Raw genomic sequence first — 72,089 nt, 5'->3', positions numbered from 1 at the left:
AATATTTTGTAAAGAAAAAAATAATACTACTAATTGTAAAAAAAGAATACCTGTGCCATACACAGTGTGTAGAAGTTTTTATACCCTTCAATATCCTTATAGAACATATTTAGTATTGTACACTACCAAGACTACTAATAAAAATAATGGCATTTTTATAATTACTACTGCCCCTACTACTACTACAAACATTCTATAATACTACTACAGGAAATAAAAGCAACAAAAATAACAATTACTAGTACTATAAAAACTACTGCTACACTGGGCAATTGTTTTTAGAGGACTTGAGTTTTGAGGAGGGAAGAGATTATTAGTTTTGGGGGGGAGTGTGCCATCTGCTGTGGGGGGATGGGCACCCCTGGCCGCCGGTACCCTATTTTAAAGAACTCATATAAATATATGTAAGATCTACGAAATATGGTGTCGGCAAAATATATCCCTCTTTGGATCAACTACACTACGATGCAGAAGCAGCTATTTTACAGACTTTAACTCAACACACACAGAATCAAAGAACTGGGAGTTGTTATGGGATAAATGCAATATGACTTTTTTGTTATAACATATAAATACAGTATATATGAAATACATTTAAAAAGAGAAAAATAAATTTATAAACGTACAATGTAATAGTTTCAGATTTTTTATTTGTTGCATTTCATATCCTGAGATAGAAAATGTCCAAATAACGCAGACTACATGTAAACAAGCAGCTAGCTATTCTCAAATGTATTCGTGTGAAAAGATTGAGAAACATTGGTCCTACGCTGCGAAGTTTCGATTATAATCCGTACAAGAGAAAGATCTATCAAAAACTTAATTTACAGTACTTTCCCCAAACACACTTTTATCGGTTTCTTGGCGATATTATACACTTTGTTATCTGGTGTTGTCAAGTGTAATTATCCTGAAAGATGATTACCTTTTATATTTCCTTTCGTAAAGTCTTGAAAAGTTGCGAATTACTCTTCCACAGAAGAGGGAACAGAGAATAACATAAAAAGTTTGCTTTGATTAATATCAAAATTGTATGGCAAATATCTGTCTATTGCGGAGTTGGGATCTATAGAGTAGGGATGGCCACACTTTTTCGAAAAATACTTTTTCGAAAACGAAAAACGAAAAATTTTTCGGAAAACGAAAAACGATTTTTTTAAAAACGAATTTTTTTTCGAAAAAACGAAAATTTTTCGAAAAGAAGAAAAACGATTTTTTTTTCGAAAAAGCGAAAAACGAAAAAACAAAAAATGAAATTTCCAAAAATCGAAAAACAGATTTTTCGAAAAGGTCATCCCTACTATAGAGGGCATATGCAGGAGTAACTCAACAGTTTTACCTAAACTTGGGTTTAAATGTCATTGGGGTTTGTCACCTAACAGCTTAGCAACCGCAGAAACCACGGATTCGACATTAACTCTTTCATTGCGCAAGTCGACTTTTCTCGACGGAAAGAAAATTTTCACTAACCAGCGGATGTCGACTATAGTCAGTTAAAATTTTTTGTCAGTATCTTGAGCTTGTCGAGAGTAGTGGCCAGAGGTGTTCCGTGCGATTTTTTTTTTTTTTTTTTGCTTTCTATTGTTTATCGGAAACAATAGAACGCAAAAAATCGCGCGGAACACATTTGGCGACTACTCTCGACAACTTGTGGAATAAAAAATTTGTGAATAGCGTTTTCAAGTTTTCTCCCTTTTAGCGACCTCAATAAATGTTATATGCAGTTACAATTAAGTTCTAATCCATTCATAAATTTTAAATGACGATTTTGTTCTGCTTAATTTTCAGAACACTAAGATTATAAAACTTGTTACAAAAACGAATTGTCGTTAAACGTTAATCTAACAGCTGTATAAACAATTCATTGAATGTAGAAAACGCACTGGTCCCATCGATTTCCACTTTTTTCTCCTATCGAATGACCGGTTTTCTTTGATTCTTGAATGTTTTCAGGATTTTCTCTTCTGAATGCAGTAATTAAATGCTTTTTAAAGTTGTAATGGGAAAAACCAGAAAAACTGTTCTTTTTTCCCCGAGCAATTGCATCTCTACCTGAGAATGAATTACATTTTAGTTCCTTGCTTGGTAATAATGAAAAACAAATCAAGCTGGGCATCATCATCACAATATGATAATAATATTCAATTATTGTATAATATTAGAAGAAGTGATTAACTAGACAAAACATCCAAAGTCCTTTTTTTTTTTTTCTAGTGCTGTCTTCATCAATGTGGGAAGAGAGAGTCCCTTTGACATTTTCGCGCGGGTTATATATACAGAGTAGAGATAAATAAAATTTATTTATTTATTTATTTCATGTCAACAACACATGTCACAAAAAACAAGTTTTGAGAAAAATGAGAAAAACTGTTACACTCTGTGTAGTTTCTGCAAAAACTTCCATTTATTTATAATATATCAAGTGTAGGCAATAGCTTGACAGGTGTAGATATCTCACAAAATGTGTATCCACGCGTAGCAAACATAATATTGTCAATTTTGTGTTTGACAAAACTTGACATGTGTCTTTTACACACGCATACACACACACACACAAAAAAAAAAAAAGATTCCAATAATATTTATTTATTTATCTATTTTAAAATACCACTGTACGCTTTCTTATGTAATTTTTCTTGTGTTTTCTTTTTTTTTTTAATTATGAACATTTTTAAATGATTTTCTTTGTGTGTGTTTTTTAAAACATAATTTCTCTTGAACCAATATCTGCGCCTTTTTTTTTTTTTTAAGAAATACCTGGCGACTGGCCTGCCTGCCCGAGGTCTCAAGATTCCTACAGCGAAGTTCATCTTAATTAATTTCATCTCAGTTAATTTCCTACCTAAGTTAATCTGTTGGGGCATGGTGGTTCAGTGGAGCCGGAATGAAGTAGTCGAGTGGTATGAGGTACTATTTAGACTATGAGGCGAACCTATTGGGGTTCGAGTCCCTCTGAAGAGCATAGGAGTTGTAAACTGCCTTTAATGTTTCTATGTTTGTTTTCCTGTTGAATCCAGTACAAATTCAACGGTATTAGAAAGTGCGCTTATCTGTAGTGCAAGAGGTCCCTGGTTCGATCTCAGGCCGTGCGGTGGAAACATCGTGAACTATATATTTTTTTAACGTGCTAGTTTCCACTTTCATTTTCTTTCCACCTAATTCTACCAATTGTTTAAATCATTTACTTTATTAATGATTCATTCCAGGGCATTTTTTAAGCTACCTTCCTGTATCCAAATGGATACGCAGGCCCAGCACTTGGATACCCAGGCCCGCAGTTTGGATACCCAGTGTACTCCATAAATCTTTAAATTACTGGAAGAGTACTTGAACAATAAATTCCTTTAATTACTGTAAATTAAAATTACTTCAATCTACTTTCGTTTTGTGACTATAAAATTCATTTTGTGATTGTGTATTATTTTGTACTCTGTGGATAGGTATAAAATTGAAGACCTTCATTCTTGAAATTTCAGATAATCCTCATTCCTTAGTTTCGCGTACTCATTTGTCTACCTCGAGATGCTAGCACTTTCATTCTACTCTAATACCGAGAAAGTTAATAGACCGACTAAAGAGGTAGAAAGGTTGAAGCCAAACTCTCACACACAACAGTTGGCTTATATACCTTTTGAGTAGTCTTTGAGAGAAAATAACAGAAGGAAACAACTTGCTATTTGGATATTTATTTTTTATGAAATGGAATTTTTACTTACCTTTAGCTCACAACACTGTTTTGGTTTATTACAACTAAGACTCTTATTTCTGATAAAGTATTGTGAACAGAACTTTCCCAATATTGGGGAACACTTTGCATTGTGACGATAGCCAGTTGTGTTTCTAACCTGGCAACCTTAGATCGAAAACGGCGAGATGTAGAGCAATAAAGAGCTGCTGATTCAAAATGTCGACGCCGATGGCTTCTTAGTGACTTGAAGGAATAGTGCAGTCTTTCAACTGAACGTACAAGATTACGGCATTCCAGCTCCATTCAGACAACATTGTCCGCATCTTCAGCACAGTCGATGATAAATGCTGCTCGTCCATTAGTAGAAACATATTTGGAAAAGAAGTACAAACGTTTGCCTCAAATGTATGCAACGGCTGGCCAGGAATTGAGGAAGTACCATTACTAGTTTATCGTGCTGATGCAGGAATAAAATATTCTGTGAGACTGAGGAGACTATTACCAGTCTCCTCTGGGATGCTACAGAAATTTCTTTTTGCCTTACTTGCAATATCGCCTCACAGAATGTCAGTTGTACGAGCTGTTTCACACTATAACCTGCTTCGAAGTATTCATCGTTTGTCGATGAGTGAAAACATGACTACTGATCGACTTATGATATCGCTAAATGGAACGGGTATTGCAAACTATCACTCAATACAGGCTGTAGTGGAGTTCTGGAAGCAAAAGGACAGACGGGAGAGCAGGTCTGATATCGGTATCTATAAAAGGAGGGAGTTTGTGAGGAAGTTTTTCAGAGTTGAATAATCTGTTATATTCGAAATCAACATATTTATATCACATGGGCCTCTGTTGCGATACGTTGTCAGTCAGTGCCCTTCATTCGGTGGTAATACATCATAAGACAGTAATACAGGCGTTAAGATTGCTAGTGATATGAACGGCTCTGTCAAACCTGCGATAATTAGATGAGAAGCTTACTCAATTATATCCTAAACATGTAAGAAACCAAACAATACAGAACACATTCAGATATAGAGTATAAAAATAATAGCAGGAGTGTAACTAATAACAACTGAGATAACACGCTTTAAAGCACTTGAGAAACCAGTGTGAAACAGGCCCGTAGCCAGCCTCCAAATTTAGGGGGGGTTAAATGTAAAGTAGGGTGGGCTCAAAAACAGAGAGAGAAAGCCATTATATATATATATATATATATATATATATATATATATATATATATATATATATATATATATATATATATATAATGTCTGTATCCGTGTGTGATGATGAGTAATTTCTTATGCTCTTAAAACTGAAACTACAGCGTGAAGGAATTATTATTAAAATTTTTCCCTATAGCGTTAGTACAACTGTACCTGAAAGCTAGAATACTGTGTGTTTCCTTTTTATTTATTTATTATGGCAACAATTTTTTTTTCCGTTTTCTCATCTTCTAAGAAATAAAAAAATATTTTTTTAAAAAATAGTTGGCCGAACGAACCAATCATTAAAATTTCCAAAGAATTAGCACAGGAAATACGTTCTTTTTTTAATTTTTGATCGACTGAAAAAATATTTGTGAAACTTGAAGAAATGACATGTAGAGGGTAATGATATTTAATACTACTTTCAAAGAGATTCTACTGAGAAGGGTCTCAAAATCTTAAATCAATATTTTGAAATACATGTGGCTTAAACAAATATATGCATATTGGAAAAATGAAATTAACATCTTACCCGTATTATTATTTACATCCCCTTAGATATGAAACTTTATATTTTTTCAAATATCACGCGCTTTATTTTACACTTGTACTTCTAAACATTTTTTGATCAGTTTTTTATGGTGGTTGTCGAAAGAAATAATGATAGGTTTATGGATTTTTGCTATCTACAAATTTATAAATTTCATAAGATTAAGAAACACAAACACAACACGCATATACACACTCCTCATGCTAGCACACTATAGTAGAAACAAATTGGACATTTGAACAATCACTAACAACACAATCACAGTATAAGTCTCCTTCTTTTGGATGCTGCCAATCTTAGAACAATTGTGTCCAAATCGAGGTTTCTGGTGATGTCCTTGTTGTAACTCAACAAAACAAGATCGGCACGGTGCAGTTAATGTACAACTCCTTTTCAAAAAAATGCCCTAACAAAGAAGGAATTCCTCTCATCTGAAGTAGTCCTATATAACGGTTGACCGGCTTCAGGGCAGAAATTTAGTAAAGAAAATATTCAAATTTACAAACGTAGGTATAATTTCTAATTGCTTTCTTTTTTGTAACTGAAAAAATACTTTTGGCATAAAAGCCGTGAGTTCCATTTTATAACAACACATTTCAATTTTTAGACGTCGCGGATCCCATAAGCAGGCCCCCGGGGTCCGCGGACTCCAGTTTGAGAACCACTGCTCTAGACTCTTTGGAACATACTATCAACAATCATTTAGGAGGATTGCTACTAAAGTCATGTTTAAGTAAAAATAATCTGTTATGTTTTGGTACTCGAGCATTCAAATAAGAAATAACTCCAAGAAAGTTCCCTGTTCTAGCGCAGTTACCTTCTTTCTGGAAACGAAATTGATAAGAGAAGTAACAGTTCATTAAATTTTCTTTGTATAGTACAATTCATATTAAGGTATACATGAAATTCCTCTTTACACTGTACAAATAAGAATTCGAGATCAGTTACTTTCGTAGGTACTAAAAAAGTTTAAGTTAAGAACTAATGATTTAAACAGCTATTTACTTATTTCTATTGAAGACATCTCTTCTTCAAAATGAAACTACATTAACAAATTGTTACTTTTGTGGGCTACCTCGTAGCCTCATGGGTACAGCGCTCGCCTTCGGCGCGTCTGGTTTCGGGTTCAAACCGTACTGGGAGTCTTCGGAGTCAAACCGATAGTGATTTGGATGTTACTTTAAGCTATAAGTCCCGTGTCTATATAGCCTCCCTGCTGAAGACAGACGCTAAACGCAGCCTGTTTTAACTCAAAGGTCAAATTTCAAATTTATAAAGAATTATACATATTATCATCCAATAAGGTTCAATTTTTAATTGAAAATTCTGTTTTCGTATAAGTGCAACTACTTCCTCCGTTTAGTCCGCTGCATTTTTTGTTTACATACCAGAAAATTGCAAGGTATTCTTTTACAAAATAGTAACTTTGGATGATTAGGCTTACGTCTGATGATCTGCATGAACATTTGATTCTGGCACCAAAGATTGGCAGCAATTATTAAATTATTTTAATATAAGTATCTAATTATTTACCCCCGATAAAGATTAAGTGAATCAAACTTATCTTTAGTTTAAAGATATATTAACGATATTGCTTACTTATTCCAAGTTATTTAACAAATAATCAAGTTGCTGCTACACTACAATTCTCATTCTTCAATTCAACTTCGGTGCATCTTCAGAAACCAGCATCGATCAACTTTCAATTACAACCATGTTCAACTCAACAGAACAAGAGTAAATACAATTCAGAAAGGATACTTTTCTTACTCCGTTATCACGTGACATAAAACGTTGTCAAAATCGCCTGTGCGATTTAGAGCGAAATAGTTGCGACCCCCTGTTGAGGGATGCTGTCTTTTCAATCTCTCGCATATTGACCGAAAGCCAATGACTCACAGCAAAAGGATGTTTTCAGTTGCAAATTCCAAAAAAGGACAGGTAAAAGTAAACTCTTAAAGGTAAGATTAAGGTAAAAGTATATTGTTTCTGAACACAAATGCATGTTTGCCGATAGAATAACCATAAATTATTTTTCTCCTGCAGCGAGGGTCGTTTGCACATGAAGCATTAAAACAGTCTCACGCTCAAAGAAATATTAGCAATTCAAAGAAGCGTAGAGCATAAATAGGCCGATGCTTTAAATGAGGATAATAAAAGTAAATTTTAATTTAGCACTCTAAAGTACATTTCGAAATACAATTTCTTCCAACATTTCAGTCAGTGTTCGAATTAAACTTTCGAATGAGAAGGTGATGTTTATGTATTGTTGCTGTAAATGTAGAAGGCGAAAAATTTATCACAGACAGGGATGTTGTTACTTCTGTGATACGAGTCGGACATAAATTTTTACCGAAGGGGAATTTCCCCGGCATCCCCCGTTAATTCGAACTATGATTTTAGTTAGGGGGCTGCAAAAAATTTAGGGGGGGGCTGAGCCCGCCCTAGCCCCCCCTGACTACGGGCCTGGTGTGAAACAGGTTCAGCTTTAAAGTGTGAAAATAATAGCAAGAGTATAACCATAAATAATCTAAAATGCTTTAATATAGGTAAGAAACCAAGTAATATGGGACAGGTTAAAATTTGAAATGCAAAAAATAATACTAGAATTAACCAGTTGCAAGTGGAATAACACGCTTTAGAACAGGAGAGAAAACAAACAATATGAAGCAGATTGAGATTTAAAGTGTAAAAATTATAGCAGAAATGGAACCACTAACAAAAAAGGCTTACATGCTATTATTTAAACCATTAATAAGATTTAAACCATAAAGATAAATTTTTGATTACATTGTTTCTTTAAAAATAGTTTAAAGTATTGGGAGTAATAGTTAGTTTTGAATACATAGATATACACATAAATGATTTCGTTAGGGAAATGTTTAGTCAAGTTCAAGTATTGTTATTTCCTTGTTGAGTAGTTTGTGTCTTGTTTTGTGTGTTTTATATCCTCTCCATCTGTACCAGTCGCATTTCTATGTTCTTGTCCTACCTATGTCCAACTTAAAAATATGGATATAAAAATAAATAAATAGATGAAGGAAAGTATCCAATTATGATAGCACAGTACGGTTTTACCTTTAAATACCGGCCTGAAGGCGAATCTGAGCCAAAATGTAAAAAAAGATATCCGGTCTTGTATTGATGACAATGTGTTGAATCGGAAATGAAAAGGTTAGCAGAAATCTGACAAATACGTCATTTTGTATGTCATTATTTCAAAAGTGTACATTATACAAAAATGCACTTTAAAAGATCTCTGTGCATTCAAATTTTGGTATGTGTGTCAAGGGCCACCAGTAGCGATTTCTTAAAAATGCTCTGATTCATTCCATTACGCTACAGAACATAACTGTAAAATGTTAAATTGAAGATTTTATTCAATAATTTAAGATTTTTCTATGTAGGATGGCCATTAAATTACAGAACTCTTAGAATGTTTACTAATATTTTATTTGGAGGTATTCAATTGACTTTGGGAATGCTTCATCTCTGAGTGGGAATTGTGGACAATATGAAATATTTACTGTCATTTTCTTAATTCTCTTCAGCGATACAAAAAATAATTTTTCATATACAGTATATAAAGGTTGAAGTTGTGTATTTTAAATAATACTATGTATACTGAATATTTAATAATACTCGTATGTTTAAATTTCTTTGTTTTACTCAGTACTTCTACACAAGGAAGTTGCTTGCTTTCCTTCGCGTTAGGAGTACCATGCAGAACAAGATATTGCATTTGCAAAGTAAGCGGGATTTTCTTGCTATTCAGGAAAAAAGAGAAATTTTTGCTGGTTTGTACGTTTTGCCCTGGGTCACGGGAGGGCCAAGCCACTACACACCTGACTACCTAAACCACCTGCTTTAGCATCCGGTTTCCACCCACAGACAGTTGTTGGAGTCAGCACTTTGGATTACGAAAAAGAAGCACGCATCACACTGGAGATGCCTGGAATGTGAACGCGTTTTCCTTCCGTTGCTGACTCATCCAATTGAAGGGCAAAGGCGGTCCCACTGTTTTGTTTTTTGCACTTTTTCCACATGCTGATTTACGATTACGTCTTCTTAATGCTCCCAACGGCCAGGCCTTCCTACTTTCCATACGAAAGAAAATCACGAGTGTGTGACAAAGCCACTCCCACGCACAAGATATGCCGTCTCTCCTCGTTTTCTAAACCTGTGCCGACAATTTTGTGAAAATGTTCATGTGAGCTTTAGTAAAAGAACAAATCCTATGTTGTAAAAGCCCAGTTGGAGATAATAAAATGACCGTCATAAATAACATCAGATGCTTAAAAAAAAAAAAAAGTTTTCAATCATTGTATTAAAATACAGGATTATTCAAAAACAATGAACCGATTTCATAATATTTTATTAAGGTAAAGTACGCCTCAACTTAAGCTATTGATAATCAAGTTTTACCTATTTCTCGTCTGAACACTATTTGCAGCACAGATATCAAGGCGATATGAGAATTCCTCCCAAACACAGTGTAGCATATTACAACCCATTGAGCTTATCGCTGTTATTATGCGTATATATTATGCCATATCACCATTGAATATTACCCTCCCTGATTGTATAATGGCTAGCGCACGCCTTTATCGTATATGCCCCCGAGTTTGATCTCTGGTGGGAGATTATTCAAATTTTAATGCAATAGGTTTGGTTTGCATTGGACTCCACCTTAAATGATAAGTACGCGTTTTATATATCCTCGATGCTGAATACAAAATGTAGAATAGGACAACTCAACTAACCAACCACCATCGAATGGTATTCGGAGAGGGTGGACTGTTGTTAAATCACCATCGAAGAGTATGTCGCATCAGACAATCGAATCGATTATCGCGGATTCGAAAACACGGAACTTTTTTTGCTGCTGCGTAAAGAAGGAACTGAGTGTTGAAAGAAATCCAGAGCGCGACTGAGTACAACTATTCAAAATTTAGATACCACTCTTTCGAATGATCAGGGACTCGTTCAGTGAAAATACTTGAGAAATACGAAATGAGACTTCTAAATCGGCTGATCTCTTTGTTTCTTTTCTTTCTTTCTTTTCTTTTGAATGATCTCTATAACGCTATATATTCATTTCTGCAGAAAATGTTTTATAGGCTTAATTCATAACTTGCCTATTTGTTTCCCTCTGTGCAGGCCAATAGGGCACTTCATAGTCTCCAAATGCTTCATTTTTTTTTTTTTTTACGTGATGCCCACTATTCGTATAATAATTACTGTACTAAAGGATTGTTGCTTAATGAAAATAATCCTTAAACACTATTGTGGGGTCAAACTTGATCCCTAGTGATAGCTGAAATACAATTGGTTAGAAATGTAATACATAGCAAAAATTATGGTGTTAAGCTAACTCAATTTTAATACAGGCTCAGCATGACCTGGATAGGCCTGGGTTACTTGTGTTGCGGTTAACACGGGAGGTGGTGAGCGATGTGAAAATAAAACTAAGGAACTGTTAAAGGACTAGGGGCCATATGCATAGTCGACCACGTAGGGGTCCCCTAGATGAACCGTACCTGTGGGCTTCCTCAACCTTCCCCTTGACTGTGCAATGCATAAAGCTTCCAAAGTGATCCCTCAGGTACGGTTAACACTGAGAGCTGATTGGTCTAGTACACCTCGAGCGAGGCTAAAATTTTGTCAAAAAAAATTGAAGGTAGAACTCCGAAACTCAATTCTACTATGATAAAGAATTAACATAGCAGCAACTGCATGGATATAACGTATGCTATATATATATAAAAAAAAAAAAAAAAAAAAAAAAAAAAAAAAAAAAAAAGTTCTGAACTTTGTTCTTGTCAAGGCGGAAAAATCAGTGTAGATTAGGAATACAGTTCTTTTTCTTTCTTTTTTTTTAATTTTCAGATAAAGTCTGTTAACTTGAAAATAGTTATAAAGTGATATAGAAAAGCGGAAAAATATCGGTGTAGATTAGCAATACATATCTTTTTTTTAATTTTCAGGTAAAGTCTGTTAACTCGCAAAAAGAAATATGTATATGTAGCTAGAAAACGTGTGAGGCTGTAGCTTTACAATAGAGATCCCCCTAGAAATAAATTACATATACACTGTAATTTTTTTGGACAAAATCAGCCCATAGTATTTTTGTGAATGTGTTTTCTAAACAATTTGCCAGTAAAAGTTAACCTTAGGAGGGCATAAAAGTTATGTCTATAAATACAGTATTTTTTGGGGGGATATTCCATGCAAATAGCGTAAAACTTCTTATCTACTTATTCCTAGAGTGTTATCATCTAATTGCGTACAATTGTATAAGACATACATACATATAGTGAAAGCCAGACGTCTCAAAACCACGCAACAAACTTTGCAAGCTGCTTATTACAAGCAATTTTTGCATCTACTACTGTTTAATGCCAAGGTGAAGCTGGAGGGCTACAGTCGAGGTCCGTCCGTAGGGAACGGGCGAGTTTGCGATGGTGTGTAAACGAATTAGGGGTTCACTCGAGCAGACACTTTTACGAAATAGAAAATTTATAGGTAAAATACGATGTGAAGCCCTACATTTTTCGTGAAGGAATGAAAGAGTAAATATAAGTAATTACCATCAATGGCAGCATATTGAAATGATTTAAGTGATAATGAAAGTATTGTATGTGTAAGTGTGCTCTTCCACTATCCTCGTATATACGTATACCCCCATCGCTGACGCGCCTGCTCCCTTTGGACGCACCCGCTCACTATCACTCGGAGTCGCCTGATGCGCTCCTACCATAACTCAGTTAGGTAGCATTCGTGCTTTTAGCCACATAGCACAAATTGATTCGTATCTTATGTACTGTAGTTTTTATGTTATACGCCCACACTGTATTTATACTGAGCCCTCCTGAAGTTAATCTGCAAGTAGTAATGGAGCTCTTCATGTAGACATACTTTGCTAAAAGAAATACAAAGCTCTAACCTAACCTGAAACTGTAAGAAATGTGTCAAAATTTGATAGAACTGTTTACGCGAATAATGATCAAATTAGTATAAAAAATATGCATCTATCTGTAGTAGGTGGTCACTAGAACCTAGTTTTCCATTATAATTGCATAATTATGAGCCATACTTCTTAACACTTTTTCCATAATCACGTGAACCGATGCATACTTTGAGCAATTACAGCGCGTCGATAAACAGGAGTTCGATGATTTCCACTTGTCTTTCCTTATACGCATATCACCAACATTAATGTGCCTGCTTCCGCGGACAAAATCATGCGTGATCCCTCAAATTGTGCCCAGCTTGGAATCGGAATAAATGCAAACTTATTCTGTGTTGGGCATGGTTTTTCGCACTTATTTATTTATAATATATAAGCTTGCAAGCATATTATAAATGTGTACGCAGCTGGTGGTCAGGTAAGAAACCAAGAATGCAGAAGACGTTAGATCATTAGTGAAAAAAAAGGGGATATTAGCGCTCCTCAAGTTTACCTATGCTAACTGAGAAATGTAGGAAAACACCAACAGGGAGAAGGATGTAAAACACATTAGAATAACATTTTCACGATGAAATATGTGAAACTATTGAGTCAATTTTTCCCATCAGTGATGATTCCTTTTTTTTTTTTTTTTTTTTTTTTTTTTTGTGGCGATTTCAATATACTGCGGCTGAAATGTATTAGTAACGAAAATACTGAGAATTCACATTGAGCACGATAGACTATGTGGTCCTGAGGGAATGTCATGGTTCTCGGGGAGAAATTTCTCCCCCCCCCCCCGGCCGATCCTTGAAATCACCACTGGACCCTAGAATCAATTCTGAAGCTATTCTACAATCTAATCTAAAATCTACTTCAGTACCAATACTGTAACAACAAGTATCTCTTGCTTATTTTATTTCAGGTAGAATGGTTAGTCCATTCTTTGACCTTGTATTCAATATTTGTACGAGCGAAAGCAAAATATCCTGCAATCTTCTTTCAGGAATTGGTATATATTTTTAAATTGGTTGCCATCAATATGTCATTTATTATCGCTTAATCAGCTCAACGAATTCGGTAAACTCATTAACATACTCAAATATTTTGTCAGCACGGAGCATATGCATTTTATACAACAACAGAAACTGCTACGGGCTAGCAAAGGGTGCGTCGAAGCACCCCTAGCCATCCCCTTGGCTTACGGGATGGTTGCGGGCTTGTTTGACCCTGCGGGAGAACTCTGCAACGCAAATTATCACGTGTCCCGTACGTAGCCCCTAAGTAACCCGCAGAATAACTATGCATACGGCCCTAGGTGAATGAATGAAGTTGGGTGGAAATAGGAACAGTGCCACGGTGATGCTACTATATGTTCACATCATGTGTTGTTAGTAGCACCTTAGCTAGCATGGTAAACATAGACCATTGAGATACTAACATTAATAACTGTATTATTCATCAGTGGTCAGCTAAACACTTCATCTGCTAATAACAATGAGTTAGCGACAAGCAGCCGCTACAAAACCCTGTGTGCTAATATTTTAACCGTGCATTGCTTTTCAAACATATCACAAATATATAGTAACTGACATCAAGAATTTGTATTAGTTTTTAAAATTATTATTATTATTATTATTATTATTATTATTATTATTATTATTATTATTATTATTATTATTATTATTATTATTATTATTATTATTATTATTTTTGCTATGAGTAAAGCTTTTCGTGATGTATCTGACATTTATATCAAGTAACGAACAAAGTATTTTGTTTCATGTCATTTTTAACGAAAATAGTTTTGTGAGCGCATGAATTTTCTGAAATTTACGTGAGTAAAAGTACTGCTATCTGTTGTTCATAAATTCACTATGTTTCTCTTCATCGTCTACTGTATTTTTCCTTCGTATTGTATTGTTTATCTTCGTTCATTAACAATTTATGAATAATTTATGCCAGATTTTATTTTTCCTTATGAGTCGTGTCCGTTTAATAAGATCTTTTTTTTTTTTGGTAAAAGGAGTTGTTTGACAACTTTGTGTAAAACAGCACCAATAACGTGTTACTAAAATGACTCCTCATCATGTCAGGTAGGTGATTTATCCACTACCATTTTAACAATTTACTCCAAAATGCTATGGTGTTACAGTAACATCACACATGCATCAAAATTTAACACAATACGGATAACACAGAACCACTGTGTTAAATTAACACAGCCACTTTTTACTGAGTACGTATATCAAGATCTTGCAGTATCTCTTATATTATATGATAAGTTTCACAGGTTCACTCCATTAAATGTTGACGATCTGCCATGAGAAAAACATGTAGCTTCTTATTTCTCATAATTCTCAAGCGTTTATATTCTGATAGTCCTTGTCAGTGCAAGGCTTTGACACACACAAAGAAGAAAGAAATAGCTCCATCTTGACTATATGGTTACCGTACGTACCTTGGGCGAGGGAGACCTGGTCCCGGTGGAGTTCATGTAGTTCAGATCCCACGTTAAAGTTTACGTCCATCTCATATAGCCTCGGTGGTGAAAGAGACGTTAAACTTGAAATCAACCAAGAGTCCGCGTTGGCTTAGTGTTCACCTGTCGTGCATGGGGTCCTTGATTCGTTCCAAGCTCGCGCCAAGTAAGCTTTGTGGTGGAAAAACACCGTGTGCGTGGGTTTTCTCAGGGTTCTCCCGTTTCCTCCCTCTTTCCTCGTTCTACCACTTAAATCATTTTCATAATCACCGTCTCATTTATCTAGCCGACATAAACGTGGGACGTAAAACTTAAAGATTTAATTTTCATTTTAAATCAACCAGGTGCGAAAGAAAATTATTCGTTTAGTGAGAAGAGAAAGAGACAGACAAAGAGAGGGGAGAGAATAATGATTTTTCCCAGGGTGCGAATTACCGGGGGGGATGAGGGGGATTTCTCCTCAATGAGATTTTGTTCCCCCCAAAGAAATCAACTGAATTATCCCCACCGGTGATGCTCGCTTTCCCCCACAAACCATGCTTAGTATAATGCCAAATTTCACTGATTTTTGTTATTTCTTGTAACTTTAATCTCCTAACCGTATTTGAATTGAATTGAATTGAATTTCTCTTTATTTCAGCGAGCGAGGTTCAGCCGGAGGCTGCTCTGCCACCTAACCCTTGTCATCATTACAAAGAAAAGAAAGAAAAAATAAAGACACAAATAAGATACAAGATACAAATTACAACATAACATGATACATTTAATAATACTAAGGATAAACAAAACACTCAGAAAATGTTAAAAAAAAAAAAAAAAACTACTCATACTGCTAATCCAATTTCATACCAATTTCATACTGTAGTAAACTTTTCATGTGTGCCAATGCTTTGTCTCTGATCTCTAAATAATAATGTTTGGAGTGATGATTTAAATGAATTATATGGTTTTTCAGTGATTGACTTTGGTAGGGAGTTCCAGATTCTTACTGCCGAAATTGAAAATGCCTTCTCTGTTATTTTTAAAGAATGCCGGGGCATATTCAGTTTATTACTTCCTCGGGTATTGTAACGGTGAATTTCTGATCTACATGTTAATTTATGATGCAAGTAAGGTGGTGTGAATTTATTTTGTATAGTAAACAACAGTATCGGAGATATCGTCTGCGGGACATGGTTAGGATATTGTTTTCATTAAGTACCGGCAGAATATGCTGAGACTTTCTGTAATTGAGAGAGAAGCGTATAGAGTAATTCTGTATTTTCTGAATTGCCTTAGTAGTTTGAGTGGAGAGAGAGCTACCATATATTGAATCGCAGTAGTCGAACAGAGGCAAAATGAGAGTGTTAACAAGATATAGTCTTGTTTCTTGCGACAAATAGCCTTTTAATTTATAAAGCTGTCGTATTTTGAAATGAGCAATGTAAACTATTCAGTTTTGGTCATTCTAATTTCCCCACTATTTTCATCGTTGTTTAGTTAAACTATATTATTATCACTACCAGTGGCGTATTTAGGGGGGTGGCTTCCGGGCTGAAGCCCCCCCCGAATCTGACTTACTATAGTAAAGTATATGAAATATCTTGCAGAATTTTCACATTTTCAGGCATAGCCCCCCCCGAAACAAAATCGTAAATACGCCACTGATCACTACAGTTGTTACTTGCAACGGTATCCTCATACCTTTCAGTTCGTCGTCGTTCGTGAATTTGAATGTACTAATTGCGCATAACAAAGCAGCATATGGATTTTTAAATGCTCTTAGCGGTTGGCCAAGAAGCAAACACATAGCTTCTTCCATCATATTCGGGCATGTCATATCCATCCTCTATATTTGTATCGATTATCATCTTGTTTTAATTTTTGTTATATTTCATTTTAGTTTGCAAGTTTGCATAATATTTGTAATATCCAATAAATAGAACAAGTGGACTTAATAGAACATAAGTGGACTATTAGTGCCTGAACATCACTGCCTTTTACAGTTTACGGAAATGAACTTTTGAAACTGTACTCAAAATCTGAATTATATATTCTCTCGTGGCTACATGTTAAAGTACATGTTGATTATACGTTAGTAGTGAGCAGACACGTTAGTGAAGGTAAGTAACTGCATAAGATTTGTTTCAGCATTGCTAATACGAATGATTTTCCGTGTCATTCATAGCCGGTGTCTGTATAAGCACTTCAACTGGAACGGGCTTTTTAAAGTTAACCATTGACTTTCCATCTTTCTTTACACTGTACAGTTTGCAGTCCACGCCAATAATGTTGTCTGGAAAATTTCAATGTAATATTTATACTTAATTTGGTAACGTAGCACATAGTGAATCAACTCATAGGTAATACGGTAAAGTAATTATAAACAGTAAAGTAATTGTAAGTGTTGATTTCCTGAGCGCCGTCATGGAATGGATATTAAAAAAAAAAAAAAAAAATGGAGAGCGCAGCATTAGCGAGAAGTAGAAGCGAAAGCTAGACATTTGGATTGAGAGTTTGTAAATAGGCTATTTGGCTTTCGGTTTGACCTTGATGCCAGAAATCGGGACCAGCAACAATCCCTTTCTCGTATGATAGGCTAATACGTAGATTAAAAAAAAAAAAAAAAAGTCCGGTTTAGCTGATAATTTTAGTGGTTTTCGTAACACTGAAGTAGGCCTAGGTTTTCTTTCGTAAGGTTGTGTATAATAACGCAAAGTAGAAGATTTCAATATGAGAGGAAAAATTAACATATGCTTGTGATTATAGCTATCTCTCGGGCCAAATAATTAAGTAAATAAACCTGAGAGAGCTACGGACACAAGAATGAGTACAACATTTAAACACGTTCAGAAAGGTTAGGTGTAGTGTGTGCATGCTAAATATACATAGTTATTGTCGGTATATTTATTGAAATAATAAATCCCTTATTTATTACAGATGTCATATCATACTATTTGTCATATTTATGTGTGTGTGTGTGGGGGGGGGGTATGGCATTATTGTCTCATTTTGAATTATTGCACCTTCAGACTCTACGTCAAATTTGCCTAATTTTATCCCCTCCCCCCAGTATAAATTGTCTAATTCGCACACTGATTTTTCCTATATTAACAGCCTTAAAGTATGAAATATAAACGGGATAGTTTGAGATTTTTTTTTTCAAAAAAATTGACATTTTTCATTTTCACTCCCTAGGAAACTACTCTTACTTTTAGGGTAGGAAGAAAATTCGACACCATTGCCCTACAGAATCTTTTTAAGACCTTGGAATCTATAGAGAACTTCACTTAATGTCGTATTAAGAGGTTAGTTAACGCGTGATGCTAACTTCCGTATTTAGAAACATGTTAGTGAAGTTAGCAAACGATTTATATCGAAAAAAGATCAGCCACGACTTACAGTAACCTCTTACCTTCATTTCTCCTTATGTGTTTGAGAAACCCTGCGAATAAGCTGTGGCATGTCTTTTTCGATATAAATCCTTGTTAATTTCATTAAGATGTTTACGGAAGTTAGCATCACGTGTTAGAAAAAAACTTTTACTATGTCGCTAAAAACGACTATGAATAGAGTTCTTAAGTTTAAAATTTAGTTCGGATACGATTAACAGTATGGTCTCTGGGTATTAAGTTTAAAATTTAATTCGAATGCCATTAAAAATACTCGTATAGCCTCTGGGTGAGTGTACGTACATCGGAACGAACGGACGGACAAACATTCACAAATTACATTCTTTCTTTTCGTTTTTTTTTCTCTCTTTTGTGCAGTGTATGTGTGTGTGTGTGTGGAAGGGGGTGAAGTGGGGACGAACTTTAGGTCTCCTATCAAATTATGTAACGTGATTAACATGTGGCTTATTTTGTTATTATTATTATTATTATTATTATTATTATTATTATTATTATTATTATTATTATTATTATTATTATTAGTTCTCCAGATGATCCCAAAGCCGTTTTTGTTGTCATTGCTTTTCAGCGTGTAAAACTAAAGCTCTAAACTGGCGAAACAGCCCATGGTGGGCTAGGGCTTATTAGCTGGTTTATGGCGTTCATGTCTTTGGAGTGATGTGCGGTCAGCACATCGGCTGCTGGATTTCTAGACCAGAGTTTACTACTTCTTTCTTTCAAGAAGCTCCCCGACTGACCTCACGACGCTAGGTGGACGCTCTAATGTTACTACCTGGAAAGTACGACGTCACCAATCTTTCCTCTGACCAGGTAGGGCATTACTTGACCTTGCTTATCTCACGAGGAGCGGTAGCGTATTCTAAAAGTTTTTTTTTTCAGCATATAGACTCCATAAAACGTGTAGCTCCATTGAAATCTTGAATTTGATTTTTTTTTACGATCATTCTTTTTCTCTCGTATCGTTACTTGATTTTTTTTAAAAAGAAAGAAACTAATAAAAAATTCAGGCCATGCTAAACCTGTTTGAACTAAAAAGTCTCAGCTTCGAATGAACAAAATATTGGAAATTCCGACTTCTTTGATTAAAAAAAAGAAAGAAAGAAAATGAAAAGAAAAGAAAAGAAATAAATGAAAGATCTAGCAAATCGTATATATATTTGATGAAATTCTTTTATTCCGAAGTCATCATTCGTTTATGTCTGGAAGTTGTTACTTATATAAAACAATTGCAATTTCGTGTTGCATATCATAAATGACAATACAAAAAAGTTGTAGTAATTTTACCTTGCTTTACGATTCGACAAGTTGTAAGCTCTTAGAGGTCACACGTGTTGTCACGTACGGTATGACTCATTCATTCATTCATTCATTCATTGACGATGTGGGCTGGCAAAATAAAAATTAAAAAAAAAGAAAAAAAAGTAAATGGTCTCTTCTAAAAGGTGATAGTGAATGAGAAACAAGCAACCTACTTGTTTGCCCCAAGTAAATTCCTGGAAATCGGTCTTGTGATTTCATGACTCAGCGCACGCTAATCGCTAGTAAAAATCGGCTGCACACAAATATACGTCCTACGCGATAAACAATATTTGCATGTCCTTTGTGTGGATTTTGACATAGCGTATTAAATGATTTATGCATAGCAGTCTTACTACAGGAACCCAAGATACAACATATTATAATTACATTTTTTTTAAATTAACATTCATTTTCAGTTACGGATCGGAACTATTACTCGGACTTTTCAATAAGGATATACAGGGTGTTTCAAAACAACACCGACAACGTTTGGAGATGATTCGTAACACCAAGATAAGACGAAAAGTATAAACCAATCTGGGTGCACAATGTTTCCTTTCGGAGTTGAAGTAGTTGGTGAGTACTTCAAATTATATGACCGTAGACAAACTGCCTCTATAAGAATTGTTGCGCGAGTACTTTAGGATTCTGAAACGTGGATATTTGGATAGAGCACATACTAGTTCCTATATAAAATACTGATCCAACTACGGTAAGTCCCATAGTTCTAAAGCTATGGAGCTTTAAATTTCACTTTTCCGCAGCCTATAACTCCGAAAGGAAACATTTGTGCACCCAGATTGGTCTATACTTTTCGTCTTATTTTGGTATTAGGAATCATCTCCGAAACGTAGTGGGTGTTGCTTTGAAACATCTTGTAGTATGTGTTCTGGATCATGTGTACAGAAAGTGATTTTTAGCCAGCATTCGGCCATTCGATATTAGGCTACGTAAATTCGTAGTGAAGATAGATTTAAATAGCCTAATCCAGAGTCTATCTCAAGCTGTATTCTGCGGACCACAAGTGGTCCTCGAGGCCTTCTTCATACTTGTGATTCTGCTGGAACAGATTATTTGTTTATTTATGTACTTTCTTCTTTGTCTCTCTCGTTTCCCATATGGGGTCGGCGTTCCTGTTTAATTCTTTTCCTCCATTTTATCCTATTCTGGGTGTTTTTTATTTTTCATCCTCTCTTCCTGAAATCATTTTGTACTTCCATCCTTTCCTTCAAATTTCATTCTTTCTTCCATCTAATTTTGGGTCTTCCTTCTTCTTGTTACTTCCAACTTTACAATTCTCTTTCTCACATAATAATCGTTTCTTTGTTCTACATATCCCAACCATCTCGGCCTCCATTTTTGAAATTTTTTACTCAATGATAACACCTTAACAGTCCATTTTGTAGAAGGTGTTTCAAAACAGCACCGACAACGTTTGGGAGGTGATTCCTGATATCAAGATAAGACAAAAAGTACAGACCTGGGTGCACAAATGCTTCCTTTCGGAGTTATAGGCTGACGAAAATAATAATAATAATTAAAAAAAAACTTTAAAGTTTCATGTCTTATGGGACTTACCGTAGTCGGGTCAAGACTCCATTAGGGGACTAGTATGTGCTCTATCCAAACATCCATGTTTCAGAATCCTGTGGTACTTCCACAACAATTTTTGTAGAGATAGTTGGTGAATACTTCAAATTATATGCCTCTAGCGAAACTCCCTCTATAAAAATCGTTGCTAGAGTACCTTAGGATCCTGAAACATATATTTTTGGATAGCGCACATATTAGTTCCTAAGTGAAGTCTTGGCCCAACGACGGTAGGTCCCAGAGTATTGGAGCAATGGACCTTTAAAGTCTATTCTTTCATGTTTTCGGCAGCCTATAACTCCGAAAGGAAGCCAGGTTGGTCTATACTTTTTGTCTTATCTTGGTGCCAGGAATCACCTCTCAAACGTTGTCAGTGTTGTTTTGAAACACTCTGTATAATCGTTCCGTATTCTATCCTTTCTCGTTGCAATATGCATCCATCTTAACATTCTCACCCCCGTCACTTCTATCTTCACTTCTGTATGTAAAAAATATACACCATTATGTTGACAGACGATGTATATCATTACTCCTACCAATGATACACGTACACCAAACCAGGGACGTACGCACAGAGTGGGACCCGAGTATTATTATTATTATTATTATTATTATTATTATTATTATTATTATTATTATTATTATTATTATTATTATTATTATTATTATTATTATTATTATTATTATTATTATATTTAGAAGAAAAACTACTTAGTGTTCGAAGGTTAATTCAAGTTCACAAAGTAATCCGCAACAAAATTAGACTATCCATAGGATAGATTGGAGTTTTACAGACTTAAGCCTATCTTCTAAAACTTAAAAAAGTTTGGTGAAAAGAAGAAAAAGAAATTCCATTCCAAATTAAATTTCCATTGTTTATGTAATCTTCAAACAATCCTTTATTGAATTTATTTAGCCATACTTTTAAGTAATAATATTATTAAATTATCTCAAAAATTACTAAACACTGTTTTCTCATTCCAGATGCGTAGTAGAAGAGTATTTACTATCCTTACAATGCCATTCAGCTAATTGCACGAAACACGTATTATCGATGATTTCTCGCTCCTGGGAGCGCTTATGATAGTGCACAATTTAAGCACATGATGGCAGTAAATGTTGTTCTCATGATTCTAATGTTCAACATGTTACTGCTATCTAGTGTACAAATTCTCAACTAAATCAAGAAGTAAGAGAAGACTGGAGCAGCTGTTTTGGTATTCTGGTTACAAGCAGTGATACCAAATGCAAAATAATATCTCATTTTTCTATAAAAAGAAATGCTGAAAATTGTAAGCTTCCTCACGATATAAGATACTATATACAGTGTAGACCAGGATATTACGATAAAGAGCGTTGAATTGGAGGGGTATGATGATAACAGAACAAGTGGAATGATAAAGTGGAAGATACAATATAACTGTAAATAAGAAAGAATTTACTATTATGTGTTAGCAACATTGTGTAGAAGCATGGAGGACCTACTTGGAAGTGGCGGAGAGTCAGATGTTGAACTTCGCATAAATGAAGGTTTTGCAAAGAATTATGACAATTGGAGGCGAAAAGAAGAACTTGCAAAATGTAAGAAATATTGACATAGTACATTGGTTGCTGACAAAATTCATTATGCGCGTATTAAAGTATTTGCGCATTGAACTTCTTATATTGCATTAAGAAAACGTGGACAGCAACAAGACAGCATGCATTATGATATTATTTTGTTTCAATGTGCCCTTGTACTTGTATTTTGATTTGTAGGAGTATCAAATGTGCTTCTTAATCTGGACTTTAATAGAAATGGCCTTCGTGCAGCAGAGTAGCTTAGAGTAGGGTAGATTAGTTCACGTTAGTTTAATTTAGATTCAATATTCCTGGACCTACAGTGCGACACTTCACACACACAAATAATGGTGCTGGTCAAGTTTAGGCACACCACATGTTGCAAAATTTACAGGTAAAATTCAATACTCTGCATGGAAAGACATGTTTATAAGGAAATAAATTCTGCAGGTGGCAGAAATAAACTAAGTAATATAGCTGTATTTTAGAGTTACTACTGTAAAATTGTTACAGGTGCTTTATGACGGTTAAAATAAGTGAATGCAGATGCAAGATAACTATTAGACACTTATGTTTTGTGTAGCGTTACTAGTGTAAAACAATACAAGTGCTTTGGAACTCGTAACTTTGCGTAAACCCATGTATTTTCACATACTCTCGATTAAACGTATACTCAGTCGCTAACGCACCTTCTCTATTCGGACACTTCCGAATACTAATGCGCGGGCCCAACAACTTCTCCGTACCTTGACTCGGTTAGATAGCATTCAGGCTTTTTGATACCACCCAGCACAAGGTGGATTGTGGTTTTGTACTGTAGCTTTTATGCCACATCCGGACGCTGTATTTATACACAAATCCTAAAAGAATTATAATTTTTCAACAATTACCCTGGTGCTCTCTTTGAATTGCTAAGTGGGGTAATGTTATGTCGCCTACCAAAATCTTTTGGAGGACAATAAGAAGGAAATTAGTGACAGAATTATTATTTCTCAACAAATTTCGAGTGGTATTCCTAAACTAGGACTACATGGAAATACTTAAGCTTTTCCGTGTTCCAGAATTTAGAACTACGGTGAAGCTCAATTGGTGCAGGTTTTGTTTCGGTACACTACATTTGGCACAATTTAGAGCTAAAATTGATCATAGCGTAGAAAGACGTTTATAAGAAACAGATTCCAAATTCCGCGGGTGACACTCAAAAATGGAAATTGATAGAATTATTCGAAATTTAAGCACCAGAAAACGAAAATGATAATAAAGTACGGTAACTAATTACGGAGAAAAATGAAGTTAAATCTTGGACTACGTATATGAAGGCACAAACTTCGCCCATATTGGGTAAACTGACAATAGAACATAATATATCAGTGTTAAAAACTCACTTTCTTGGTAACTAAACTAAGAAGTGAATGATACGATAGAAAAGAGAAAAGTGCCTATTGATTCTATCAACACTATAAAGTGTCCCTTAACATATCACCCCTTCGGGAGTTCGATGCTACCCAATTTAAAGATAGCTCCCTCTTGGCTAAGCCATTAACGTCACACTTTCAATGTTGGAAATTCGGTTCGATTCCTGTGGAGCGCGTGGCTCGGATCGCACGTTAAGCTGAAGGTCCACTTCTCGTATAGCCACGCTGTTGAATAGACACTAAACTTAAAATCAACAACCACACTATTTTAAGAGGCATGAATTTGTATTGCATCTCCTCCCTCGTTACAAGGTAAGGAAAAAAAATTATATTTTCATTTAAAAAACATTATTGTTATTTCTAAAGAGGGAAAAGTCTGCAACAATGAACAGTTGAAAGTACTACTTTCGTGCAGTAATACAATACCATCACGGTGGCAATCAACGGAACCTTAGCCGAAATTTCTGCAGGCATGATTTAAATAGAAGTAATACAGTTGTATTTTCTGTTTACAAGTGTAGGATTGTAGTGTCAAATCATTACAAGTACTATGCGACGTTAAAAATAAGGTAGTGCATATGAAAAAGGGCTGATTAGGTATTATTTTCTAAGTGCGTAGTACTTCTGCACACTATATGAAAGAGACATTTTTATTTTATAATTGAACGTTACTAGTGTCAAGCTATTAAAAGAAATACAGAAACTCGCATCACTGCAAAAACCAAGGGCGGCGATTAGGAGGGGCAAGAGGGGACAGTTGCCTCTATACTTTTTTGAAGTGACCCCTTAATGTTTATAGTTTCATTTGGAAGTGTAAAGTTTATATAGTATTGCTGGTACATAGAAAAAATGGTGCCGTTTTATGAGTACTATTGGTTATTTGTCTTCCCGTGGAATTAAGAAAGCTACAGGAATTGCGTATTTCTTTAAATGCCGTAGCATATGCTTGTAGTATTTACTGTCTTTCAATTTCTAAGGATAATAACATACATTTAATAGCATGTGTGGAATGAAATATTCAAGTTGTTCATTAATCCCCAGTTTCAATATAACTTCTACAAAGCAAGCCTCATTATTCATTACTGTGATTAATAATATCCTTGCTATGTATTTGTTTCGCAAATTGGTTATTAAATAGTCTGATCACACAATTTTCCAGACATAATTTTAAGATGTTCATGAGCAGTGGCGGCGGTTGGACGTTAAAAGTGGGGGGGGGGGGGGGGGCAAGATATGATCTGAATATGTGTATATCAATGTTAGTGTTCCTGGTTGTTTCTAACACTTTGTTTGACGAAAGGTTGTATAACTAATAGGATACTATCTTTTTCAGTGAAAATACTGTATATCGTGTTTCATATTTAATTAAGTAAATAGACAAGAGCAACGCACATAGGTATTAACCCTTGATTCCTTGCTCTTGAACATCTTAAAATTGTTTGGAAAATTGTGTGATCAGATTATTTTATAACATAATTATAAAACAAATAAATAGAAAGGATATTATTAATCATATTAATGAATAATGAGGCTTGTTTTGTAGAAGTTATATCGAAACTGGGGATTAATGAACAACTTACATTTTTAATTCCACACTTGCCATTAAATGTATGTTATTACTCTTAGAAAATGAAAGACAGTAAATACTATAAGCATATGCTACGACGCAATTATAATACTAATTCCTTTGAATTGCAATTCCTGTAGCTGTCTTAACTCCACGGGAAGACAAATAACCAATACACACTTACGCAAATATTATATGGTACCATTTTTTTCTATGAACTAGTATATGCAAAAACTTTAAATTTTCAAATGAAACTATGTACGTTAACCATTTTAAATTATGGCTTTTTAAAGGTAAATTATTGAATTTCAGTCAATCAGCTACAGCGTCATCCCTATTTATCCTAGGATCATAGTTAGTACCTCATTCTCTTCAGAATAGAACAATCTTTCAAACGGTTCCATTTACGTTTTTTTATCATGTCCCTAAGGCAGGAAAGTTTGAGGGAAAGCTGGATTTTTTCTGATTTTTTTCAAACTTTGATTCCCTCTGGACTCCCTTTGTTAACGCACAGATCTCAAAATCAACTGAAAAATACGAAGGGGTGTACTAAATGTGTATAAACAATTTCAAGCTTCTATCTTGACAAAACTAAGTGCGGGAAAATGTTTACCAATTCCCATAATGCCCCAGATGATCCGGATGTAATATAAAATTTCCTGAGACATCCCTATTTATCCTATGATCATTGTTCGTACATCATTCCCTTTAGAATAGAACATACTTTCCAACGGCACCACTCACATGTCTCCATCATGTACCTGAGGTGGGAAGATCATGAAAAAATGGATTATTTGTTTAAAAAATATTCTTTCTTTGTACTTTTTCGCCCCTCTGTACCCCCTGTTATAACGCAGAAATCTGAAACAAATCTAAAAAATACTAAGGGGTGTACTAAATGTATGTGCAATATTTCAATCTTCTAGGTGCAAAAGTAAGCCCGCCAAAAATAGTATCTTTACAATACTCCAGATTCCCGTATAAAAAAGGATCTCAGGTAAAAATTCCCCGAGACATCCCTATTTATACTAGGATCATGGTTCATACATCATTCTTTTTAGAACAGAACAGCCTTTCAAACGGTGCCATTACATGTCTCCATCATGTATCTGAGGAGGAAAATCGCGAAAAAAAGGAATCTTTGTTAAAAAGATATATTTTTTTTTTACCTTTTTGCCCCTCTGGATCGTCTGTTTTATCGCAGAAATCTGAAAAGAATCTGGAAAATATTAAGGGGTGCACTGAATGTGTGTGCAAAATTTCAATCTTCTAAATGCAAAAGTAAGCCCTGCAAAAGAGTAATAAAAAGTCATAACAAAAATTTTTTAGTTATGACGTCATCACACTCTACGTCTCGACGCAGAAAGGTGTGAAAGCATATGTAACGTGTTCTACAATGCCTCCAGGCTTGAGAAAAAAACAGAAGTTAAAAGCTTTGTTGGTACTTTTTTACATCGAATAATGAAGATTCTAGCCTATCACCGAAAAATAGATGATATAATTTAAGAGTTAAGTGGTCACTTCAAAAAAGTGGGGGGGCAACTGCTCCCTCTTGCCCCCCCCTAATCGCAGCCCATGTTCATGAGAAGGAATCAGATCTCTTCTTACACTTTCGTTGTTTAAGAGTACAAAGGGATAGTACCTACTTGCGTTGCTCTTGTCAGTTTACTTAATAAAATACGAAATACGATTCGGTATTTTAAATGAAAGAGATAATACCCTATTACTTATACAACCTTTCGTCATTGTTAGAAACAACCAGGAAAACTAACATTGATATGCAAATATTCAGATCGTGTCTTGCCCCCCCCCCCTCCTTTTAACATCAAATCGCCGCCACTGGCGAAAACCCACGTGTTTTCACTACCCTTAGGTCAAGGTATGTGTGTAACTGACTCAGTTAAATAGCGTTCGTGGTTTTGAGTGGTCACCGAGTTTTTTTTTTTTTTTTTTTTTCACTTTTAGCTTTTATGGCATATCTCTAGATGCTGTAGTTATTCTCAAATCGTGAAAGAATTATAATATATTACAATCAATATTTACATCTGATGACACCCTTGAATTTCATCAATGTTAAGTGAGGTATTGTCATTTCGCCCAGCTTAAATCTTTCGGAGAACAATAAGAAGAAAGAGAGAAAAATGGAATAATTTTTCGACAGTTCTTTCGAGTGGTATTCCTAAACTTAAATCTGCACTGATTAGTTATTTATTTTAAGTATAATCGGTTAAGGAATTAGTTCCTGAATGTAACACTATGTGTTTATTTTGTTGCGTACGATTATCATACTAATTAAGCATCAAATAATACTTGGCTAGTGCTTTACTCAGAACAGTGGATATATCTTATTAGGTTTTTATGCTAAGGTTACTGGGTTCAAATTTCCGTCGCTCTTATTCACACGTGTATTTGCATTTTTGTATATTTTATAATCATTAATTGAAATTAATAGAAAAGCCTGGGAAGAGTATAGCTTTCGAAATTCATTCAAAGAATCGTTTCATCAGGAACTAGTTGTAAAGATGAATTCACATTAAACTAACATAAATGAAATTTCGTCAAAGCGTACATTAGCATCGCTAGTTAGTATTCTTACACACACACGCACAAAAACGGTACTATTTAAACTATATAAGTTCAAACCGTCATACTAGAAATGATGAAACAATTAAATCTTCTATTACGCGCGTACTCAGTATCGCTAACACGCCGTCTATGGAAGCACACCATGTGAGCCTTAACTAGACGCAATGTTGTTATATAATGATCGCCTAACACAGGCTGATGTGTGTTTGCTGCACATGGAGATTCTACCAGCTACTTTTATGTAGCGGAACGATACCAACTGGTGATGCTAATGTAAATCTAAGTCGTCGGTGGATATCATACGTTTATGCTCTGGGGCTAAAGAAAACTGTTAGTGAATGTCAAATGTGGAAACAGTAAGAAAGGAGAAAGAAACGGGAAAGCAGCAGATACAATATCCACCACGAACAAGGATTTCCATGGGTTCAAACTAAGGTTTCCTTTCGCCAGAGGTAAACGTTCTGCAAATGAATCAAAGTGAGCGCAATGCTTACAGGTTGTTTCATCTATATAGTTTTTAAGATAAAAGTATCGAATTAATTTTGAAAATAATAATAATTTCTTAAATTATGCTACTGTCTTAAGCTATACAGGTTAACATTCACTCAGCAAAAAATACACGTATTAAAAATACCAATCTTGTTACAGTTCGTTTCTATAGACCTTACAAAGAATAGTTTGTTTTCTACATTCCTTGTTTAATAGTTTTACGTATGTCTCGTAACTTCAGTACCTTCAGTACTTATGCAACGTATTGCCATTCGGTAACAGGGATAATTTTTCATCATCATTGCTTCTAGCATTTACATTAGGTTACGAACTGCGTTCCACTTACTATTTTATACATACACACTTGCATAAAATATATTAGCTTACAATTGAAATTAAAAATTCATGCAAATAATCTCTTTTATTGGGAGCATGCTCTACGAACTTATCTCATACAATCCATAGAATTTATACCATATAGTCGGTATTTGTGAATCCTTTAAGCTTGACCTGCATATTGAGCTCCCTCGTGGGAATATGGTTAGGATATACGCCTTTGGCTCGGGAGTCCCGGGTTCGATTTCCGATTGGAGCTCATGTGTTTCGGATCTCACGTTACGTTGTAGGTTTTACGTTTCATGTATTCTCGCTACTGAAAAGTATGCTGCTAAACTCTAAACCAATTAATCTACCTATGCATGTCAGTTGGTGGAATGTCGTGTCGCATACTGCTAAACTTTGGTAAGATGTGGAGAGACAAATGGTTCAGAAATTGGAATTTTTACGTTAAAAGTTAGTGGTCTCTCTTCTAAACTCAGTCTATAAAGTCGAGCTCAACCAGGAAAGCTTTAATATAATTTAGAGACATATTGTATAAACATTTTAATGAATAATTTCTCCAGTCCGTGGGGTCCCTGGTTCAATACCAGTTAGGTAAGTTTGTGGTGGACAACATTGTGTCCGTGGATTTTCTGGGATACTCCCGTTTTCTCGCACATGATCATTCCACCAATTCTTCCATCTTCATTCCTTAGCCTAAAAGGCATATTTGTGGGATGTTAAATATTCTATTTCGTATGTCGCTGACTTCAGAAAGATCTAATCTTTCGAATGATACCATGATATGTATATGTTTAACGATCCCTAAATTCAGGAAATTTTCCTTTAAAGGGCAGTTTTTAACTTGTTTGACCGTATCGGGGCCTCAAGGTCAGGTACTTCCATGAAATATATAAATAAAAATGTAACTTGGGTTATATATTTGCCATGTATCGTTGAAATACCGTTAGGGTATGCAAGCGTAGAAGGTTTTCCGATCAATATATATATTCTTTCTGGCAAATATTTTAATAGAGAAGAACAAAAGAGGTACGTTTTCGTATGTAATTGGTTGCCCTAAAATACATGCTTACAATGTAATTAAAGCATAAATATCAAGTCGAATGTCAACACGTTTTTCCGACCATTCGCTGGTCGGGTGATTTTAAATTGATTGAAGATAAAATTTGACGCGTATTTGTATAATTTGCCAAAGGTAATTACTTACTGCGTCTGCATTGTAATATACTGTTTCAGCAAACACTATTGCCTTCATTGGTAACTCAGGGTAATTCACGTGTAACTGTATTCTCCTCATAGAATGCCATTTTGCAGTTACCGCGTGTGCCCAATTGAATAATGATTAGGTTAAACTACTACTGGAAGAACGAGTTTTCACCCTTTTTCACTCCTGTAAACAGTGAGGCTTAGTGGAACTAATTGGAATTTTACATGTTCTGTGAAAAATTTCGGAAATTGATCGCCTCAGTTAGAATTCAAAATCGAGTTTTGTTAATTCAGTGCGACATCTCAATTTCTTATATTTGCGTCAGGCTCCTCTTATATACAACCAGTCTTTGTAATCAGAGTCTGACTCTGATTAGTTTAGTGAATTTACTAACAAAGAAACACGTGAAAGTATAAATTTCTACTTTCGACTACATATATGATAGTTTGATGTGAAACTGATATTTAAGTTCCTAACATTTTAAAGAATAAAAGGTTGGTGGTATCTTCTCTGAACTCATCTTATAAACCGTGGTTTCTCAACCAAGGGATCGGATCCGTACAGGGTCGCAAGGGAAATACATGGAGGTCGTGAGAGGAGGTGAGAAAGATAGGTGTAATTAAGATTCATTAGCGATAAAATACATTTTTAAATATTAGTTTGAATTTCTTATTTTTGTAGACATTTTTATTTCAATAAGTATTGTCAAATACATCAAAGAATATTAAGCAAACAAAGAACTGTTTACAAACAGAAGGAATAAAAGTGAAACGAAATTCATTTTAAAAAGACTGCATATTGAAATGTAAGACGAATACAAGATTTCATCCACAACGATTAGAAAGGGATAGGTTTCGTTTGAGATTCTTTGTTACTCTTTTATGAATTATATATATGTGTGTAAGGCTTACACACGACTGTAAGCGATAAACAGTAACGGTCAGAAAGCTTATCACAAACCAAAAACTATTTCAGGGGCTCATTGGCAAGAAGATACGATAAAAAGGAAATTGTAATATGAAATAGCTTGAGAAAGCGTGCTATAAACCTATTCACAGCTATTTGTAAGAGTAAAATTAATTAACCTTGCACTATTTTTTCCCCTGTAAATGAAGTAATGTATTACAAGAATATGACAATTAGAAGTTAAAATATAGAATGTAGAATAAATAAAACATCTTAAAAAATGAAAAATAAACTTTCTAGTTTACGTTCTTTGTTTATCACTTTTACGTTAAAGAGGTCGGATGATTTGTGAAGGTAAACGATTATGAAAGATTGGTGAAATGAGAGTATCATTTAGCCATTGTGTCCCCCAAAATGCACTAAAAATGTAAATAAAAATGTTATATTTTTATATTAGGAGTACGTACGGTTAATAATTAAAATACTTTAGAATTGTATATTATTTTAATTAGTTGATGTCGATAGTTTTATATAGATCCTGTGGGTAATTTTTGAAGCGTTATTTATTTATTTACTCTTGTAAATCAGGAAATTAGTTCGTGGTGAATGGGTCAGTAATTAAGGCGGGTTCGAATAGAGCAGTGATCACCAAACCGTCGATCGCGAGCTGCTAATAGTTCACGGGAACATTTTTTGTAGATCACGTCAATGCTCCGGTTGGCTAACTTTGATTCCTCTACTGAGCTGATGCTAACAAATGTAAGATAAAAAAAAAGTGGCTGCTTTTTTTATTATTATTATTTATTTAGCTCAGTAGGATTTAAAAACGGTACGGAAACCCCGAAGCTTCATAAGTTTGGCGACCGCTGGAATAAAGTGTCTGTTTTTAACAGTAATTATCATTTCATAGAACAGAGCTTAAATGGGGTTATGTACTCGAAACACAAAGAAATCAAGGGAAAATTTTTAACATTTTAGTTTACGTATTTGTTTATTTAATAATTCTAAGGTTAGTGATATTTTAAGTCTCTTGCTAGGATATCTTTAACCCTTTATTGCACGAATTAATTTTGGTCGTGTTGAAATGATTTTTCTTCTTTCTTTCTTTATGTACTACGTAGATAAATGATATCCAGTATTATGATTTTTTTTTTTTTACTTCTGGGGTATCAAGTTACAGGATAGATGTCATGGTTGTATTACACTAGTGAAACAGAGTTTAGTGTCAATATCAGCAGAATCCATGTGGTATGGAAGATTGTGAAACAATTAATTTTTTTTAATGTGAAGAGAACAAAAAAAAAAAAAAAAGAAAAAAAGTTTTATGAAAAAATTTACAAGTAACAAATATGCACGTTTTGTTCTTTCTATATGCTTTCTGACACTTTCTGACACTCTCTGTCTGAGATATGCCACTAGACAAAAACTGTGTGGTAGAAAACTTAACTCCATTGGTGCCACATGGCATCGGCGTGCGCTATTCGCTAATATACACATTTAAAGAATATCATTATTATTGTTATTGATTCACTATGATGCCAGTTGGCATCAACATGCATTGTAGGGTTAAGAGTTAGTAATTTTCTTGTGATTTTTTTTTTTTCTAGATAAAGCTCGTTATGGAGATACTGTAGAAGAGAGCAGTGAAAGTACCAGTTCATCAGATGATGATGAAGATGCACAGGTAAGAGACTTTTAGTACACTACGATCTTCTCTTATTGTACGTAATTGTAATATTGTAAGTTTATGCGGGAGAGATTATCATTTTTTGTTAATTTAGTATGTCATGACTATAGCTTCCGTCCAAACTTTTCCACAAACAATCCAGTAATGCAAACAACTCAACTAACCTATAAACTATCACTAAATCCTTTATTTTTAATCTCTACACTCAACACCATCCCAGCCTTTACTCGCTACAGAAATTAATGGATATTTCTTATCAAGTACTTAATTCACGTGAAGGCGAGAATGGTGAGTTATCATCTGATAGGTGGCGTAGTTATAATGTAAAATCAATTTTCAGAATTACTCGAGAACTACGCACTTACATTCACTCATAAAATTTTGTTCAGCTCAGTGAAATGCATCAATTGGTGTTTCATCTTGGGGCATTTGTATTTTATGCATTAAATGCTATTAATATTGTAGAATTTTATTCTTGTTGATCAAAATACGTTTATTATGATTACCCTCTCTCCTCATACAAAGGAAGACAGCGTTCTCCCTCAACTTAAGAAAACACAACTGAAGAAGACAACCGTTTTTCGTTGAATGTATTTGTTAGATTGGAATCATCAGGCAAAGATGAATATATAATCTTTGTGTATATGTAACATTTCGAGAAAGTAACAATTGTTAAGTAATTAACAGAAGAAAAGTAGAACAATTAGCAATTAATAGCGTTGCCTTGTCAACTGTAAAGTCACGTTCAGAAGTTAAGACTTGATTAATTAAATATATTTCGTATATAGATTAGTAATTTCTTTTGATCGTGACTTAAGAATTCTTTGCTAATATTCATAGTTGATTAAATGAATATTCTGTTTTCTCGTTTATTTATTTTTTTAAATTTATTTATTTATTTATTTATTTTATTTTATTTATTTATTTATTTGTTCTTTATAGGAACTTACTCCAGCTGTTGAAAAGGAGTTCTTCAAGGCGCTTTCCTACTTGAAGAAAAAAGACCCTAAAATATATGACAAAAATTTAAGTTTCTTTAAGAATCAGCAACAGACGCAAAGCGATAGCAAAAAATCTAAGAAGGAGAAAGAGAAGCCGATGTACTTAAGAGATTATGAAAGGAATTTAATAATTGAAAGAGGAGGAAAACTCAGTGACGAAGGTAAAGATGTCACTGTTTAAGCGTAACTTAATATGGTTTTTATACTCTAAAATTTGCTTTGTATACCCATTAATGTTTGACAGTGTAATCTTTTGCAAGGTTTCTTAGGATCTACTGAAATAGCAAAAATTAAACTTTCATTTGATACCGGGATGAGCCAACAACTTTAAAAGTAAGGAAGTAATGGTAATTTTAGTTCCATGATGCTGAGAGCCGGAAAGTGAAATTGGCGCCAAATTCACATTTCTCAAAAATTTCTTCCCGGCCCATTTCTCATCCAAAAAATCGGAAAAAATTAATTTAGCATAATTTCATTGGTATTTATGTATGAAAAAATTTTGAAGAGAATCTGAAACATTGAAGCACATTGCTCTAGATGAGTTGACATGCAGTGACCCCTTTACTAGTAATTTTTGAGGAGGTATGCAACCACGCACAGTGATAATTACCTCATCTGCCATCTTTTAATCTGCGTGTATGAGTACTGATCTACCACTCAGTATTATTTCCAAGCAGTGAGACGTCCTTTACATGCTCTTGTCGACTGAATTTAGTCATATCTGGGAATCCCTAACGTCTTTTGGGGAATCCCTTGCGCCGCCATTGCACAAATCTGAAAACTGCAAATTTGGATAGAGTAGATTAGGATACTTTGACGATATCATGCCGCATCACGTCTACGCTCAGTAGTGTGTACAAAATTTAACTCTAAAGTTTGTTTTCCCACACTTTCGGCAGCCTATAACACGTAAACGACACGGTTTTCGCCCTATGTTTATTGGGACTTTTTTTTTTTTTTTTTTTATTTTACTCTCAGGAATCACTTCTCTGCTTTTGTACAACGAATTTAGCACCGTACTGTATATACTAATTACAAGTTTTTACATACATGAAATCATGTAATATTAAAATATTTCTTAAATAATAACAAACTGTAATTACAGAGTGCACTATATTTAATGCATCCAGTAAGTTTGCACCACTGTATTCATAGATTTCATGTTAACGGTGTTGAGTTGTATGCCATCTTTATTAGTATTATTATTGATTTATATGTGAATTTTTCCTGTTTTCTATGAAATGAACTGGAATTTTAATAATCAGATTTTACTGATTTCTTCAAACCTACTTAAATGTTTCTTGCTTTTTCAAAATGAATTTACATTATATATATATATATATATATATATATATATATGCTTAATATTCTTTAAATAAAATTTAATTTTCACGCGGTAAGAAACATTTAAAAATAGATTTGAAGTTTTCCTGAATTTAATAGTAGCTATACTTACTTTCCTACATCACGTACATTCTATGCTGTTAATTACATCACGTACATTAACATTATTATTATTTTTTTTTTTTTTTTTTTTTTGAAATATGTATTTATTCAGAGGAAGAAAATGTTCCGAATGAGCGGTCGCTTTCTCCGACGTATAATGAGGAACAGAAGGCAATCAAAGCTAGCTTTCAGCAAGCCCTCGAGGACTCGGATGACGAAAACAATGAGGAGTGGGGTGGTTTGTTCAAACCACGAAAGAAAACCAAAGAGGAGGAGGTAAGGAAGAAGTAAATTAAATACTCGAATCATGTATATTTGTACACTCGCCTGTAAAAATTCACAATTTCTCCTGACACATCATTTCCTCAGTATATAAGTGTTTTGCAAGAGACCGCTTTTGTGTTCTGGATGGTAGTGTATGGTTTGAACCTCTAATCTGTACTCTTGATATATATATTGTTGTAGTAACTTCAGAATTAATGGACAATTTGAGTACAGTTTTCAGCGGCATACAAAGATATAATTTTCTATCTTTACGTAAATTACTGTAATGCAAACCGTTGAAGAGCGTGCTCACCTTCGCTCCTCTAAATTCTTATAGATCGTTTGTAAAAATAAATTAAACCTCGAATTTTCGCTCACCGCTGTTACCAAAGACATCATAAAACACTAAATTTCATTACACCTTATATCTATCAAGTAGCTTTCTTTATTTCAGTATTGACAATGCTAACAGCGTTCAGCGAAAAATCGACGTTTAATGTAATTTTTAAACAATTTATAAGAATTTGGAGGAGCAAAAGTGAGTACCGTTTGAACTTATATATACTTAAATTACCATGTTTGGGAAGCTTTTGACAGGACATATAGAGGGTGGTATGGAATTTCGTTGACAATTTGTCTGTGTACTTATAATCGTGTTTTTTTTAACTTAAAAAATTATTGTTAGTATATATTAAACGAAAGATGTAACTTCTTTTCTTGTTATATAATACCTGATCGAAGTTTGAAATCAAACAGCCTGAAAATTGTAAATAAAATTAGACCTAGAAACATTGTAATTCAGTGTTAAAAGTTTCCTCAGCTGCGAAGGGTAGTAAATTTCATTCCATGCTACGAGAGAAACATTTTGTTCGTGAATTCTCGGGATTCTTCTGTTTCCTCTCAGTTTCTCATTCCAACATTTCTTTCATCATCCATTTGCATTTTTCACCTGTCGTCTCTAGTGTTCTAGGACATAACTGGAAACTTAGAAAAGTCAAGTATTTTTGTGAGCTCCTCCGTGGCTAAGTGGTTAGCGTATGCCCCTTTGGCATGAGAGACCCAGTTCGATTCCCAACAGGAGCTTTGTTGTTTGGGTTCCACGTTAATTAGTAGATCCATGTCTCATATAGCCTCGCTGCTGAACGGGGCGTTAACTCATCTCAAATTATTTTGTATGAAATGGTTCTAATGTCTGACATTCTTAGAGAAAGAAATTGTTCTTTCTTTTCATCTTGGACATGAAAATCACAACAAACTATTTCAGGGCTTCTCTGTTCCTTTTTCAATATCTTGTACCACAATACGCTGGTTAAACTGGACCACATGGTAAGCCGTGATAAGGCAGCAGGTTTCATATCTTGAAATTAAATTAGTATTTTCTTCAGAAGTGGCGTTAACTGTGAGATGCTAGTAAAGTTACTTACTAGCACTGTTACTTACAGTGAAGATAACGAAAACTTTTGTGTTAATTTATAAGGAAAAACCGCACCGACACGTACCCATTATTGCAAAGGTTTTCTATTGAAGCATGGCTTTTTACAGATGGACAGAATGCCCATGTTTTAATGGGCAATGTAGCAGCAGAAAATGCATTGAGAAAGGTCGGATAAGCCCTGAAACATTGTTTTATGATTCTCATGTCCAGGATATAAGGTAAGAATAACTTTTTCTAATAATAAATGTGCATACTTCCGTAAGTAAATAATATGCAATTCTTGTTTAAATCTAACTATATGTTTGTAATAATTTAATTTTGTAGGAGAAAGAAGAGGAGGAGTACCGCGAGTGGCTAAAAGGTCAAAAACAAGAACTGAAGGATAAGGGTGCAGAGACTGAAATGAAGTACCTGCATGATTTTTGGAATGATCCAAATATAGATAAGAATGAAGCATTTTTAAGAGACTATATTCTTAATAAAAGGTGAGAAATAATACTACAAGGATTGTTCATATGAGAAGGTGATGAAGTTTATAAAAACACTTCGGGTAAGATATGGTGTGAGCACTTTTGTACTAGAGCTCCCTCATGGATATATGATTAACATAAGTGCCTTCTGTGTGGGAGACCTTGGTTCGATTCTTGATGATAGCTCATGTGGTCCAGATTGTTTGTTGTAGGTTCACGTCTCATATAGCCTCGTTCTGAAAGGGACCCTAAGCGAACCAACCTAGCACTGTAGTACTGCCAGGAACAGAGTCCAATGGTCCCTCATAATAGAGAACGTTGGTTGAGATATTAGTTGAGAAGCTTTGTAGTGATATCAGCTTCCAAATTTAGTTTAGGTGAAACCTCTGTAAGAGGCTTCATCACGACGAAATTAAAATAACGCTAATTTTACAGTAATTATGTGATATCTTCAAATAGATAAAAGATAATCGAAAAGTGGAACAAGAGCTCGCTTGACAATATTATTTTACACGATATACCGTTATTACGACTCACTTATCTGCTTTCGATTTCCAGCCATTTTGAAAATCGGCATTCATTTTCGCGTTTCTAAATGGCTGCAGAGGGAAAGCTACTAGGTGACTCACCTCATAACGGTACCTCATGCAAAATAATATTGTCTAGCGAGCTCTTGTTCCACATTTGTATTATTTTTTATCTATTTGAAGATATCACTTAATTAGTGTAAAATTGGCGGTATTTTAATTTCGCAGTGCTTAGGCTTCTTAACAGTATTCATTAACATTCTATTCATGATAAGGATACTTGCCTCAGTTAAAAACTCATGTAGTGGTTCAGATTCCACTTTAAACAACAGATCCCGTCTCATATAACTTCGGTGCTGAAAGGGGACTTTAAACTCAAGGTGTGAAATATTGACCGAGTCTTAGCTTAAAATTAATAACATGCAGCTGAGAAAAAGCACAACTGTAGTACAGTGTGTCATTTTTGGGTTTAATGTAGAAAGATATTTAAGTATATTTAAGAAATGCTTGTTAATGAAGATTTTATATTATATGAAATTTTCACAGATCATATTATGTACACATGCAAATTCAGTAAAATTCAAGAGAGTGAAAACGTACGACTGAATTGAGAATTGAACCCGAGTCTCTGGCTTACCGTGCCTGAGCACAAACCACTTCTATCAGTTTTTATTTGTTGGAGGATTTTACAAGTATCTACAGTATATGAAAGAAATATTTATATAATACGTTGATGGAATGAAGACCTATTAGAAAATTAATAGTTTTTGAGGAACAGTAATTATCGTGAGATTTGGCAACGATAATAAAAGGCATTCTTTCGTCTGCAAGTTACTCGAAAAATTTTCTCACAGTAAAAACTGCATGTGGTGTGCTTTGTTGAATGTTCGTCTCTTTCATTGCAACTCAGTAATTATTAAATGTTTTTCAGCAGCATAAGGGATGTGTATATTGCTTATAAATGCACAGAAAAGTACGATAAAGTTCCTGTAACATCAGTGAGCAAAAGAGTATTTCTGTGTTCTATCTTGCAACTAATGGAGGTTAGTGCTGACTATTACGTGACAGTTCTTTGGTACGGAGCAATTAACAAATAATGTTAAATTGTTTCCAGTACACTGTAGAATTACGAAGTTTCATGATGCGCAGTTCCTCTTTTAATGTTAACAACCAGATATTCCTTCGAGAACCTTGTTTTGTACTGATGAATGGAGTCAGGACAGATTTTTCGTCTCGTTGGGTGTACGTTGCGGCTCGAATTTTGCTACAATTTGATAGACAAATTCATGCTTTATCAAGTGTGGCACCAGACTTCCACTTTTCTCCGGATAGATGGAGTTCGTAGAGGCACCTGCAGTGGATCTTTCTCTCCCTCAATGGGTCGCAGTAAAATGTCTACGACTTTTAAACACTGTCCAGAGCTTTAATTTGTCACGTAGATTGCGGCTCACAGTTGATTAGGCCACGTGCAATTGTGTTTTTTAGAAGAATTTTTCTGCAGCCCCATTCGGTGCAACTTCGGATCTACAGGTGGAGTCACCGCAGTACACAATTGCTTTCTACTCCCTTATTAGGTGAATGAAATGCTGAAACGTCGTAGTGTTTATGATGATTAATTACGTTCTTGATGGTCTTCACTCCAATGCTCATCCATTTTCCCTGCACTGTTTTTGACTTTGTATTGGGGGCGCGGTGGCTCAGTGGCTCAGATTTAAAATCTTGTATTAGAGTAATGAAGGTGAGGTTTTAGTAACAATTCATTTTCTTTTGATAGGATACCAATTACTCTTCTTCTTTATTTCTCGTTCCTTTGAGGATGATGTTTTTCAACATCGCGATAGTTTCGCGATATCAATCTCTCATCTCATTTAGCAAAAATATGCATTAACCATTTTGGAGCCACGATTCTCAATACAGTCACTAAAATATACTATATATCTTAAGGATATTGATTTATTATTATTATTATTATTATTATTATTATTATTATTAGGGTTGGTAGGTTTAAACAAGGTGGTTTAAACCAGCTTGTGTTTTCACACACACACACACACACACACACACACACACACACACACACACACACACACACACACACACACACACACACACACACAAAAAAAAAAAGCGAAAATGTTCGTAAAAGTGTAGGTGTTCGTAAAATCTTGATGGACACACATTTGTAGATTATCACGTTTTAGTCCCGTATATTATTCGTATTATATTCAGACCTAAATTCCCCATTCATTACTCAAAGGGATTATACTACAAAAGCAACTTTTGTCTTTTGTATAAGTTTATGAATGTTTCTTATATGATTTTTTATAGTTTATTATTATTATTATTATGCAGTTGCAATCAAAGAAAAATTCTAAATATTGTTTCGTTCTAATAATCTTTACTATTGATTACGAAATGCCGTAGTTTTTTTTGGGGGGAGGGGGTCATACAAACCGCACGAGAGGCATTTATTGAAATCAGAAGTATCTTTGGTATCTATTCATGTATAAATGGGTCAAAGTGGACTCAAATAATTCGTATCTTTATTCACTTTTCGTACTGATACACAAATTAAGTCGTTGTATTTCTTTAACTTGGACTAATAAAAGTTGTAGTGAACTACCTTGGACTAAATTAGTTCTTCTGTACTTTGCAGTATTTTGAAATTGTCCATATAAAAATCTGTATAATGGTTTCACTTGTTCAACTATTTATCTTTTTGTCCTTCCGAAATGACTCTTGACAACTGTATTAACAAGTATGTAAAGATCAGTACAACGTATTTTTATCAGAAGTCCTTCGTGAGTGAGTCGGCAGAAGTTCGCAGTTGTGGCCAATTAGTCCCAGTTTCGAGTCCAAATGAAGGACAGTTTCCCTCGGATGTAAGCCGAGAAGCGGTTGGATTCCGCTTTAAGCGTTATGTGACCCCTTCCAACATAACCCGGTTCATGCATAATAACATCAAGGCGAAACAAACTTATTTCTGTCCATATGTAATATAAATACATAGAGTAAATTATTTAAACAAAAAAAAAACTTTTTTTTTTTTTGGTTTTTCAATAAAAAGCATGTTTTTTGCCAACTCTGATTATTATTATTATTAACATATAATATCCAATTAGGTTAGCTTTTAGACATTAATGTAACTGTTCAACATCATCAACCCAAGAATATATTTCAAACTAGAATAATAAAATAATGGTTCTTTAAATGCCTCAGATCTAAAATTTTTAACGTACAGGGACCAATATATCAATTTTGGTTCTATAGTATTTCTGCGCGTTTTTCATATAAAAATCTATTTTTTTTTTTTTAACAGAGTTTACTCATAAACGTTGTTGCATAATAAATTAGAAACTGAAATTGAAGACCGTATATACTTATTGAGGAAAAAGTAGCGTTATATCTACTTAGGGAAGAAAAAGTGGCGTTGAAGTAACTACTTAGGGAATACTATAACAAATACTATAATAAAAGCCGTTGAAGAGATAAAAAATTATTGAAGACAAAAATGTATTAAATTTGAAAAATGAATAGGGATACTCCAATTTGTAAGATCATTTCAACGAACTCTGTTCTAAGACATATAAACGCTAAAATTTTATCAGCGTATGAAATCTGCTTCACAGATGAAAAAATTATAAACTGGAAGTTATGAATTAACATGCAACTGTTAAAGTTATGGAATATTAAAGTTAGAATCAAAGAACAGGCTAGGGCTAAAAACTAACGATTCAACAATTTTGGTATTTTCAAAACATTTATTTGAACATAAAATGAGCAGAATAAACAGTAGAATCACGAAGCTACTTCTAAATACGGATTGGAGAAACGTACATAAAATGTTGTACAAAATCATCCACTGTTCTGACAACCATCAATATTAACAAAATCATTGATATCACTAACAATTTCGGAAAACATATAATGTAGCAATGCTAATAAACCTGTTTGATTTATTCTCAGTGTCCACAATCATGTATGTAGATAATTTCGGTTGCACATTTAACCTCTTATATTTTATTTGTAGATACTTAGATAAAGAAGATGAAGATTATATACCGACCTATGAAGAGATAATTCATGATTCTGATGAAGGGTTATCAGAAGACGAAAGGACGTTGGAAAAACAAGATGAATTTGAACATAAATATAACTTCAGATTCGAGGAACCAGACAAAGAATTTGTAAGTAATTTTATAAGTGTAATCCATGCGGTTATATCTGATTTCTTTTTCTGAAAGTATGTTAACTATGTACGAAGAGTTTCAGCAGTAATATCTTGAATGTTTTTCTTTTTAATAAAATATGTTGGTTATTTAAGAAAAGTTTCAGCCATAGAATCTGTTTTTTTTTTTTTTTTTTTTTTTTTTTTTGAGCTACTCTATTATTATTATTATTATTATTATTATTATTATTATTCAGATTAGTAAAGTTAGAAACTCAATTTTTAACAGACTAATAATTACAATTATTATGAAATGTGACATACTGCCTGGAGAGAGTAGACCAAGTGTATCAAGTGTTTATAAACTCTGTAGCCTGCTGTACAGAACCAGTTTCCACCATGAAGTTTTTCCATGAAGTGTCTTGATAGCACTATCCGTTCCAGTCGCAAGTCGTAATTTCATGAATGAGTGCGAGCCCGTTCAAGGGAGTGGTTTTCAGATATAGAAACAAAAATTATCACTTAGTTCAGTTTTGTTGTATTCTAATAGTCTGTGACGTCGCAGTATGTTAATTTCGTTCATGTTACTGAGCCATACTCTGTATTCTGTTCATTATATTCCATTAGAGATAAACTGTTCCAAGCGACTCTTAATATCACCGTTTTGAAACTGATAGTTCTGGTTTTTATATATGTGTGAAACATCTCAAAATTTCGAGAACCAAGTACTCAAAATACTTACTCCATAGTATTTTTTCCAGTAGTGTTTAATTTTGGATTAGTGTGTAGCTAAGCTAGAGGAGTGTGTAACAGTTACACAAGGTGATTGTAAAGAAAAATGCAGTCACGTATACGTTTTGTCAGTGAAGAAAGTCACTTGATTAGCAGTTGTGGGTTGATCAGCTCCTGTTTTTCTTAATATTAGCACTAAGGGATTTCAGATTCCTTGTTGAACGCTGAAAAGTCGTGCAAATGTTCTTATCTATCCAGTTAATGTATTCTTCTTTGCTACCTCGAAGATAGTTTATTGATTTTGTCATTGATATAGTACTCACTCTTATTGCAAATGATCTCGGGCTCTACCAGTCAAGTATGGTTCAGTAGACAACGTTGTGTTCAGTGGTGTTCCCAAGTTTGGCGTAAGAAACCCGAGTTCCATTCCCTGTCGGAACAAATGTAGGTTAATCTCACTAAAAAGAAATGTGAATATATATTGAAAGATTGTAAGAAGAACACAAGAAATTAGAGATTTATTTTTGAGGATATTAGAACACGTAATCATTTACAACATACGAAAGCGAAATCATTTTGCTTGCCATTTTCTATCTACCATTCGATTCCACGATAATGTACCCGATTTTAATGAAACTTCCTATGTACGTTTGTCTAAAACTTTATGCTTAGGATTGAAATCCATCAAGAATAAGGGGAATTGGGGTAAAATTCATCTTATATTGCAAGTTTGTACATATACCACTGTGATTTAAAAAAAAAAAATCCTTTGTAACCTGCGAAAAAATTATTCCATGCTGCTCAAAACGTAGAGCTTCCCAATCTTCACCGTTATTGAGGTTAAAACCAGTCGAAGGAAAGGATTAAAAGGGGTAATTTCTCAAAAATTCGAAGTTTCCATATTTAAATAATATGATTAAATCATTTTTGTCAATATCGTTCAGTTTTGATTCGATTTGGCATATATTTTCTTTGACGCCTCCTAATCATCCCCCCTGCTTGTGGTTAAAGTCTGTCAAGAATGAAAGGGTGAATGTATCTCCTTCCCAGTTTTGATTTTTTTTTTTTTTAAAGCAATGTAGAGCATAATTTTTTAAAAGTCCTCTCCATCATCTCCACTGCATAAAGTTTAAATCAGTGAGGAATAATAAAGATATGGATTTACTCCTTCTCTTCTCCTCTCTACAAAATAAAAAATATGTTATACGTTAACTTCCGTTAAAAAGAAATGATGGAATATGGCATATATTTTTTGAGGCCAATCATCCTCACTGCTTCGGGTTAAAATCAGACAAGAATGAGAGTCAACTTAACTTCCCCAATTATGTTCCAGTATAACTTCTGTAAATATTACCTGATTTTGGTACAATATGGAATCTCACTGCTAAGGGTTGACACAATGAAGAATTAGAATAAAATTTACAACTCTGTCCCATGATTAAAAATATATATGTTCCATGGTAACTTTCGTTTAAAAATAAATAAATAAATAAAAAAAAAATCATCACTACTTTGAGTTAAAATCGGTCGATAATGGGGTGTGAATATCTCCCTAACTCCCGAATTTAGTCAAATATGTGTCTCGAAAACTTCATAAATTTCTACGATTTGCATAAAACATAATCTGTATTTACTTTGAGACTAGCAGAATTCCCCGTTGGTCGCACGGGGAGAATAGGTTTTATTTTTGACACAAAGAGCTGAGTTTAGATTTAAACGGCATTGGAAATGTCACTGTTAATCTCAGCGACTCAGAGAACTATGGATTTAACACTAATATCGATCATTCTCGATCATTCTTAAATATCTTTCCCCCTCTCCCTTCCGTAAGTTGCACCGTCGAAGTGAAATGATAAATAGCATCACAGGCCCAAACCTTATCTATATGGCAAATTTGATCGAGATCGGTCACGTGGTTCAAGAGTTTTATTTATTTATATATATATCTCCCCCTCCCTTATGTTGTACCGTGAAATAATAAAAAACATTCCAGACTCGAACCTTATCTATGGTGAAAATTTGATGAGTTCGGTCGGGTGGTTCAAGAGTTATTAAGTTCTATTTTTATACCTAGGTATATCTCCTCTTTTCTCTCCCCAACCTCTAAATTCTACCGTCAAAGTGAAATGATAGAAACCCTCCCAGGTCCGAACCTCATCTATGTTGAAAATTTGATCGAGATTTGTTGGGTAATTCAGGAGTTATGAAGTCGCATAGTTACTTTCATTAATTAGACTCACTCTTATTCTTTGAAGTTGATAATAGTGAGAGGGAAGAGGGACCATCGCTACATTATGCATTATTGTTAATGGATTATTACAGTTATTTCTTATTATGTTTTCTTTACCTGCCTTCTTCCTTTGACAATTTATGTATTTAAGACAATTTATTTCCTGATAATAAACACAGTGTTGCGAAAATTTAGGATTCGTGTCCATATAGTTTCTCTGTGTGTGTGTTTTTTTCCCCCTACCCCACTCTTTAATCCACCAATTGCTCTCCGTCTCCCTTAGGCACAAGGGCATCTGAAGATTTAATTTCGTTCTGTTTTGATTTCATATTTTGTAGACTAATGTAAACTACTCGTATATCCTATTGGGAATTTACCACTCGTAACCTATGTGGATATTAACCATTCTGGTACTCGGAAACTTTCTTAGCTGTCCTATAATATAGTAAGAGTATTCTTATTTATTCCCGTATGTATGAATTCATAACATTCGTGTAATTGTTATTTAGTATTTAATAAAGTTTTCTTTTCCAGATTAAGAGGTATCCGCGAACCATTGAAAGTTCGATGCGTAGGAAAGACGATAAAAGAAAGAAGAAGAGAGAAGAATTACGAGAACGCAAAGAATTGGAAAAGCAGAGAAAGAAAGAAGAAATAAAGCAACTAAAAGCTTTGAAACGAAAAGAGATAATGGAGAAACTAGAGAAACTGAAGGAAATTACAGGGAATAAAGATGTTGGTTTTCAAGTAAGCGTTTTAAGTTATTTTTTCAATTAAAAGTCCCTATTTTCAAACGTATAAACACATTCAACCCATACATATATGAGCATTACTCGCTTTGATTATTTCTGCTATAAAACTTGACATAGATTTTCTAGTACAGTAAAGAATATGATTAATCATCGCATACGTAAAGAGATCTTCAGATCCGGAAGTTTTGACTCACTATAAACGTTCAGGAAATTTAGATCTTTGATTATTAAGAAATAACATTCGACAGGATAGCAAGTGAAACTTTTGGATTTCTTTTCACTCTTACCCGGTTGTAAAGAGATTTTCGTTATTAATATGGTATATTAATTGAATATTTTACATTACACAGAAAAATTTCAAGTGTAATACCCTATTTTCATTATTGTTCATGACACATTTAGCGGACTGCAAATTTTAGTATACCCCTTCGCCCCATGTAGTTCGCTAAAGGGGGGTTATATATATATAGCAACTGATGTTTATTCAACAGAATTTACAAACACCTTAGAATAAACACTACTAGTTCTTCTGTTCGAATAATGCACATCATATGGCCTCAGATATTTCACATGATTCAGTCCATGGAATATCCATTGATTGAATATTCGTTCATTCATTGAATATTTAGTGCTGCTGTGCAGCAACCATCTCATTATCATTATATATATTTTTTCCTTTCTTTTTCCTTTCTTTTTTCTTTCTTTTTGTCCTTTCTTTTTGCCAAGGAGAGCTAATGAGAAATAGCTCTACACAAATTATGCTAATGAAAGGTATTTTTAGATGAATTCATGGACTCAGCAAATACCTATTTAAAATGTAACAATATTTCAACTGGTATACTATTCTCCCTTACTATAGTAAACTGAACTGTTATCGGTCTACCAATTAGAAATTTGTTAAGCAAAGAAACTCAACTACAGAGAATTGACTTTTGAATATGGCAGTACATAAGTAATCCCGCCAGACTGTCCATTGAAAGTGGCTCTCTTCCACTCTAGTAAATACACTCCGTAAATGACTGTATCCTTAGGAAGTGTACTTCAAGGAGTATAATGTGATTATTACCATAATTAAAACTAAAATCTGACCAAAGCAAATCAGTTTTACATTGCTGAAATTGTAACACTATTATTTATTAAAAGTGATTTGCGTTGGTCAGATTTTAGTTTTAATTAAGGCAGAGAAGTTTCAAGCTAAAATGAATGTTATTCATGTGATTTTTAGTAGTGACTTTTGTTGAGAATTTCTGTTTTTTTTTTTCTTTATTTAGCAAAAAAATCGTATTATATTGTCCCATCTCTAAATCCTGGAGTTTACTAAAATAAAATCGTACTAACAATCGAGTAAACATTGTGAAAATAGACCTTCATGCTAGTCCATTAATCTTTAGTTGTTTAATTCTAAAAAGCAATTATTATTATTATTATTATTATTATTATTATTATTATTATTATTATTATTATTATTATTATTATTATTATTGGTAACATTTGAATGTAAAGTTAGTAAAATTAGAAATTCAATTTTTAACAGACTAATAATTACAATTATTATGAAATGTGACATACTGCCTGGAGAGAGTAGAAATAGTAAAGCTTAAAAATCGTACACAGTATTTATTTTGGGGTACGACACATTTAGGTCATTGCCATAAAGACAAAAACTGAACTTTTTAATTTGTTTGTACCTACTAACAGACTTGTTAATTGAACCAGCTTAATTTAAATAAGTCTCCAATTGCAACACAATGGTACATGTTAATACTAAACCTTTTGTGCCTTTATGGTGACCGAACTGGGAAGCATGTATTCCAAATACGAGGAGTGATCAGAAAATTAGGTTAGAAAGCATGCAGTGAAAGTGTATATATTATTTCATACAACTAATACAGCCAACAGATAGTACATACATTAGGTTATTTTTCGACGTACTTTCCATATCGGGTGAGGCACTTATCACATCGTGGGATGAGTTTGAAGATTCCTTTCTCATAAAAATCCTGTCTTGCGTGTTTAGCCACATTGTCACGAAGTATTTCACCTCCTCATTAAAGCGAAGCGACGGCCTCGTTGTGCTTCTTTAAAAGCGAGTATAGATGAAATTCGCTTAGAGCAAGGTCCAGGCTGTAGGAACAGTGGTCGATGATGTTTCAGCGAAACAGCTTAAACAGTGTGATGGTCTTCTGAGCTGTATACAGGCATACGTTGTTGTGAAGGAAGATGACGCCTTCGGTGAGAGCTTCTGGCCTATTCTTCCTGATTGCTTTGTGCAATCTTGTCAAGATATCACAGTATCGCTCAGCGGTCACTGTGCGCCCTCGTTCCAAAAACTCCAAGAACTGAGCGAACTTCTTCGCGAGACCAGTTTTCCAAACGAGTCGCCATTTGTGTTTACCTACAACTAGCGCCGTATGTGGCGGTTTGCTGAAACTGCACAGTTGCCAACTCCATGTATTGAAATTACCACATACTTCATATTCCTATCTAAGATACGAAACTGCAGAAATATCGGTCTTGTAACCTTGTCCTTTCTGATAAGTTTAGTTTCTGATCCTTTCTCGTAAATGCTTGAAAACCAATTAGCTACGTAGGGAGCACCTATGTACCCATATAGATATTTTGCAAAGTACAATGCTCACAAAGAATAAATAAATTTATTCCACCAGAGTAAAAACTATCAACTGCATCAGATTGGCAACGAAAGACACACTTTTTAACGCCACGAAAATTCATTTTTCTCTATTTGCTCGTAAACAACGCATGAGAATTTACTCTCAAGCATGTCATTTTGTTCAGCTTAATGTGATCTATCGTTTAAGGTTATAGTTGAACAAAAATTAAAATTTATGAGATTATCATTTTATCTCATTAACCGTACAGTATAACAGTGCCAGCTCGCTATTAGCGTAATGAGAAGTTAGATTAGCATTTATTTCAGCAAAATAAAATCAGTTTCATCTTAATAGATGACATGATTATCGTACAGGATAATTTTATTAGGTTTAGAAAAAAAATTGCTTTTCTCGATTTTTTTCGAGAGCTATACCTAAGGATTTACTCTCAACCGTGTTATTTTATTCAGCGCGGTGAGATCTATCGACTAATATGTGTTCCATCTTCGAACAAGTTCTTTATTCGTTAAACGATAATAATATTGTAAATTCATCGTGATGTAGTTATTCCACCAACATTTTCCAAATCCATTGTAAAATGACATTTTGCAGACTCAGGCTTCTTGTGAATCAGCAAGTCACCCAACTAAAAAAACAAAAATACCACTTATAGTTTGCTCTATTTTTAACAGCACTTCGGTGTCATTTCAGTGTTGCAAACCCTGAAACATGAAATATCGTAAGTAGTTCTTGGGGTCGATAACTACGCACCTGGGCATAAATGGGTTAAGCTGAGCTGATTTTAAGTTTAGCGTGCCTTTGAGCAGCGAGGCTATGTGAGACGTGGACCCAGTGAATAATGTGGGATCCGAACCACATGAGCTCCCGCCGGGAATCGAACCCAGGTCTTCTACGCCAAAGGCGTGTACAAATGAAGGAAGTAACGTGCAATTCTACAACATTTCTTGACAAAGAATGTAGTGCGAATAATTAGATCGAGATATATGTAAGAAGATTGAACATTTGCTTACATGGAAAATGCGCGCGGGATATGTAATTTTTAAATTGGCATCGTGTATTGCCAAAGCTGTAACACAGATTAGTAAAAATAAATGTTTGCTTTCGTCGGATTTTATTTCTCTTTAAGTTTGGCCTTTGAGTAAGCCAAAAAGATGGAGAATAATAGAAAGTCTTAAATAAATCAGTAACAACAGTTGTTATTAGATTGGGTTGGCACAAGATAAGCTCCGACTGGCGAACTTTTGATTTTGCAGCAGTGAATTTTCGTGCTGCTTAAACGTAAGGTAGTGTGTGGTGTTAACTGCCGACTTATGTTTATGATATAGTTTATTTATTTATTTATTTTTAAGGATGATGATTTGGAAGGCGATTTTGATCCAGCCGAATATGACAAGCGAATGAGTCAGCTGTTCAATGAGGAGTTTTACGAAGGAGAGGAAGGAGATCAGAAACCTGAGTTTCCTGATGATGATGATGATCTCGACTTAGGTATTTTTTTTTCCTGTCTTACTTAGGCCATTAAAATTTACTAGCCTATATTAAGAGTGCTACACAAATGGTTGATGAAAATCCATTGATAATTGAACCTTGTACTTAACACTTAGATTTTTATATTAATCCAAACGAAATTCTTAACAGCTATCAAAGGGAAGTAATTAGGTACGTAATTGGAAGTATAGATTAAGTATTGACAACTCTGACTTTGGGCTTTATGGTGGAGAATTTAAAGTATAGGTGTAGGTTGACATTAAAAACATACTACTTGATCGTGTCTTCTAATTTACTTCACACGTGAGACCAAGATATGATATGTTATCCTATACTTTTACTTACCTACGTATTAATATTCATTGCACACACGAACGCAAGGGTTCTGTTTGGACTCGAAGTGTATTTTTAATATTGACATCTGAAATGGTAAGTAAGAAGTTCCTATAATAGTACGAACTGAAATACTACTACGGTATATAGATCTTTAAAAACTTGCAGATGATAAACTTAGGTTTATCCTCATCATGAACTTAATAGAGTCTACAAAGAAAACTCTCGTTGACCCACAGACTGATTGTTGCACCGAAGTGGCACAACAGATATGGCGGAGTGTATTGTTACTGATTGATACCTGCAAGGCACACTTCGCTATACCAGCTCACGAAAATTTTTGCTCACAAACGGATAACTTGTAATACCGTATTAAAATTTTCAGTCTTATGAGGATGCCAATACGACAGAGTGGGTACAGTCAACAACAAAAGTTCTTTCCGTTTGATAAAATTAATTTCGTGAATAACTTCAGAATGGAGGGGCAATTTGAGTACAGTTTTCAGTAAATTAAAAACAATGTAATTTTCTGTACGTTCCAGTCATACTACTGTTATACCGAAAATAAATTTTACCAAATGGAAAGAACTTTTGTCGCTAACTGCTTACCACTTTTCTGACCACACCTAGAGTGCAGGGACGGATCATAGCACAAAACCAATAACAACCCAGAAAAAATATTCAGAAAGCTAGAAACATAAAAACATTGTATTTTGTCTGTGGTTATTGGCTAGAGAGGTGAGGCAGCTATTCGGAAAGGACAGCAGTAAAGTATCACAAGATGATATTTCGCACGTGATGTTTCATGCTTCAATGTAGATTAAGAGCACTTTTCATGGACAGTGCGCGTGTGTGTGTGTTTGCATATTTTTTTAAAGATACTGGACAAATGACAAACAATGATTTTTTAAAAAATTTTACCAAAATTTGTGTACAGCGCTGCTGTATAAGATAGGCCAGGTTAGTTCGGGGGGAAGGAGATAGGCCACCCCGAGCTCTTAGCTGATTGCGCCACTGGTTTGTACCACTCAGTGGTGACTTTGATGGTGTCATTGTGTTCGTTCTCATAGAAATAGGAACCTATCACACAGGCATGACTCACTGCATATCACACAGTAACCTTAGCACTGTGCAATGGCGATTCATGCAACAGTTGCGGGTTTTGTTTAGCCCAAAATCGACAGTTTTATTTATTGACATAACCACTAAGGTGGAAATGAGCTTCATCGGACATGATACGGTGTTGCACAAAGTTATCACCTTTGCTGATTAGCTAATGTGATTCATTGAACCTAATCTTGATTGAACAATTTATGCACCACGTGTAGCTTATGTGGATACAGTTGTTAGTTCTTTTCAAGGATTCGCCGCACATTGGTACGTGGAATATGCACTTGAGACACAATTGTGAAGTTGTAGCCTTCGGGCTTTGGTCTATGTTATTGAACACAAGTTCAATGTTTATTGCATTACATGGCGCTCGAGGTCTCCGAGGGGTTTTTTTTTTTTCTTGCTTGCTTGCTTGCTTGCGTTTGCGGTCTCACGAAAGTTGTGAACAGCGTGCAGTATGACCTTTCGGGATGATGCTATCCATTTCTTAAAAATGTTTGAAACGAGGTTGTGCTGTAATGGAGCTTCCACTACTGAAGATGTCTCTACGACGTACGAAATTTCAACAGCGGTCCACACCATGATGATTCATTGCAGCAATAAAAGAAGCATGTATCAGTAACTCCTATCTTTATGCTTCCTGTTGAGCTATATAAAAAGACATGCATAATGCTTATTACTAACAGTATACAAAATATAAATATGGCTCACCCTATATTTCTCTATAAAAGTGTAAGCCTTAGGATTGAGGAGGTGAATCAGAAATGTAGCGTAAATTTATCATTTCATAAATACAAATACATAATCTTAAATTGTTCTTGTGTTACTAATAAAACAAATAAATAAAATCTAGAGTTGATGTTTTCTGAACGCCTGAATGTGACTAATACATCTCTTCTATAATAGCTATTGTAATTTGAACAAATCATCAGATATTTTTTATGCTAAGTTTGAAAGCAAATTTAGATGATAGTTGTTAGACCCGTTGTCTGGTTCTCAATCATTTAATTTTGTTGAGAGAATCTACCGTAAGATAACATAGTGCTTATTGAAACTTGTGAAGTTGTGTATATATTCTTATATTGTCGTATGTTGTATGTAGTCTTAAAGGGTCGCTGTAACTGGACTTAGAGACTGTTGCGTTCTTTTTAAAAAACAAAGGCAGAAATTAAGTAATGAGTGGTTGGGTATTCATTAGTTTTATTGTAGCCTATTGGTAATTATCTCAAAAAGAAGCATCTTGTTTTTCGAATATTTCGGTATATGATATATGATTAAATTGTTATCTTTTTGTGATTTTTAGAGAACTGGGATAAGTGGAAAGGTGAAGAACCAGATCAAAGCCATCAGACCCAGAATGATGGTTGGCAAGATGAACCTCATTGTGAGGATCCTGATTTCAATGTAAGTAACTTTATTATATTATTATTGTTTCCCACAAATTACTACGTATCGTGACAAAATTGAAGGCTTAATTTGTCATTATTTAAAATTTAAACTTAGACAGAATCTATGTGAGGGATCTTCACTAGAATTCAGGAAATCATTTTGTTTTCCAGTTTCTTGTTGCTTTCTTTTCTCAGATTTGTGTAAGTCGGGAAAGTAATTAGGAATTCTTACATAATACTGCATTCTCAAATTGCTTTATAAAATCAGATGTATTACGTTTCGTGAAATACTTGTATAATCTGTAAGTTTACTTCTTACATTTGGGGGAGAGCAATAGTAACTTCTTATAAAAACTTTGTTTAGTCTATTAGAAACATGTGGAATCAGAGCTCTTTCGTGGCTATGTTCTTAACATATCGTACATGCCTTTGTTGCGGTGAGCACGATGGCTCAGTAATAACTTTATTATATTATTATTATCATACCTCTGGTGTGTGGGGTCCCTGGTTCGATCCCCCGGCCAAGTAAATTTATGATGGACAAGATTGTGTTCGTAGATTTTCTCGAGGATACTCCCATGTAAGAGATACAAAATACAATATAGATAGATAGATAGATAGATAGATAGATCAATCAATCAATCAATCATTAAACCATTTTCATTTGAAGAAATAATCAAAATTACCTACAATATGAGTAATAATCTGGACACAGGTTAGAATAATTTAATTGACACTTTCACCGCCATCATCGACGAGAAAAGAAGCGCATTGGCTTAAGACTTTTACGCTGGAAAGACCCAAAACTCCTTTCTCTTTTGCTGTGTTTTGAGAATGAAGGCAACAAAAATTTGATAATTGATAATTGTTGTTTTTCGTTAGTCTAACGTTTCTTTTCAGCATTCAGGGTCTATGAGACTTGGGTCTACACTTTAAGATGGAATCAGAACCACTGTAATGGCGTTGAATGCTCTCTCACTGGAAATCGAACCTGGAACCTGTACACCAAAGATATGCACGTTATCCACTAGATCAGCGGAGAGAGAAACCATTAATAATAGTTTAACGAGTGCGTAATAAGTAAAAGTATAAAGGAGACAGGGTGAGTTGAGTATTTGTAAGGTAACTCATGATACACAATTTCTTAATTACTCCACCTTTAACATACAATTTTACGTCAATATTTACTTTTTGTTTATGCTCTAAATGTTAACTGTTGTGATATTCTTGTTATTTTTCTGTTTGTAGATGGACTGTGAGTATGATCCGTCCCAAGATTATCGTAAGGAAATTATTGAGTCAACAAAAGGAAAGAAGAAGCGATATAAGAAGTCCAAGTTTGCCGAAGCCGTGAGTATGAAGAAACCAGTGTTCGATCCCAGCGATCAAACATTTGAGGAATACATTGATGAATACTATAAGTTGGACTTTGAAGATTTAATTGGTGATCTTCCATGCAGATTTAAATACAGGAAGGTGGTGCCTAATGATTTTGGCTTAAGCATTGAAGAGGTAATTCACTATATAAATCATTTGTATGACATTATATATTTCTTTTAATTGCCTAATACATAATAATAGCGTATGATAGGATAGTAAACTCTGATTAGGAACTGTGTCATGTGATGAAATAAAAGTTTATTTTAAGGGAAACATCAAGGCAATCAAAAGAACATTTATTTAACAGAGAAATAAATATTGTAATTAATTTTATTAAGTGTTAACCTGTGTAAAACGTAAATAAAGCCTGATACCTTACGATTTCATTAATACATTTCGCTTTAAGTAGGTCGCTGAACGTTCGTAAGGGAGAAAATCAAGTTCTTCTTCTTCTTCAAGTTCTTCTTCAAGTTCCTCTCTTCTTCTTCTTTTTGTGTGTGTGTTTTGTTTCTATGTGGCCAGTTATTCAAAAGTGTATAACCACTGCAATTAAGCATAAAAGATATATTCCCAAATCAACTTGTTAATTGTGTTGTTAGTGTCAGGGTGTGAGTTAGAGTTATTTTCTCACTCAATCATATTTTGATACCCCTTAAAAAACTTAACTGAGGTATCCGTGCTAGGAATGTTTGTCCTCTTCCCCCCTCCTCCCCCCAAGCCATAAGTTCAGTACATTGTCAAATTTTGTCCTCTTATGTAATTTAAATCTACTACTGTTTTCGTAAATGAAAGATGTAGACTCTTACTTTTGTCCTCTTCTAGCCTATTCAGATCTACCACAATATACGTATTCTTTTCTCCAATTTTCATCGTCGCCACGTTTAACTATTTTATTGTATTTTTAGTTTTCACTTGCAGTCTTATCCTAATACCCTTCAGTTCCTTGTCAAATGTCAATTGGGATGTCGGTAAACTGAGTATTAGGAAGTCCTAGGTCTGTAATGGATTTGCAGACATCTTACATTGCTCATATGCAACATAAAAAGTTTCAGTCGTACTTTTAGAACAGATTAGATGCAAGATTTTCAATGTTAGCTAATTTAGTAGTTATTGCTAAGTTTATTGATTTAACAAATTTTTTGTTTAGTACTGTGTTCATATACGAACTATTTTAAAGAAACTTAATTATTTCACACAATTTTATGATTATAATTTGTGGTTATTTCAATTTCTCTCTGGCGCCCAAAACTGTGTGTTCACCTCATTTCTTGAAAATGGTATGTCTTATTCTGAATGAGTTTTTCCAAATATAGGATCAAAGTAAATCACCTTCTTGCCACTCTTCCTTTACTCTTTTCATGATTTTCCCAGATCAAATTTGCAATCATATATTCAACAAGATGTGATTGTTAAAACTATAAATAACAGATTTTCGTATAGTTGCTTAGCGACACAGTATGACATATTGAATAAGTAAAAACACTCTTAAGCATCCGCTGAATAATATAATGAATATTGAAACAGTATGTAACTGTTTTGTTCAGCGGATGCTTAAGATGAGTGTCTTAAGATTTTTTTTACAATATTTACGCTATAAGTAGTTTATATGTAATGAGTTAAACTGCAGCTTTATAATTCCATTATGAAACGTGTATTTCGATAGGTACGTAATTCAAATTGAGTTTAAGGTATAGATTTTATGGTAAAACTATATTATTGTTCATAATCTCAATGAATTTAACTGTTTCTTTTCAGATTTTATCTGCTAAAGACAAAGAACTTAATCGATGGTGCTCTTTGAAAAAAACATGTCAGCATAGACCAGAGAACATGGAAAAATACGATGTGGAAGCCTATAGAAAAAAGGGATCACGGGAAGATCTCAAGAGGAAATTTTTTCCTAGTTTGTTTCAGGAGTAAGTACTCATTATTTTCAATTTCATTTAAATTGTAGGTAATCTTTTCTCTTTCTTGACTTGCCTTTTCATTCTTTCCAGTGACCATCCCATTTCCTCACCTCTATGCGTTCCTAACTGCAGCCCCTCTTTTTGCACACTTAACTTTCCTTGGATTACTACTGAACCTAATCAGGAGAAAAATGTATTACCAAAACACACATAGAACAATTTCACGCTTACGTCTCAACGACCAATTTTATTGTCATCCCTGTTGCGCGTTTCTTAGGACATCACATTGCTTGTAGAACATTTTCTGATAAGTTTCCTCCATTGTAGAAATAATGTTAGTGGATCTTAAATTACTGTCTTTAAATTTCCTTGTCCGTTTAAAAATGCATGTGGGTTATATATCTGTACAATGCCAACTTGTTAGTAGAGCTTAGCTTACGAGTCTCTGCCGCGATTCTAATTCTTTTTTGCCTTCAACCGCGGCAGAGATTCGTGAGCTAAGCTATACCACTTCATTTGATATGAAGAACCGATACAAATCCTGGTGATTCTTCTTAAACTTGTGTGTATTTTGCACCTTACCTGAATTCAAAATTTTTTTGTCAGTTTAATAGAATCCTATAATTTATATAACTGTCCATAACACTTCTAAATTCGTGGCCCGGCTAGGGTAGTCGCTGACACTCTCGCTTTTGGTGCGAGAGGTCCCGGATTCGATTCCCGATGGGGACACTGTCGAAAAAGTATGAAAAACTTATTGAGGCCAGCCATGCTGAATGAGATTTTCTCGGGTTTTTCTCATTCACACCAGCCATATGCTGATGGTACCTAACGTAATGGTCCCAGGCCGCTTCCTTACCAATTCCCCGGGTAGTGTGATCTCTCAGGGGCATCGTCATGAGGCTCATACGTGACGGGTGATTCCAATGATGATATTCAATTTAGGTCATTCCATTTACATAAACACAACTTTCTCCTGGGTTGGCAACGCTGTTAAGCCGATGCTATTTGTCAATACACAAGCAGATGTCGCCCTTTCTCTAGTTGCTTCGTGCAAAGTTTCGTTTCTCTGTCTCGTTTAGTTTCTCCGTTACCACGGTTGGAAATTTTAAATTATATTATAATTGTAGAAACGTCATTTCGTGCCTTTGTTGTCAAGTCGGCACGAGTTAACGTTCTCGTAGAAAGCTGCTATTTCACTAATGCGTGTTTATGGTCACATAGAATACATTTGGGGGGTATGCGTATCGCAACACGAAATTACCCGAAATAAGGGACACCCTAATATATATATATATATATATATATATATATATATATTGCGCGCGTGCGCGTAAGTACCTACGTACCTACTGTGTTGCTGTGTAACAAGAGCTGTGAATAAAAACAATGAGCCAGCTTGTTACTGTTCTGCAGAATTAAACTTTTCGGTATAAACTCCAATACTTCTAAGTGATGAACAATTGAAGAGCAGGCTGCGGTACCGATCATACTATTGAATTATAAGCAGGGTTCGCCCAAGTGGGCCCAGCCCGAAAAAACCCACCGGGCTTTTTCGGGTTGGACCCACCTGAAAAAACCCATCTTAAAACCCACCTGGGTTTTTGACTTTTTTGTTAGTGTATTATTGGTATAACTAAGGTGATCACATTGAAAGTTATTTTTATCAGATTTTAAACTTTCTTTGGGCGAATTATACGCTTTCATGTTAAGATAGACAACAATATTCAACATAAGACCTTTATTAAGCTCTAAATGCACTGAATAAATAAATAAATAACCTCACCTTAGCTTGAGATAATTGTAGAACAAATTAATGTGCGGATTATGCTTATAGCCTATTTGAAGTAAAGTAAGCGATTGTATATTTTAGAAAATACTTTCCGTGAATAGTGTGTTTCCTGATTCGGCGCCGCCGAGGGACGTTATCCCTCATACGTTGACGGGTTTAAGGTCATAGGTGCCGGTACTAACAGTAAATATGTAAATACATTAGTAAAACTATTAATATTATTTCTTACCTTTGATGGTAACAGAAGTATTCAGTAAAATTTGGTTTTCCAACAACAGTTAAGTTCAGTCATTTGTTGCTAGCCTTCAGATAAGCATTCTGTAGAATCAACACTAGCAATAACGTAAAAATTTTTGTCAAAATTAAGAAGCTTAATGCTCGGAGCTCCGAAGACTACGTAATGCTTACTATTTCAAGTGCTGCATTCAAACTTCAGTATTAATGGAAGTTTCGATGTACAGTGAAGCAAGCTGCATTTTCAGGGAAAACCCGTCGTGAGAGAAGTGTTCGGGAAATTCCCGCAATTGAACGCAAAGGATCGAAAGTGAACTTCAACAATAAGACCATTTATTTTATGTTGAAAAATAAACAAAATAGACATAGAAAAATAGAATATTTAAGACATTTTGATGAATTATGTCTTTGTTTTAAATTAATATAGCTATTTGGTATTCATATTTGGTGAACGTCACTGAAGATCCTAGGATGACTCGATCTACATTTGTTAGTTTGTCTGCCTTTACCACACAGTGTTCAACTTTCGGTCTTTTAAATTTTCAGGATACAAACCAGAGACACACTAAATTTTCTGTTTAGATTTTGGCAGCATACTAACGTAAAATTATAAAATGGCGCGCTTTTTTTAAAAATAGCTGATATCCACTGGCGAAAATCCCGGGGGGATGATGGGAACATACCCCCTACAATCTTGGAACTGTCCCCCTCAATAATCCGATTGGAAATGTGTCTTTTAGGAAGAAATGTGATGATTTATGTCCAACTGTCACAAAGGAAAGTGAGATGAAATTGACACCTCCCAGAATAAGCCTCAAATCTGACCGTCTCCCAGTGTTGAAGACAACTCTGATCCCCTACCCATGTTGTCCCGGAGTCCCACAAAGGGGACAAAATAGACGATATTATTATTGTTTTACAACTTTAAAGTCAGACTGGCAACATTGAAAACTGTTTACAGGAAATGATCATATTTGGATCATCCCTTGTAAACAGTTTTCAATTTTGCCAGTCTGATTTTAAAGTTGTAAAGCAATAATAATATCGTCGTATTTTATGTCCCCTGTGGAGGACGCCGGGACCGACATGGGTAATCCTCCTCAGCATTGTTTTTCGCCCTCGTAAATATTTTGTACATCGCATATATATATATATATATATATAGGGTGGTAGGTAACTCCACCGACAAACTTTGGGAGGCGATTCCTTATATGAAATCAAAGAAAAAAGTTGTAATAAACATGGGATGAAAAACGTCTCCTTTCAGAGTTATGAGTCGCCGAAAATTCACGTTTCGAAACGCTCTGTCTTAGAAACTACACGACCGATCCCAAGCAGTTTAAGGAATTACAAAGGATCCTTTAAGTACTAATGGCGCGTTCGTTTCGCCGATAACGGAGGATGTTAAAACATGGATATTTAGATAGATCGCATACTAGTTCCTGTGTAATTCCTTAAACCGCTTGGGATAGGTCCTATAGTTTCTAAGGCAGAGCTTTCGAAACATGATTTTTCGACTTTTCGGCGGTTCATAACTTTGAAAGGAGACGTTTCTCGACCTATGTTTATCAGAACTTTTATCTTTCGTTTCATATAAGGAATCATCTCCCAAAGTTTGTCGGTGGAGTTACCTACCACCATGTATATACACCGTCTTACCCGTCCCCCCAATGTTGAAGACAAATTTCCGCCGCTGCTGATATCCACGCTACAAAGCGCAACTTTAGGTCTTTCAAGTTAAAATTTTCAAAGTAGAAGCACGAGAGACTAAATTAGCTGTACATATTTTGGCGGCCTAAAGTTTCAAGATGGCGGCCATTTTTTAAAATAGCGGGTATCCATGCTACAATGTGCAATTTTCGGACTTTTAAAGTTGATATTTTGAGGGTAGAAGCACAAGACATTCTAAATTTGCTGTATAGATTTTTTCGGAAATCCAATATAAAATTTCAAAATGGCGGCAATTTTTTCAAAACAACAGTGAATAGAAAGTTGTTGCAAGTTCTGACAACGACACACATGAAATGTAAATCATATTTTAATATTTTTACCCCAAAGAGATTGAAATATTTCGAAAAAACCCAATTAAACCCGAAAATACCCGAAAAAACCCACATGGGCCCAGGTGGGTTGGGTTTTTTCAAAAATACCCGGGTTTTTTCAAACCCTGATTATAAGTATCATATCTTTTATGTAGAAATAGACTTTCTTTAGATGTACTGAGAAAGAAATAACGATTGTCTCGAATCCGTTCACAGATTTTAGTAATTATAATTGAAAGCACCTCGTTTCTCATTCTCTTGTCTTGAAGAGATAATTTCCTTTCTTTTGTGAGACACACAGAGATTTCCTCTCTTTTGCTTGTAGCCTTCGCTGGCAATATCACTTATTCACCCATGCTGATAACAGTGTTTGCCATCCCGACGGGAGCTCATGGGGTTCGAATCCCACGTTAAAATGTAGGCCTATGTCTCATATAGCCCCACTGCTGAAAGGAACGCTAGATTGAAACTGTCTTCTTGAATGGATATCTGCCAAGCTTCCAAAAGTTCCTTCCCTCTTCTGTGGTTCTTCTCCACCGCCATTTAGTCATCTCCTCAAAATGTGTTCTTCCTTCCTCTTAAAACATATTGCAGGTACAGAAATAATCATACTGCTTTCTTGTCTTGTAGAAATTCAGAAGAAGCACTTTTGGAGGAACAAGAACAGAAAAGGAAAAAAGCAAAGAAGAGGAAAAGAAAGCATACAGAGAATGAAAGCGTAGGAGCCTTGACAAGTGCTCAGCAGCAAGAAAATAATGAACATTCAGTTGAAGGGAATGATGAAACATTTCCAACACATACAGAAAACCAAACGGCAACTTCATCAGGCGAAAGTCCAGCGAAAAAGAAGAAGAAGAAGAAATTGAAGCAAGATAGTGTAGTAAGTGAAAGTGATATCAATGGCGAGTGTTTAAATGTGAACAGGGAATCCAACGTAAAGAATGAACTCCATGTGTCAGACTCTAAACCGGTTAAAAAGAAGAAGAAAAAACATAAGAAACTTTCACATAATGAATCAAACAATTACACAGAAAACGTGAAAAATAACCAGTTTATCAAGAGGAAAGACGGTAGTTCTAATTTCAATTCCAAGAAGACACAGGAAAGCAAAAATAATCGGAATAAAAGCGAACCCGATTTGTCTGAGGAAAGACTTAAAGCGTATGGTATTAACCCAAAGAAATTTAAAAACAAGTTAAAATACAAAAATTCAAATAGGTAACTTCCTAAGTTTAAAGAATTAGTATGGTTGGTTACAACAGATTCTACTTTATAAAATTATTTCTCAGAATTTTTTATCCGTCTAATTCTCAGTCTTCCAAATTTGACTTGAGCGGCGCATTGAAGGATACGAAGAAATAATGCAATAACTGGAAATGCGATTACTCTTTTCGTTTACTGCTTTTTCTGAGTACTTTTGTATTTGATTGCCAAGCAGTTCAGCAAAACGTATTGAATATTTGTATAGTATATCTCGAACTGATTTGCTTTGTTCCGTTTCGAACCTGTGATTTGTGTTTTTATCAGAGTTGGCATCGTCTCGGAACCTTATAACACGTACTTGGGTATATGTCCCTTAATTTCATGATTTTCATAGATGTTAATCAGAAATTAAAGACTTAGTAGATTTCAGTGTGAATCAGGACTACAAAACTAATCTTTCTGCGGCTGTTTATGAGCACTTATTTCTCCACTCTCTTGGGTTCCTAGCTGACCTAGTGGTTAATGCTCATGCCTTTGATACACCAGTTGTCGAATTCAATTCGTGGTGGGAAAACGTCAAACGCACTACAGTGATTGAAAAAAATGAAATGAAATCTTTGAGTTTAACGTTCCACGTTTATGCCCTTTAAGCTGAGAGACGATGATTAAAGCAAGTGAATGATTATGGTAGAATTGGTGGAATGAGGAAGTGGTAAGAAGTGGGAGTACCCCGAGAAATCCCACGGTCACGATGTTGTCCACCACAAACTTACTGGGCCGGGGATCGAACCAGGGACCCCTCTACCACTGAGTCACCGTGTTTCCCTTCCCTGCAGTGGTTGAGATCCCACTTTAAACTGTAGGTCTCGCCCTATATTTTGCCTCATTACTGAGAAAGTGCATAAATACCAATCAATAAATCTTATAATCTTTCCGTAGAGTTGCCAGATTGAACCAAAGATAAACCGAAGGCAAGCCAAGACTAGCTGCATTTGTGTGATTGGAAGCAACAAATTTAATACTGAAGATTTATGTATTTCAAATAGTTATAACCAATATTACTAAATACTAACACTACTACCAATACTATTAACCAAACATACACTATAATAAACTAAATGAAAATAACACAAAACATTAATGATCAAGAAGCCTACCTCTTTTTATATTTTTATTTTATTTATTTAATTCCTCGCTGCGTATAGAAGAGTCTTATTTTCAAGGACCATTTTGAAGAAATTTTGAGAGATTCTCTGCAGTTCAACTGTACACAAATTCTGGCCATTATAAAATCCGTTAACATACTGTGTCTGTTATTTAACCATGAAGATTTCCATTATAGTAAACACCTGTTCGAAATGTATATTACTGACTGGTATACCATAACTTTATTGTACTATTTTCAGCAAGTTTAGTACATTCGCTTTCTCGAAAAACGAACTTTTAATATTTTACAATAGTTACCTCAAAACAGAAAACTCATTAAAACTCATTGTACAGCTCATTTCCATCGTAACTAATTTTAAGTATGAAATCATTAAATGAAAATAGCGTTGGAAACACTCGATAATACAAGCACAACAATAAAGAAGAATTTAAACCTAGCTTTACGTTGTTATAAAAATTTAATTCTTGTAAATAATTAACAACATGTATTATAAGGTATAAATTAATAATTACGGGTAATTTGATGAAAAGTTTTACGTCCCATGTTTATGCTGTGTAGACCAAAGGGGACGGTGATAATGAGAAATGAATTAACAAAGTGAGAGGAAACGCCAAAACTCCAGAAAATCCAGCACGTAGTGTTCGTTTACCACAAAGCCCACTTGATGCGAGCTGGGATCGAACTAGGGACTCCATGCACTAGAGATGAACGCTCTTCTATTGAATCACCGCGGACAGGTAATTTAATATTCAAGCTCGTAGACTGTATTTCAAACCCGGGCAGCCCTACATCCCCGTAGCTTCATAGCTAAATATTTCATTTTCGATGTTGTAATCACAGGTCAAGATTCGCAAAGAGTCTTTTTGCTTAATTTAAATTGGCTTGTAAATACAACAACAACAGGGAATATCTGAAATAAAACGAACTATATTGGAACCATAGAAAAAGGACACAAAGATGACAACAATAACCAATATATTCAATATTGGTTGCGACCACGTCGAAGACCATATCAAAAGGAGTGCCAGTAGATATTAATTCTTATACAGTATATATACCTGAAAAAAAAAATGAAATTGGATACTAATTGTTTAAAAGTGCACTTTGCACATAACGTAATTTTATGGCGGAGTGATTAGTATTGTAAAGCTCTCATAATAGTTAGTTGTTCAAAAATACGTCGTAAAATTGCTTTACTTTATATAGAAATTAAATTGTCCACTGATATTGAAGTTACAAGCGTGTGAAGATTTTACTGCATAATATGTTTTTAAACCTTTACGTTCCTTGAAAATGCGTTCTCGTTTATGTATCCGAAATATTGGCAACCATTTCAGGTTCTAGGAATACAAAAAAGATTAGTATTCATTTTATCTTCGTCTTTCATCGATTATACGCGCCCTTTGGCATTGGGGGCCAGGGTTTGATTCCTGGTGGGAGCTCATGTTGTTCAAATTTTACGTTAAGGTGTAGGTTCACGTTTCATATAGTCTCGCTGCTGAAAGGAACGCTAGAATCAAATCAAAAATCTTTCCTCTATTATCGCTTAGCGAGCCTTCTCTTACAAACAACTTTCCTGTTGACTAATTTCCATGACTCACCTGATTCTGACATCGATGACCAAGAACAAGGACGAAAGTGGTGGCCAGGCCATGTCAACGTAGCAGTTGGACGCGATATAAAAAGCAGCTACGAAGACAAGATGAAAAATTCTCGGCGCAGGAGTGACAGATTGTGATTTTAAGTAAGTGATGTGCTTCCTTTTGCACTATACCTTTTTAGGTAAATGCACTTTGTCCAATGTCTTTTCAGTGTGTAGGTTCCGTCCTTGAATTGTGATTCTGAAAAGTCTGCGAAATACCCATCTATGGCTACCGTGGACTCAAAACGTTTTCTAGCCACAAATTTCTTTAGATGTGGGGATAGGTGGAAATCAGAGGGTAGCAAGTGTGGTGAATAGGGTGGATGTTCCAAAGAATTCGTACATCAGATCCATGAGCTTCCTGGATGCCAAAGCACCTTGGTGGACAGGTGCATTTTCTCGATGAAAGATTATTCTTTTCGTTCGTATTTTTTTCATCCACTTAACCTAGAAGACTTAGATAGTATATGCTAGTTATTATTGTACGCTTTGCAAGGTAATCAATAAAAAGAATCCCTTTTGCATCGTAAAAAAACATTACCTATAATCTTTCTGGAAACTTTTTTGGTCACCTGTTTTCACACACTACTTTGATTACGTTTTGGTTTTGGCGTATAGACAGTATGCCCACGTCTCATCCACAGTAACAAATTTACGTACAAAATCAGTTGCCCAGACATTGTTGAAAAATTAGTTTTCGCATTTGTTTTTGTTCAGCATTCAACAGATGTGGGACCCATCTTTCACAACGCTTTCTCATATTTAATTCTTCATGTAAAATGTACCATACTCTTTTCTTTCTGATATGCCTATAGGGTCAGCTATTTCATACATCTTTAATCGCCGATCGTCCAGTACCAAGTATAGCTACGCTTAAATTCAGCCGCCCATTCCTTAACTGTTGAAAATGGAGGAGTAGATTCGTACCTTCATCAACTTTGGATGAATTTCTTTAGTGATAAACTGTCCAAAATAATTTTATGACGGCTCGATCTTTCGGTATATCCATTTTAACGAAACACACACGTTTACTTTCAAAAGCCATGTAAACAAAACCATTTGGTATATCAAGGTTGACACTTGACGTATAAATTATATTCACGCCATCCCTGTACACCGGGAACTTTTTTACCTTGCCGTCATAGGACACCGAACTTAATTATCTCAGATTGGGATCAGAACTTATACTGGTGCTGTCTGCACATCTTGGTTTGGGGCTAGAATTTAACCTGGCATTCTCCGATTACAACCGGTTCCTGTTGGAGATATAACAAGTTAGTTGGACTCACTTAGTTGGATAGTCCTGTACGAGCTGTAGCGTCAGAAATTTTAGTTTGAATTGTCATCTAAGAACTAGAACTTTTGTAACCAGCTTTACGGATTCTGCTTCATATTATCTGAAGTTCAAATCTGCAGGAATGGTGTGTGCCAATATCTGGATGGAAACTATGTCTTATAAAGAGAGAAAATAGAGTCGAAACATAATATTAATTTGTATAGTTTACTAAGGTAGTGTTTATTTTTATTGTTATTTGGACATATGTAAATAGTGTAAAATATTTGACCGGTGTTTTTTTATGGATTTTGTATAAAATTAATACTGTGCTTTGAAGTAATAAATAAATAAATATACTTGTTTTAAATAATTGGAAATGACTTCTTTTTCATCCTTCTCAACGTTCTACAGAACTTATCCTCTCTGGACTTAATTTACCATTGAGGTAGACTCTGGCTTGCTTAGTATACATGTGAAATATTTCCCAGTGCAGGGTTTTTGTTCATAATTATGGGCCACCAAAGTTGAAATGAAAATTTTACTATTTTCCGTTAAGAATTAAAGGAAAATACATGGGACTCAATGAAAAATATGTTTTTTTTTCTGCAATCGGGAAAGTTATTAGCAGTTATTCTAATGTAAGTACTATAACTTTAAATATATTCTCGAAATCACTCAAGGTGAAATTAGATTGAATATATATAATATCATAGAAACATCATAAGTAAGTAGAAACCTTTAATTATAAACTTTCCTCATTATTCAACTGCACCCACTTCATAAAGAAACCAAATAATAAGCAAAGGATACAGATTAATATCTTGTTGATAGATCTTTAGCATGAAGCAAAGTCTTAACCCATTGGTGCTTGGAATTAATGAGCCCTGATTTTGGCCTGGGATCTTTAGCCATTCTTCACGCAAATATCGTAGCTGTTCTCCAGGAAAAGCTGTTTTTTTGGATGGCGTGATCTAGAGTAGCCCAGATATGTTTAATTGGGTTCATATCCGGAGATTGACAGCTGGCAGATGTTGAATGCCATTTTGTGTTTGCCAGCTTTGGGTGTTTTTGGCAGTATACCAAGGGGGGCGATCTTGCCTTTGGAAGCAACTCAGTGAAGAATATTGGCAGACCTCGCTGCAAAATGTCAATGTATCAACCGCTGTTGAGCGTGCCAACCCATTCCTGGAATTCGGAACTTCACAGCTCCAAATTGGTCTCCACACCATCAGTGGAAACTCTTCATCTTTGACCATTGATTGTAAGTGGTCCAAGTGGAATTTTTGAAAGGGTTGTGTCCAGATCAGAGATGGGCACCCTCACTCATTTTTGTTCTCAAGAGGGCCGCCCTCACCCTCATTTTGGTAGATGAGGAGGTTGTGAGAAAGTCGACTGAGGGTGAGGGTGAGTGAGGGTTAGCAAAAATGACCATCTTTGGTCCAGACCCATATGTGTCCGCTGTTTAAAAATGGGTATATATAGACTCGTCAGAGAAAATTATCTCACATTAAGAAACCAACATTGTGCGAAGCAAGGGTTTACGTTTTCAACTCTCCTACGATAGCTTATTTGATGCAGATATCTGACAGCTGTAATCCGGGTTACATTATGGTATTGCCACGTCTACAGCCTTCCACTTGAGATTTTGTTCCACACACCTTTTGGTATCAGTCCTCAACTGGGCTTGTGTTTGACCTGGTCGGGCAATGTGGACTCACACTTTCCGTTCGAAGTCTTTTAAACTGAAGAATAACCAGATTGATGGTAAACAATGGAATCTGAAGGATTCGGGAAACTTGTCTTTGTCTTATTGTCCCAGTAACCGACCACTTACAGATTGTTCAACTCTTGGGTCTCAGCATCCTTATTTCTTTTGTGAAATCTATCCATACCTGGAATAACAAACAAATTACAACCATTAATGACCTTCAAATCATTACATTTCATTATACAACAAGGTATATATCAAAAGTGTCTTAAGCCGAACTGGGACCCGGGGCAAGTGAAATTAATTGAGATCAGGTTGTGAAAGCAATTTGAGCGCACGTGCTGCTACAGGCATTTGCTGCAATTCTTATTTTCCTTTACCACTCAATGCGTGGAAAACAGTAGGCGGGAATTAATTTTGTGTATTTTTTTCTTATTTATTTCTGTATTTTTATGGAGCTTACGTGCACTATGATCTGTATAAATGACTATTCAGTATGTATTGTTAAATAAGGTAAGTGATATTTCCAACTACCATACTGCAATTTTGCTTGCTTTTGCGGTAACATTCAGAATGAAACCTTTTGTGCTTTGGTAGCTACAAAAGTTCCAATTATATCCTCAAAATCCGAAGACAGTGCTATTTCTTGCTCAATGGAAAGAACAGACAGATTTGTAAGTCTTCCTTGCCTATTATTGGAAAACGAGGGCGATTTTATCAGCTTCGTTTTATTAAATCTTGCACATAATGCGACCGTTTTAGACGGTGTAATCAAAATTTGAAGTACAGTAGTCAAACTTGTATATTCTTCAAGCTCTATGAAAGGTATTTATTGGAAAGGTACTTAAAATTCATCATCATATTGCTTCTTTCCCCCCGCTTCTTTTCATTCTTTCATTAGGAAATGAGACACAACAGAAACAAAACACTGTTTGCTTCTGTGAGGAGTAACATAACTAAGTTCTGGAAATCTTTTGTCGATTTGACATTTCTGTTCCAAACCAGTTTTTCGAAAGGAAACGCCCTCAACTATTTTATAAAAACTTGCAGTTCTCATGGACCGATCTCAAGTATTAATTTCAGAAATCGATAACTTTCAGCATGCAATATCATGAAATGCAACATCAGAATGTGTTGGCTCCTGCGAGCTTCTCGGCAAGTCGATTTTTTTTTTCAGGACGTAATTATCCGCAGTTGCAGACGACCTCATCTCTATTGGTGATTACTTTTGTTTGTACTCTTTTTCATAATTTAGAGACATCATGTCATCATCCGTCGTCACATGATGAACTCGTCATAGGCGAAGGCTCATCCTTGATCTAACTTTCTCAATCAGAAGGTACCGGGAGAGACTTCATTTCGATTGTGCAGTCAAAAGTTCCTCATTTGCATCTCCTCCAGGCATGCATCATTATCTACCTATGTCACATTCTATTCTCTACTCTTTTCTTCTGCTGCATATATGACTGTCTTGCTCCAACAGATTGAATCTCCAGACATCACTTCTACTGTCTATGCTCTCCAACTGAGTATTAGCGTGATGGGAATATATATATATACTTAGATCGCAAATATTTTTAGATCTTATTCAGAAATCTAAAATGAATAAAGCAAAGCAATGAAATCAAATGAATATATGTTTGAAAAGAAGGCGTGCATCTTCAGGTATTTCAGTCGAGATATCTCCCAGTTCTTCCAGCGCATTAATATTCTAGTCCAGTTGACTAGCCCAGCTATTGCTTTTAGACTAGATCGAGTATCACTTTCGCGTTTCAGACCATTCCTTACGTACTTTCGAAGAACATGTCACCAATGAGTAGATACAAGATTGAGTCATAAGTTTTACAATATTTACATACCCCAAACAGCAGACGCGTGGATACACTATGACCGACCGTAAGTTCGAAGTGAAACTTGTCCAAGAGTAGTGTGGCAAGCGGGCTATTTGATATGGAGGACGCCACTATGTCAGCCAGTATTCAGTGACAGCGACGATGAATGCTGAGCAACATCCGATACATGAACTATAATTCTTATGAGTTCAAGCTCGGGCATAACGCTGTTGTGCAACTCAGAACATTTAGCATGCAGAAAAGGAAAATGCAGTGAACCACCACCCGTTAGTTCCAGAAATTTCATGCAAGTTGTAAAAATGTCGAAGGTGAGCCCAAGGGCACCAGATTTTGACGTCATACGATACACCACTGAAAAAAAATCCATCCACCAGCACACGACGATTGTCAAAGCAACGCACCATGTCCCAGTCCACTGTAATGTGTCACTATCACGAACTCGAAAAAAGCATTAGGAGCTGCTACATGAGTTGACCCCAGCTCAGGCCCAGACGAGAGTGGATGTGTGTCGACAAATATCATAAAATCCGTACGATGTGCATTTCCTGAAACAGATTTTCACACGCGACGAAAAGTGGTCATTTTTTCGAAATCCGAATGTGCAAAAACAGTGGTTGAGCAAAGGCCAACTTGCAGAACCAGTCGTCAAACAGGACCGTTTCGAGGATGAAGTGATCCGTGTATGATGGAACTACGAGCGATTAATTTACTTCGAATTCCTTCCTAACGGTCACACCATCAATGCTGTACTTTATTCCGAACAATTGGAGCGACAGTACGACAAAAATATCCTGCATTGGTAAACCGTAAGCTCTCCCTGTTACAAAAGGATAACGCAAAACTACACTCGCCTGGAAAAAGGCAACAAAAATTTAGGAACTTGATGGCATCTAACTGATGCTACAGCTCACAGATGACGAGAAGAACCCTAGCAGAAGTAGTGTGACATAGGTATGGGCTCGCCCACTTTTCGCACGAGGGTTTCAAATGACACCACGGAATAGCACACGGATAACTACCCTGAGTAGCAGACGACATCTAAGTATAGACCACACCTCAAAAACCGAAAATGGACTTGACCGTGTCGTTCACCTTTCCCCGCTTCCCCTGTTTTAGGGTTCTTCTCGTCATCTATGAGCTGTACACTTAACGTACAATGCTGACCATGCCCATTCGGGTTATAGCTGTTTCGGTGCATGGCGCACTTCCTGAAATCACAATACTTCACCAACCAGTAGAAAATGGACATAGCAGTGACTGATTGCTTTGCCTCCAAGAACAAAACGTGGAATCGAGAAACTGGTAGGAAGGTGGTTACAAATAGTCCAACACGAGGGGATATACTGTAAACGTTATCCTGCTTTTATTGTAGTGTAATATATATATACAGTGGCGGATCCAAGGGGAGGGCTATAGGGGCTATAGCCCCCCTTCCCCCTCTTGACGCTCAGGTATACACAGGATAAAATGGGCTTCAATCCTGCTTTACACTGGATAAAATGGCAAAATATGGTTTAGCCCCTCCCTTGATCATATCCTGGATCCGCCCCTATATATATATATATATATATATATATATATATATATATATATATATATATATATATATATATATATATAAGGTATATGACTTTTTTCAAATTGAAAAGCCTGGGGTGGCAAACAATGAACATTTGGCTGCAAACCTCAAAGATGTATTTGATTTTGTTTAATTGTAAAAAAAGCTCCCGCACCTACATTGATGCTGTTTTAGCATTAAAAGAAAATTCGTCTACTTACAAAGTCTGCATTTGGCACTGAATATTCTATACAGTGAATTAGTAAAATGGTTTTAAATTTGTGAATTACTGTTAATGAACTTGCTGTTGAGATATTTGTCACTTTTGCAAGTGTTGTGATCCTCTTGCGTCATTTTCACAGCTCGCTCGGCAACCATATTTGAGCGAGGCATATCCAGCATAGAACGTTCTTTTACCAAGTGAGCGGAAAAACACTTTAAAGCTTTAGGACACTTTAGGTCGGATATAGCAGCATGCAATTCATTGTATGTGCCCTCTGTAAAGTGCTGAATTGAAAACCATACCTTTGTCCACCTAGTTGCGATGAAGTCGCAAGTACGTTGTAGCTGATCTCTCCATTTTGGAAGGAGAAAAAAGGCAACCATGCATAGATTGCACGTGAATTCCACTTAGCATTGTTGAGGGAAGGTAGCTTCTGCCAGTTCAACTGAGGCCAATTGTTCTCCATGCGGTAGAAATTATATCCTTCACAAAGTTCAAATAAAAACCGGAAATCATTTCTCTATCCTGAGTTTTCACGTGGTGGTACCTTTCTTGTGCCAGAATAGTTTTCTTGTAAATCCTCATACCCAGCCAAAACATCTTCAATGAATTGATAGTTGAAGCTGGATGAGCGTGATTTTATTGGGAATACTGAATCCATCCAGTGACGCAGAACCAGGTCAAGAATATGGTGCTGACATCCTATAAACTGAGGCTCATCGAAATCCATTTGTTTAAAATGTCTTTGGAGTCTAACAACACTACTTGTGTGCCCTATATTCAATGCTGTGATGTCAGAAATGATCATTTTAATACTCCTCCATGCATTATACTCATCCAACAAGGCTTTCAGTAAGATATACGTAGATGTTCTCGGCGGATCTGCTTTCACAAACCAAAACTCCAAGGCGAAGACTTCTTTCACAATTCTGCACTTGATAATCTTTTATTCCTATTCTCGTCCCATCAAAATGCAAGCAGAATTCCTGTTCACCAAAAATTTCTTTAAACCGGTTCTTCATTGTTTCAGCTTCCTTGATCACTCGACGCAAAATCCCCGATTGTGAAGGTGTGGGTACATTTATTGCTTCCTCAGCCAAGTTCTGAAGAACTTCCGCTGCTTTTCTTGTACCTAGGTAGACAGAGACAGTTTTGACACGAGTTTGACTGCAAATTTTGTTGCTTGATACTTACGTTTCATAAGGGAAG

At 35.1% G+C, this 72,089-nt stretch overlaps 1 protein-coding gene across 1 annotated transcript; it reads left to right on the top strand.

Moving 5' to 3' along the window:
- The first annotated feature begins 22,370 nt into the window (after positions 1-22,370).
- LOC145673124 (protein KRI1 homolog) lies at positions 22,371-65,908 on the top strand. Its single transcript, XM_081742509.1, has 12 exons — positions 22,371-22,742; positions 32,838-32,914; positions 33,860-34,079; positions 35,477-35,640; positions 37,388-37,548; positions 42,091-42,247; positions 45,725-45,937; positions 49,925-50,063; positions 52,810-52,910; positions 54,143-54,406; positions 56,030-56,190; positions 60,880-65,908. The coding sequence occupies exons 1-12, from the start codon at positions 22,634-22,636 to the stop codon at positions 61,469-61,471; spliced, it is 2,358 nt and encodes a 785-aa protein (XP_081598635.1). The 5' UTR covers positions 22,371-22,633; the 3' UTR covers positions 61,472-65,908.
- The last annotated feature ends 6,181 nt before the right edge of the window (positions 65,909-72,089 follow it).

Source organism: Thermobia domestica, chromosome 16 (assembly GCF_964235325.1).
Source record: "Thermobia domestica chromosome 16, izTheDome1.hap1.1, whole genome shotgun sequence".
NCBI lineage: Eukaryota > Metazoa > Arthropoda > Insecta > Zygentoma > Lepismatidae > Thermobia > Thermobia domestica.
Note: the sequence above shows the minus strand (reverse complement) of the source record. Positions and strands in the feature narration are given on the sequence as shown.

Bases quoted from the DNA above. Each gene is read 5' to 3' on its own strand.
- LOC145673124 (XM_081742509.1), top strand. From the start codon at position 22,634: ATGGAGGACCTACTTGGAAGTGGCGGAGAGTCAGATGTTGAACTTCGC. The intron at 37,549-42,090 runs GTGAGAAATAAT...TTTTATTTGTAG, and splicing joins GACTATATTCTTAATAAAAG to ATACTTAGATAAAGAAGATG. The intron at 50,064-52,809 runs GTATTTTTTTTT...TGTGATTTTTAG, and splicing joins TGATGATGATCTCGACTTAG to AGAACTGGGATAAGTGGAAA.